General features: G+C 34.7%; 3 protein-coding genes across 5 annotated transcripts; 1 reads left to right on the top strand and 2 right to left on the bottom strand.

Moving 5' to 3' along the window:
- Positions 1–342: 342 nt before the first annotated feature.
- Positions 343–35,263, bottom strand: LOC106712672 (anaphase-promoting complex subunit 11). Of its 3 annotated transcripts, none has more exons than XM_014505300.2 (3): positions 34,874–34,951; positions 28,119–28,296; positions 343–872 (listed from the first exon to the last, which is right to left on the bottom strand). In XM_014505300.2, exons 2-3 carry the CDS (start codon positions 28,263–28,265, stop codon positions 726–728), a joined length of 294 nt encoding a protein of 97 aa, XP_014360786.2. In that variant the 5' UTR covers positions 28,266–28,296; positions 34,874–34,951; the 3' UTR covers positions 343–725. The 3 variants fall into 3 exon arrangements, with proteins under 3 accessions (XP_014360786.2, XP_014360784.2, XP_014360788.1); XM_014505298.2 differs by lacking the exon at positions 34,874–34,951 and adding an exon at positions 31,980–33,371; XM_014505302.2 differs by lacking the exon at positions 343–872 and adding an exon at positions 35,192–35,263 and having other exon boundaries at positions 28,217–28,296; positions 34,874–35,116.
- A 374-nt stretch (positions 35,264–35,637) lies between these two features.
- LOC106712670 (protein YIPF6) lies at positions 35,638–39,045 on the top strand. The gene is made up of 6 exons (XM_045678789.1): positions 35,638–35,794; positions 36,159–36,278; positions 36,517–36,595; positions 37,298–37,472; positions 38,185–38,342; positions 38,649–39,045. Exons 1-6 carry the CDS (start codon positions 35,768–35,770, stop codon positions 38,765–38,767), a joined length of 678 nt encoding a protein of 225 aa, XP_045534745.1. The 5' UTR covers positions 35,638–35,767; the 3' UTR covers positions 38,768–39,045.
- A 1,673-nt stretch (positions 39,046–40,718) lies between these two features.
- Positions 40,719–56,925, bottom strand: LOC106712668 (alpha,alpha-trehalose-phosphate synthase [UDP-forming] 56 kDa subunit). Its single transcript, XM_014505296.2, has 11 exons — positions 56,483–56,925; positions 51,920–52,076; positions 46,806–47,081; positions 46,540–46,657; positions 45,991–46,438; positions 45,654–45,896; positions 45,315–45,509; positions 44,941–45,130; positions 41,835–41,972; positions 41,127–41,420; positions 40,719–41,042 (listed from the first exon to the last, which is right to left on the bottom strand). The coding sequence occupies exons 1-11, from the start codon at positions 56,611–56,613 to the stop codon at positions 40,752–40,754; spliced, it is 2,481 nt and encodes an 826-aa protein (XP_014360782.2). The 5' UTR covers positions 56,614–56,925; the 3' UTR covers positions 40,719–40,751.
- Between the last annotated feature and the right edge of the window lie 1,381 nt (positions 56,926–58,306).

Below are 58,306 nucleotides of genomic sequence, written 5' to 3'. Positions count from 1 at the left end.
TTTATTTAGAAAAAACTTAATAATTAACAATAGAACTTATTTTACAATTCACACCATTTACATAACACACTTTTGACACACTGTATTATTTACGTAGGTTATTTTTTTGTTTCTATATTATAATCTGTTTCATTCGATATAAGGACTACCTACGGATAGCAAGTAAAGTTGCCTATTTGTTTAGTCAGGTACCTACATTGCTGGTTCCCTATTTAATATATTGCAAAACATTTTACAATCACTTAAACAGAAAAATAAAAACGAGGAAATGATTACTCTTCCTTCTATGTATCCATAAACAATGGACCATAAAGCATTGTTTGATTATTGTTTTTATTTTGTAAAGGTGCGTCCGCCGTCATTTGTTTATTGATACCTTTTTAAAATTGCTTGTGACGTTGAACTTGTTAAAACAACCTCAAGCAATTGTTATAATGTAAATAGTAAATGACCCAAATCATCTTTCACTTAAAAGGTGAAGAGTCGACGTATGTATTTATAAGGACGAAATTATAGCAATGATAATTATCGTCGTGGAATCCTATGGACTATAATTTAATTTCAAATTGGACTAATTCTTGTGAACACCTTGTTCTGTCTTATATAAATTAACAGACAATAAATAAAAAAAGCTTAATTTCTCCGTAGATTGTACTTGACAAAGACATCTGTGGAAGGATGTGGGTACTAAAGCAAGGGTAATTTGTTCAATAATTTATTGGTAGTTAGGTACGCAGATAGTGCGGGGGTGGCGGCGGCGGCGCGGGGCGGAGGCGAGGCGCACGTTCCAGTTGTCTCCGCCAGGCCGCCATAGCTTCGCTAAGGGACCACAGCTCCGACAGGAGGCAGAGGTCCAACTGACGTAGACTAGCCTGAAAAGGACAAAAAAAGGTTAATATTTATACAATTCTGTCATAAACTCAGCGTTTTATTTTGTTTTTATTAGTCTAAATTAAGATAATGTTTGCATTAACCGTATTTTCCCTGCAGAATTATTAAGTAACTTGTTCTTAGACTATAAATAAAATTATATATGGCTTCATAATGCATAATTTAGAATTACTTTGTAACAGGAAGGTACTAGCACAATAGCTAACGTTTGCTGAAGACTTACGCCTTCTTCATTATAATATGTGACAATAATGAAACATGTATGGATAGTATAGTAACTCAGGTAAATCAGATGTTACCTGATAATTCAAGTATCTTTTTAACCCTACGACAGCCACACATTTATTGGATTAAATGAACGTTTCTTAATGCAAAGGAAGGTAAGAATAGGATTTGTATAAGTGAATAAGTAGTCAGGGTTAACATTACATTTTCTATTACAAGTTTATCCTTCATAATTAATATTATAATTTTTTATTGCTTCTCAAAGCTACTTATAAAACGTAACTTTTCTCAAGGAAATCCAGTTTTGAGATTAGTCAAATAGAGTTAATATTTATATTAGAAGTTGTTTCAATAGTTTAAAATCATTCATGCGTAGTTCAGTAAGGCTGATACTAGGTCAAGGAGCGGTACATGGGCCTTGCCCATCTAGCGTAAAGGTGCCGTGAATAAGTACGATTCAAATGCTTCGTATTTAGGTATAGACAATTCCGCTGCCGAGTCATCTCTCCCAAAACATATTATCTCTGTTTTTACAAATAAAATGTGGATACGAATATGATTTTGTCAATCAAAGCTATAATAAGGCTATTGGAAAAACATTAATATTGTTATTTATTTACATCAAACTATTTAGTGAATGTAAACAGCGAATGTTCAGATTGCAATTGCAATTGACTTTCAATTGCTCAATATCTAAAGTAGTTATACAATAGAGGTCTAGTGTAGGTACAGTGGTAGCGCATGATTTGCACTGGGCGACAAGTGGTCGGCCTTAGCGTTCACCGATTACGTTAGGAATGTGCGGTCGATGTGGGTCGCCGCTCGGGGAGATATGCGCACAGTTTGCGCTCCGTACACCTGTCACGTCCGGCACCAGCTGACAGACACATATAATGTCACTACACGATGTTAATTCACACAAGGGTATTGACAGAATCGTTTAACTTAACATATAGGCCCGGCACTACACTTGGAGTACGACAGGTTCTAGAATAGCGATGAGTACAGTAAAACTTAAACTTGCAACTAATCAGCCTGGCTCTTAGTGTGTATCGCGATTATGCCTGCGCCCGCGATTTTAATGTGAACAAGCACTTACAATGATAGTTTGTGAAGTCTATTGGACAAATATTTGCAGTGATTTGTGAAACAAAGCTGTCTTCAAGAAGTCTGTTCGCTAAGTGATTAAGAAGAAAAACATCACTCATAAAGCAAAAATTAAGAAGTTCCGTTTCAAAACGACTCTTGTCAAAGTATTCATTCAGAGAGAGAGAGAGTTATTAATTAAAATTCGGCAAAAAAAAAAAGCATTAAGAAAAGCAGGTATTTTAAAAATCGTTTAGAATCTAAATTACTAATTACTAGTTCGATTTCTAAACGGCATATTTCGAAATGAAAAATCGATTAAATGCCGCTTTCTTTAGCGTATAAAATTTTATAGCTCAAATATCAGCTAGCCTATGAATTGTCGCAATCGTAAAAGTTACACTATAAATATTACTCGTTCTCACACGACGAGATAAAACTTTTTTTAATGTTTATTATTCAGATACGATACTTAAAATTGACATTACACTTTTAATTTCTTCTTTTGATACTTTTGTTATTTTTCTACACGATTTTTTGTACCTATCTTATTTTTTCAGGGTGTAACGACAATATGTTTTTTATGTGAATGTTTCGACAGTGGAAACTCACTGTTACATTTATCTTTTGTATACATAAATTATACACAAGTGTATGGTTGTATTACTTATTAGAGCATAACATTATTAATACTTCTCTACGGCAGCGCGTCGGTCGGATGCAGGTATTCCTGATTGGAAACACTATGGCAGGTATGTTAACCAAATTTTATTTGCATTTAGGAATCGTAGAGTTTTATATCAACTGAATAGGGCAGGCGATATCACTTATCAAAGTAAAATATTATCTATATCTGATTATTTTACCCAATTTTGTATTGGATATTGATTTTTAGTACCGATACTATATTCTATGGCTTTGAAAGGTAAATGGCCTAAATGGTAGAGTGGGCATGCGGGCCGAGAGAGCGGGACATTTCCACAACAAACTATAAATAAGACTAACAACTAAAGTCAATTTGCGTGTCGATTGAAATGTTTTTTTTTTTCAAAATAACATGAAACTGCAACTGTTCAATCTCTTATTCGAGATTTGGACAAAGGAACTAAGTTAAAGTACATATTTATGTTTGCCATTCTTTTTCTAAACTTTTTATTTCAATATCTACAGTTGTTATACAACAAGAAAATGTACGACCGTTGCATAAATGATGATAATGATTATTTAAACTAAAAACTAAAAGCTAACTATAATGATGATTTAAACTTACAATCTAAAAATAATATTAGACATAAAAGAGTGCAGAAATTTGCACAAATCTCGCGCGTATCAAATCTTGGTCTAGCAATCTCGCGTGACGTCACCAGTCAAGCGTGACGGCAAACTTTTTCCCCGCATTCCCGACGAGATTGGCCAGGAAAGGGGGAAAGTGGATATTAGAGTCCGCACGAACCGCCGGACATGAGTTATGCGCTATTTTATTACATACACGATCTTGTTAGCATAGCAACATAATGTATTTTGTAATTGAATTTTAATTTTAAGTTCATTTAAAAGTGTGACTTTCAATTAATGTGGTATTAAAGTCAATTAGAAAACAGTCAGTAGAAATACATATCTTAGTGTTTTAAATGACGGTTACTTTACTAGATCATTTCAAGAGCTCTCATAAAGGTATTCAAGTTTACAGCCTACATAAGTATTATCTAGAGCTAGAGATATTCCAGCCTTTGACGTCACACTTCAAGAGATTCTATTCTGGTATCGCGAATATGAATATGGAACATGCTGTAAACTTAAATCGATTAAACTATTATTAGGATATAGCTTTTCGAAGTGTTTTTGTTTTTTTATATCAACGAATATTTTTTGTTCAAAAAACATGGCATCCTTCTGTCAAAGAGTCAAAGTCCTCCCGCCTGGCACATAATTTTAACTTACTGGTGTTGCTACATGCTTCTTGTATTGCCAGCGTCATCTAAAAAAAACTTACTCATCTAATACTATTGAATTTCAGACTCAAAACTAAAAGATTTTAAAGGAAACCAAAATAATATGGTTAGAATTATCCTAGAGTATAAAAAACAAACTATTACATAAAGAACAGTACTAGAATTACTTTATAAATAGATATAATAATTAATTGGCATACCATTGCTACTTTTCAACATTGTATTATTTGAACTGTAATCATAATCCTGTTATCGACATGCACAGAGTTTACTGCGAGGAAGAGGAACTCTGATTTATTTATACTGTTGATAAATACCTGTATATATTTTCACGTAATGACAACAATAGACCATGTTTATTGATATACGTATATAACACACCTTTAGATCATATCAGATCAGTAAAAGATTATTCATGTATACTTTAAATTAAGAAAACTTAAATTCATTAATAGTTTAGAAACCAGGCGTAAATCTACGATTCTGAAATTCCCCAACTGTTCAATATGCTAGCTAGTGCTAATATTACACGTAGTAGACATTTATGTAAGCCCTGTTTTAAATTCCCTTACATAACAGTGATGACGTACAACGATGATTAGAATTTGTAAGTAAACAAACGAGAATCGCCAAATGGACACCTCATTGCCGATCCAAATAAACATTCTGCTCGTAATCCCGAAATATGTCAAGGAGAAGTTTAACTATTAGATAAATTTTACGAATCTATATTCGTATAAAAGAAACAAAGAGTGAAGCAATGTGATGATAAATCTCTGAAACTAGAACAGTAAGATATTATAAGGTAGATGAAGGATGAAGAATATTCATAGCAACTTTCCACCAATTTGCATCACTAACTGTCACTCAGAGTTTGTAAGATTTTTCATGCTAAATGTACACTAAGGGCAACACTTAACCACTCGGAATTCGGCTGTATAACATAGTTAAATTTCATTCATTATTGTTACATCTGTTAAATTGTAGTTAACATTCAATAATACCGATACACTTCATAAACAGTACTTTGTATTTCCACGCATTTGTAAGTTATCACTTATTTGCATATGCACATTTGTGAACACGTAAATGTCTATAAATGGTATCATAGACTAATTATAAGGAAGCTATTCATAAAACAGAATGCAGTATGCAACATTGGAGTTTCCAACCCCACCCTGAACAATGTAAAATATCCATAAATCTTTACCGCACCCTTGTTTTAATGGATTTCACAGTTTATGTGGGTACTTTACAATACATTAGGTGAAATGGCAGAAAAGAATGCTGTAGGACTTTTCTTTGAAACCATAAAAATGTTTTAGTTATTTTAAGAGGTTTGGAAATGACCAAGCAGATTTCTTATACATGTTAGTAACTACTAACATACTTTTTCTTCTACTAAAACTTTACCGCAATGTTAGGCTAATAACAAAATTCAAAGCACAATTTGTCGAGACTCAATGTTGGCGGACTTCTGTGTTCTTTGGCCCATTGACGGACCTAGCAGACGGAGTCCCCATCATGGTATTAAAGACCTTTTAAAAACTGTTAATACTTTCTTTTGTTATTTTTTTTTTTGTTGTTGTTATTTTCTTGTACATGTAATGGTAAGTAATTTTTTATGAGACTGACGTGTTCCTAAGAACAAAAGTCCCTAAAAAATTAAAAAACAAAAATAAAATTCAAAGAATGACAGAACAGACAAATTTTCGTCGAGGTGTTTTGGTATAATGAAAACTTACAGTTACATTGTAGCTAAGTAATCGGCATGTTACCACGAAATACCTAGTGTCGAATTCTATGTATTCATGATTGTAAAACGTGCCCGTTGCATTTGGTTGCAAGTTTCAAGTTTGCTGTATGTTTAGTTTGCAACAAGGAACTGTTACGTCAACAATCGATCGTGTTGTTGTAACTGGTTCAAAGGAAACCCTTATTAGTGCTGGTGCCGCCCCGCCGTGTACTGATGCTATAAAAAGGCGAGTCGCTAGCGTTGGCTTCATCCTTTTGATTTTACAATTTCTCGGAAGTTATTCTAAAAGTATTTGAATAAACACTTTTTGATGTCTGGTTATTCCTTTTACTACTCCTTTAAACTTTAATTCTAATATGGAAGTCAGCATTTAAATACTATTGCTAGAATCACCGCTTTTTGAATTGTTTGATCTAGCTTACGTTGAGTCTCCATTGTCGTAACACCCGTATTACAACAATATTGCCATCTCTGTCTTTCTCTTTGAAAAGAACAAAGATAACAATAACGTAATAAAGATTTTACAAGCTTATATTTAGTTTCAACTGTCCCGATGTTTGTCATCAAATCTTGCTTAAATTAATATGATCCACTTCCGGTTACTGATTGAGCTAAAAATTGAAATAGAATTCAAATTTGAATTTGAAATAACAGAGCTGGAAGGTGGCCATATGAATTTTGTAATGAAACGTCACAAACTCATCGAGTTTGGACTCGTTTGAATCGTCTTGACAAATAATTTGACCATTTAAACTTTTTAGTTATTTAAATTAATAAGAAAATAATAAAAGCTTGCTTTTATTTTTTTGCTTTTGTTTTTTATCTATCTACTTAACACCGATGGAACATTGACATTCCATTAATTGCAGTATATGAACAATAATAAAACGGATAAAAATATTAATAAAGTTTCCATTTAATGTCTGGTTCTTTAATTGACCGACATGCCACATTTGAATCAATTAGAGCATTCGCTGGAAACCATTATGCTCTAAAACGTATACACACCTATAAATTCATAATCATTCAAGATCAAAATTAGATACAAATGTTGCATGAATTATTAATAACAGGTAATATAAAATGCTTGGAACTGGTTATCAAAACGCGACACGGTTGCACCAAATTTATTTTATTTTGGATGCCAGTATTTTTTTAATATGTTACTAGTACAGTTCTAATGAAAAGTAACCTAATAGAATGAGGTAAACTAAAAGGAAATTTTCATTAAAAATAGATTAATATAGCACGTGTATTTGGTTTTATCAGATACAAGGAAATTAACATTTTTATTGAGGAAACAGAGACGGACTATTCACTGGACACCTTTTCTATCGAATATGTTAACTTTATAAAATAACTGGGTTTAAAGTTTTACCTTAGGTTGTGCCAAGTAAAATTGTTAGGTTGAGGCCTGAAACATACATAAAAAAATACTACAAACTAAATAAATAACGACTGCGGTTTACGAGCTCTTGAAGTGTGTTTCATTTCATATTTGCACAATCTATACAAAGAAAAAGAATCCAGTAAAAGAATAAAAGTAAGGTAAAAGAAAACGAGTCCAGAGACAATTACTAAATCTAGATATCTAGCCACGATATTTCCTTAAAGCAAAATTGTAAACCAGAACAATCTTATCCGCTCTAACCGCCGGGAGGTATAAGTTGTTACAATTTTCCTTCCTACATGATATTTGATCGGACCAACAGCCGCGGAAGTATTGCCAGGTCACCTACATTAACTAGCACCATTAAATTATATTGGGATGCCGCAGCAAAAAAACGTCGTTATAAAATTCAAGTTATGATACCAGTACAATAAATAAACCTACTTTCGATATTGTAACATGTACAATTTTGGATAAAAAACATATTTTATTATTATTAATAATAAATGGACGAAATATAAAACAAGTCTTACGTTTCATATATACTAATATTATAAAGAGGAGAGATTTGATTGTTTGCATTGAATAGGCTCCGAAATTACTGAACCGATTTGAGAAAATCTTTCACTGTTGCGGAGTTACTTTAGCTATATTTACTAGTAGATTTTTTAATTCCACGCGGACGGACTCGCTGGCAACTGCTAGTTGATTATAAAAACAAGTTATCTTACTATTTTGTCAAATACCAAATACTGAAGCAATCAAAAAATTCTACACAACTAGTATGGTCAATAGACTTTAAGTTGTAAGTTGAATAATACGCCATTAGGTAATTACCGCTTTTAGAAACTGCTATACCAGAACTTAGACGTTGTTTATTATGTTTAGTTTTGTTAAAAGCAATGGCGCCGGCGCTTCTACCAGACGATACTAGCAGCCCACGTGTTATGGACTGTTTTGAATTCAATGCAAGGCCCAGTGTTCCGGAGGCGGGGATGTTTATTGCTTGCTGGAAGTCGGTGCACTATTCCGGTTATTGATATGCCATATAAATAATAACGAAGGTGTGTTTAAATGATGAAAAGTTTTTAATGAATTTCTAATGATTATGTATTCTCAATATTTTTTTTTCAGGTATGACTATACTTTACAAAAACTGCTTATTGACCGATAGAATAAGTTCTATTTTAGACGTAAATAAAAACCCATCTAAAATAACCAACATGGTATAAGGTATACGTTTAAGTCGTTTACAAGATATTAAGATCATTCGACCATTAAAAGTTTAGTAAACGACCAAAACAGGTAAAATAGGTGGATAATTAAAAGGTTTCGTAACAGTATTTTTAAAAGGTAAAACTTGAAAGGTAAAATCCTATTACCTTTTAGACGTTGTACTGGTATTTTGTACAGTTAGTTACGGGGGCGTTAGAAAAAGGCAACATGCGACCAGTCCACCCACGGCCGGGGCCCATCGATCCGGTATAGTAAGGTTAACCAAGTTTGTACAGTATCGATTTTTACTGACTGCAGTCGGTGTCCACTCGGATATTAAAACGGTGCAGGTGTCATTTTATATGAGTACTAACTGTCGCCCGCGACTCTGTCCGCGCGGAACTAAATAAAAACTTATTTAGTAGCCTATCTGTTCTACCATACAATATTATTACTTAAATGAAAATAACCCCTAAAGTAATTAAAATCTTATAGTAACGATTAGATCTGGTTTCTTAAAACTGTAAAAAGTAGAAAATACATCCCATAGTTACTTAGGTTGAAAAATTTAAAATTATTATTTCAAAAGACAGGTTTTTTTTTAAATCAAGTTTAAACACGATAAAATTAATTACCTGATTTAATGGCATAAAAATGTATTTTAAGGCTACTCTACAAAATAATACTTTAAGTGAAAACCAGAACATTTAAGGGCCTTACTATAAAAAGCTTAGTTTACAAATACAATTTAGTTTAAACATACCTCAACCCTTTTATACCGTGATTCTAGTGGCCGGCGCGGATTTTTGACAACATGGTTATTGAAACATTATGCGTAAGTTTATACCGAAAGCATTGTGGTGATACTAATTTATGGTGAAACATATCACCACGTTGACCTCAATAATATCAATATGCGGCGGTCAAAGGGTTAAAATACGTGTTTAACTAGTGTCTAACAGTATTTTTTGAGTAATACAGTAATTCGGTCCGTTGCTCGTTTGCCCCCTTCTCCTATAAAAAAAATGTCTCTCGTGTTAATTGCATTGAGTAAGATAATGCAAAATATACCATACATGTGGAGACGGCGTTGTGAAATTATAATTGGCGAAACTTTCAATACGTTTGTGACACCAATATGTAATACCTGAATATGAAGGCAATGGCAATAATTTATCTTGAATATTGAGAGTCAATTTTTTGAAAACAGCTTAAAGGATAAATTTATTAAGATAATCTATCTATTCAACGGATAAGCAAGAAAAAAATTATAGAATTAGAATGTTTCTAAATATATTTATAGTACATCATCCCCACTGAGGGGCTTGGAACCTACCCCAAGTTAGGGGTGACTAGGCCATAGTCAACCACGCTAGCCAAGTGCGGAATGGTTGACTTCACACATATCATTGAATCTCTCCTCAGATATGTGCAGGTTGCATCACGATGTTTTCCTTCATCGTAAGAACATCGGATAAATGTACATGTGTAAATCGAAAATTGAAAAACACATTAGTAGATGACGGGATTCGAACCCAGGAGGTGCAGATTGCAAGTCAAGTCCTTAACTCCTGAGACACCGACGCTGCCTAGTACTGATATCTAACAAGTATTTAAAGTTATTATGGTTCATATTCACAATGTGTAGTGACAAAAAGTTCTCTTAAAGACAACAGATGAAAATAAATTGAAACTAGATAACAAAAAACGTGTTAAGAAATTTTGCCAATTGACTGCTTAGAACGAAATTTAATTGTCTACTCGACCGTTCAATCAAAATATTTCAGCATTTAAATCGCAGCGACATAAACGGGAAAAGCCAGTTTATAATAATTATTTAACGTGCCTAATATTAAAAAGCGAGTACGACATCGACACGGCAACTTTCGCTTCTAAAAGATAACCGTATAATTGATAAGATTCTATCTAAATTAGTATCCATGATAAAATAATAATTGTTTTTGTAATAACAAAATTGTTATTTTTATGCACGATTCCTTTCGAGGTACGGAACCTTAAAAACGCCAAAAAATATATATTTAGTATCAGATTATGATATGCTACGATTACTATGAAACAAGAAATAGCAACAGCATTGATGCATAGGAAACGAAAGTACTGTATTAAATTCATTTCAATGTTTCTTTCAATAGTCAGTGAAAGTTATGTACTATAGATATTCATTTATGCAAATAAAAACACGTACAGAAAAACTGTTTTCTAAAGCTTTTAAACGATTCGGTAATTATATTTTAAAAGCTGGTTTTAAAAACATCGCAATATAGTTACCAACGTCTTAAGTCAGTATGCTTTTTTATCTTTATAATTTTTCGTTTTTTTTTAACATACAGTTATGAAGTATACATATTGCCAATAATGAGACCTACGTACCCTAGAAAGATACAAATATTTATAGGGGATTAACTAATAGTTTTTGTTAGGAAGCTTCGATCTCACAGTCCGGACACAGTAGCGCGGACCGGTCGTAAAGTCCTTGCGGGCTAGAAGGTCAGTCGAAGGCGAGCTAGTGACGTCACGCATTGTCAGGGCTTGCTGTAGTTAGACTATGACGCGGGCGCATTGCTGCGCTCTTAACTATTCTCTTAATAGGATAAGATTAGCTGTGACGTACTCCACTAAGTAGATCTAATTGATTCCTGCATTTTTTTAAATTTATTAAAATGCTTTATCCCTCATTCGCAAGGGCGCTTTTTTAAGGCCGCGTTAAAACTCGGCGTTGGTAGCTCTCGAGCGGAAAACGTTTTAAAAACACTTACACATAATCACTAAATTTAATGAATTAAGAAACGGCTTAACTCACATTTGATCGTCCGGTGACGGCACCGACTAGTTTTGTGCGAGACGCGACGCGACCGCGAAGTCTTCGGATTAAACACTCGCCCTGAAGATGGACCCCCGATGGGTCCGAAACTAGTCGGTGCCGTCACCGGACGATCAAACGTGAGTTAAGCCGTTTCTTAATTAATTAATTATGATGTCTCACGAAAGTTTAAACAATTTAATCACTAAATTTGATTAACGCGCGATAAAAAAGCGCCCGTGCTGTTCAGGGCTTAGTTTTTCAGGAATGTATTTTATGGGAATGTCAATGAATGTGCATATATATTTAAAATAAACTAACAGAACACCAGAATTCAATAAAAATAAAACATACAAGACAGGCACATTTATCATATAAATTCACATTAATCTAGATATACGCAAACATTAAATCACAGTATGTGGGTTAAAGAGTAACATTTTTTTTAAATATAGCAACAAGATTTACGAGCGCATCTGCAAGCAGGCCAGCATTTCACGCAAACATAATTATGACATCTGTAGCAGCTGCCCAAAGATCGGAGCTCAAGGATTGGTTCTTTGACTTCAAAAACAAAGTAACGCAGCAGGTGTTCCAACAACTCACAAATCTCATTTTAAGGAAGTTTGTTGGCTATATCAATAACAAATAATATTTCCGTTGTGATATGAAAACAACAGTTTAATATCTAGAAAACCGCACGAAAGTTAATCAATCCAAAGCATACTTTTATTACACTCCAGATTTTTCATGTTTTTTTCCCTATTTTTTTTAAGTATATATCCATTTTTTTTCTTGTATAATCGCCTCAAAAGTCTTCCTCGGATTTCTCGCAAACACATTTAACAAAGTATCCATAATCTTACTTAATATTATATTGGTATATAGATAAACGAATATTTAGATGGATGGATGGTCAATGGATCTTGATAAATTTGACACAGATGTAGAACATAGTCTGGAAGAACACATAGGCTACTTATTAAGTTTTTTTTAATCCCGCGCGGACGGAGTCGCGGGCGACAGTTAGTACAAAATACAGCTATAAATTTAATATAGCGCAGTCTGAATCATGCAGGTGGCACCACTGGGCTACACAAACATCTGTCCATGTGAATCACCTGATTAAAACCGCGGCTGTTCCCACTGATAGCGGCCCCACTACATTTTCAAATGTTTACCGTAAATCTGGTGACTTTGACGTACAATATGATACTGGACATGTAATAAATAATTTATTTTTCAACTCATCACTCGAATAAAATTGTTTGTAATATTAGAAATGATTCCCTGTGGATTCAGGAATAATGAAACTATCGACCCACCACAAGCTAGATAGAAATTTCTCAATATAAAGTCACGTACCTAAAATAGCAGCGTAATATTAACGTTTAATCTCTGGATAAGATAGCGTTTACAGTACAACTCAATTCTACTGAATTAAGATCATCTTTCGTGAAGTATGACTAACATCAAAACAAATCTCTTCTCACAAGAAGTAATATAAATAGACAATGTTATATCAAAAGTTGTGAATGATTCAACCGGCAGAAGAGCTTCAAATGGATCAAAGAGTTCCGGAGTTGTGACGAACTGACATTTGTGGCTAATATTAATAAGAGCAACAGAAATAAGAAATCAAATACAGATAAAAAAATTAATTCTTTGAAAATATACAAACTTCCTATCCTCTAACATACGTTTAAGAGGGCACAATTTTATCTGCTTTTTATGTTTTTACTACGAGTACATCACTATCGTATCGACAGAATATTGTAATAAAGTTTAGTTTTTTAATGTTGATTAGAGTTATATGAAATATGAGAGATATGAAAATGCTAACACTTTATTAAACGATGCAAGAAGTAATACGTCTCAAGTAAGGAAAGTAACATTTTACCCCAAAACAGCCGGAGACAGATGCGCAGCACAAAAACAACTAAGCACGTTCCCGAAATACGTGTTTATCTACAAACGTGTTAGGGTTACCACCGTTCGAATTTTTTTTAAAAAATACTGACCATTCATAAATAGATAGTAATTCCGAAAATCGACTCGTGTATGAAACACTCCATCTATAGATTATGTAACCATCATTTCAATAGTTTTATTTCGTGTTAATCGCGACAAAGGATAAGCTTTTAATGGCCGTTATAATCAAATGTTAATATATAAATTGTCTTAACAGACAACCCTGTTTACAAACATGTGTTCATAGTATACACCGTAAAATAAGCCGCAGTCTCACATCCATAGCATACAAAAACCTCCGGCCACTTTGTCACGCGAAGCACGCGTTCGTTTTCGGCGGGTCGTCCGGTGTAGCGACCTCTAGTGGCACACAAACGATTGAAAAAAAGAAATCAAAAGCGTGGTGACCCTGAAGCCGATTGCTGTTAGGCCTTTACGTATTGTTTCAAAATGGGATATTGCACTTATAGAACGCTTTGTTTGCAACATTCGTGTTAACATAAATATTTATAACCATTTACTTTTGTGGGTAGATAAAAAAGGCAATACTTTCCTTGTAACAGCTATAACACATATGATAAACGATATGAGAGTAATTTGTACTTACTCCGTCTATCTGAATTTGGGACAGCCAGTGGAAGTTTAAAGGGAAATAGGATCCATTGTTTTTCATTTTCTTACCAGGTAAACAAAAATACGACACACATAAAACCTTAAATTCTTTGAAAGAGTTTATTTGGTTCCGAAGTCTAAGCAATTTAAGTCTGTAACGTACCAGGATAACATGGTCGTGCGATTTTATTTTTTAATTAAAAGTACGAACATGTTTATTTTATTGTTTAAGTACAAGGCAACGTATTCGGAACATGAAACAATGAATTGTATTGTTCTCTATGTCACGGTCAGATGAGTAAAGAGATTCTATAAATATTTTCTTACTTAAACATTGCTACTAAAATACGTATACATTTTTAACATATATAAGCCAAAATTAACTAATTTTACAAAGAAGCATGTATCAAATAATTGGACAAACATTTAAAATTTGATTGACATGCAACACATTTCAATTTGTGCTCCATTAATCTTATGACGGTAAAATATCAATGTGACAGTAATAGCGTGTCTTGGTAGAAAGTTCTAATCAACTGGGGCATTGGGAAAATGACAATGTTAGTTTGAAGTTAAGTAATACCGATGAACTAAGAGCGAGATAATTTAGTGTAACATCAACTGATTAACTATGAAGCATGATAAATCATTCAAGGATATTCGAAAGCAATATTAAAGCTACGGTATTTTTTTAATATGAAAGTTTCGTTGTCCTTATTTAAGGGATAGACTACCTGGTAGGCTATTGTTATCGAAATAATCACAATTAAGAAGACATTTAAATGCAAGAATTAACAGTGACAAACTTTGCAACATCCTTGAATTGGCTATGAAAAGAAATAAGTTTTGTCACATAAAAACCACCGTAATGGAGTACTCCTTTATCATGATTCTCAAATATGTATCATTTCAAACTCCGCATAATAATCTCATTACTACGCACGTCAATATGCAACTTATGGGATAATCTAAAGCCAGAGCTCGGCATCAAGAGGTTTGTAATCGACCGGCAAATTAAATGACACGTCATTTATACAGTCTCGTAGTGGGAAGCAGGTTAATGTCTTCGTCTGATGGCACATGATAACTATGACTAAAATCTAATTAAGTTCGTCTAACTTTACATTGAATTTTATTTACAAACACAACATAGGCTGTTAATCTTAGTGATGACAATATTTCGATCCTCATAAAATCTATAATTTAGACGATTGTAGATTGTATGTACTCCTAATGTAAACAAAATCCAATCGTGAGAACTTTACCTTATCCGGACCCTAAAAATAAAGGCTCAAAACTAGGTAGATAATGTCAATTATAAAGGACACAACATCGAGGCAGGTCATTCGCATCGCGAATTTAAACGCGGGAAAGGTCGGATATGAGTCACATCACGGTTTGGGCGCGAGCAGTATCTACGGATCCATTACATTTTAAACATGGGCGGGTTTAACAAGCTAGCTGGCAATAATAACGTTAAACTGTCCGACACGTTTTACTCAACTATCAAGTTATCTACAAAATTTGGGAACCCTACCCATAGACAACCGCATTTGCAGATGCATTGTCTTTAATCGATGGAGGAGGAGACGCATAGAAAGAGAAAAGGATAGAATAATGTAAATGTCCTTATGTTTCGCCCAAAATGATGACCCCAATAAACGTTGGTAGTCATTTAGAATGTCGTAATGAACAGCGATATAGCGGACCTGTTTTTCCTATCAGTTACTTTATGTAACGTTAATTAGATTTAGTTGAGATAAATAAAACTACAAACATTGTTGTTACGTCATTTTAGATTATAATAATAGATAATGAGACATGCCCTAATGTTTTGGTGCCATACTTTCTAGTAATTCAAATTGATAACTGCAGTGATCACTTTTATATAAAAGTTTTAGAAGCTTAGCTATAATTATTATAATTGTTAGGTATAAACAACTAGCTTTTACCCGCGACTCCGTCCGCGCGGAATAAAAAAAAATAGAAAACGGGGTAAAAATTATCCTATGTCCGTTTCCTGGTTCTAAGCTATCTGCCCACCAATTTTCAGTCAAATCGATTCAGCCGTTCTTGAGTTATAAATGGTGTAACTAACACAACTTTCTTTTATATATATAGATAAGTGCATCACATAGTGTTAATAATTTGGGAATCATCTGTGATATAATAGAGTAGGCAGAGATCAAGGATTTCCATTTGGCACGGTCCCGATAAATTTTCTCTCTACATTTTTGCTATTTACTGCAAATACATCTGGAGATGTCTTATTCATTTATCAATAAACAGATTTTTGGCACTGGTCTATGAAAATAATGGACACAGCTGTGTGGTAAAATGATGTAATTGTATATTATTCTTACGAAAAATTCTTTGTTATTTCTGTAGCGAGATTTTGTTTACATTTTAAATTTTAATATTAATTTATGTTCCGTGTAAAAAAAATGTTTTATAGATATTTCCTTAAAATAACTGTGAGTGAACTAACAGCACAGATGCTAGATGATTGAAAACTAGTCTTCAAATAAAATTCAATTTGAGAATTCAAATTAAACCAATAGTTTACAAGAAATAGTTACAACAAGCTGTTACATTAAAAGTATATGTCATTACAGTGAAACAAAAAGCGTACAATGGTATAGTCATTTGTCTACTAGTGAAAAAAGCATCACAGTGTAGACAGGCAGACATGATTCATAGCCACCGCCTTAGGAGACACGCTTCGATGAGTTTACATTTAACTAATCACACTCATAAACAATTACACACCATTACATTTTAACTCAGATTAAAAATGATGACTGTTATATTAAAAAAAATCGAATTTTAATGTTGCCTTTATGATATTATTTGGAAAAATTCTTCAAAATGACTACATATAATTGAAAATAAAAAAACTTGAGAGGTGTCAAGGGACACCCGGATGAAACGAAGTTCCTTTCAATTAATTAGTGAAGGAATTGTAATAAATTTTTTTTTAATTTTTTTTTTAAGTCGCGAAACTACTGTTCAATGCGAAATAGAAATGAAAATATCTGGCTTGCTTTCTATAAGAGAGAGAGAGACAGACAGAGAAACATGCGACGCCGCACAGCTTACAATAGCTTATTATAGCAAAAAGTGTCGTGACAACTTTTCGTAAGAATTTTTTCCGTCTAGCCCCCTTTTACAACGCGCGATAAGGAACATCGTTCCAAAACTATTTATCGCAATCATGAATTTCTAACTCATGAAAATTATAAGCAACCATTACTTCTTTGTAGGTAAGATAGTAAAAACAAATAAACCCGCTACATTCGTGAGTAATAAAATCAGTAGTTCAGTTTTTTATAGCACTTTGTCGAATAATTTCGCAAGAAAACATCATTCGCTCTGATAATCGAAAATTATATTACATAAATGATACCACTTCGAAGTCGAAACGCATTTTATTGTAAAATAATCATAAAGAGATATGCAGTATCCGTAGAAAGTTTTGGAACGAGACCAAAAAAGAACATAAATGATTAACATAACCTAGATTGTGTGTGGGATAAAAATAAAATAAAACGAATGTACTTTAATTCAGAAACAAAAATTTGCAAAATTTATTTTCATTTCCGAACTTCCTGATTTCTTTCATGCTTCATATCGAGGCATAAAAAGATTTTTGTATGAGACGAAAGTCGAATAGACTTTCGTTAGAAATCTCTATATTATGCGTTTCAATTTTAGTTACAATTTGCTTAAAAGCATACGAAGAAATGTCAAAAATTAAGTTGGTACGTGATCCAAATACATGACAACACAAATGTAGCCACAAGAGGACAAATGGAGAATAATTTTCCTAGCAGTTACCTTGTCTTGGCCCCAATCCAATATGCTTTGTAAGATACCAATTACCGATTTCCAACCTGAAGGCAAATCGAAACGATGTTTCCACTGTGTTTGTGATCAGAATGAAATCTCTAGTGTTGTTAAGATTTCGTAGTACATTGTTTGGCTAAATAAATCAAGCAAAACATGGAAATGGGAAGATAAACATTTCAACTTATCATCTTCCTAGCTATGTTTTATATATCTACTTTTGTTAATACATATATACTAATATATACTACCTTTTGTTTAATGGAAAAGTTAGTACAAACTTAAAACTACAACATATCTAATTTACACGTATTTTCAGTGTAAGTTTAAGGCCACTTCCACAACGAATGTTGGCATGCAAAGTACAAAGTTTAGAGAGAGTAAAATCTCTAGAGTACACTTCAGCGTAATTCCAAGCAGGTTTTAGGTCGCATACACATCAAAGTGTTTTTACAATATCGAATCGCATCTGGCGAATCTGTACCGAGCGTCTCCGACACGGTTTAGTTCACGTACTATCGGATGGATTTACATGCAACTGCTATTGTATTTTTTGCTCAAAATTTGTACCTTATCGAATAGCTACAAGGTTGAAATTTCTAAGATTGAATTTAGTAATACACGTAACTTTACAAGATCATGCGGGTTCGTGAAAACTTGATACTAGTGACCTGTACTTGAAACTTTCTCGTCTTGAGCATCTTTAGATGTTCGTGTATACGGCGTACAAAATAAATTGAAATGAATAATTGTACACCAAACATAGAAACGAATGAGTCCCTCGCTGTGATATTACAAGCTCTGGTGAACGTGTAATGAATTTTCTTTTACACCACACATAACAGCAACGAGCTGTTTGTAATAATTTTTTTTAATTTATTAGATACCACGCCCGAGTTATACATAAACCCAATCTTATTATCATCATATATTGATTTATTTCTTTTAATATTGACTTGAAATATTTATCTGTTTTCAGGTTTAAAGATTTTAATTGGAGTGGAATTAACGAGAATGCAGTAGATTTGGCAGACTTTCGTTTTGGCAAACGCTGATAGAATGTACTGATTCTTAGTCAAATATCGAAACATGAAATCAGACCGAATATTTTAGGTATCAACCTTGTAGCCTATGTTTAAACTACTTGTAATAACGAAACGTAGTCACCCAAAATTATATATGTAACTTATAAAAATGTACACATAGATTTTTTTTATTTTATAACTTAATAAAGACAAGTTTTCTTATTTAATCTTATATTTACAATTCAAGGATGAAGGAGATCGTAAGTCATCGTTACCTCATTAGAATTAAACCTTGGCGGGATATACATTTAAATGCGCATGCGTAAGAACTAGCTGCATAAATATTTTCCAATATAAACACTGACCATGTCAACTTGTTCTACTAAGAGATACATGACGACTACTAATATTCTTAACATTATGGTGTGTGCAGTCTTAGAAACAAGCACATGCATTTTTTTTAGCCTAAGCAATTAATAAACAGAGTAGAATATTAATTAGTCTTACAGCAAGAAACTAAATGAAACATTGAACAAACTCTGCCGTCTATTTTGATTCGTGTTCATGTCTTTCGCGTCACGCTATTTCGGGCTAAAAGGTTACGTTAGTATCTAATAATTCTAATAAACAAGACAACGAAATCGAGATGCGTATAATGCGACTTGCCGTAAAGTGAATCAAAATGATTGCTCTAATTACTGTTAGTGAAAGTGTTATGCGACCGGCGATGTGGCGACTGCAACCAGCTCGGTTGGCGTTGCAAAATATTAGACAATGGGAAGAGCCGTAATACGGGGCCAATTGCACCACGTTATGCAACTGAATTGTGATACATAACCCAACACACTACCTACTAAATTTACATACAGTTGTTAAAGGGTTAGATGCACAAATTAAATACAAGCTATAGTAATTAAACTACTAGCCAATATAAGACCACTCTGTTAACTTCTTATTAATATTTTTAAAGTAATTTATTATCTTTTACCACTTTTAATCTAGCTAGATTTTCCAAGGTTGGCTATGAGCAACATTCTACGAGTAAGTGGGTATTGTATTAAATAAACATGAACCTTTTGATTGACGTCACTTTTTAATAGGATTGTATAGACGGTCTCACTGCACATGCGTATTCCTCGATGGTATAAAATACTCTTTTATTGAAAATTATCCATCAGACATAGAGCTCAAGGCATACTTAGTAACGTCGCATAGTCATGATAAAATACACGAATCTCTAGAACATTATTTTATTAACTCTTAAGTTTCGTTTGTAGTAATAATTACAAGATTTTTTTTTGTAATGAATAGATACAGTCCAGCGATTTAAATAATAGGAGTCAAATTAAAAAGCTGTATTAAAAAAAGTAGGTTACATTATTGTGGAAGGCACAAGTAATTATTCACGTTATTTTTCCCGCTATTCTTCCAGAACATGTAATATATTTTTGTACAATTCTGTGCACCCGACAAGATTTCATATTGTGCAACTAATTTAAATGGGAATAATAAATCACGAACTTTTTTCTTCAACTACAAGCGTACTTAAAGATAGAAATTAAAACATGCGCCTGATGAAGCAAGCAGAAAAATAATTACGCCACATATTACTTGTAACGAGAACTTCTCGTTCTTCAGCTAATCAACTTGAAATACAACATGTGCTAAAATCACACGAACTATTGCTGGCGGAACATGTAGGTGTGACAAATTTGAAAAAAACACAACATATGCCTTACTTTTAAATACGGGTTGTCATTCAAAAGCTTTCATAGAATACTTTGAGATTACTCATTTTAATTGCAAAGAAAAATAATAACTAAATATAGATAGTAGATATAATTTACAGTTAGCCCTTTCAATTGATCAGGTGAATTGGACCATAAAGTCTAGGAAAGCCATCCGGATCACATTACTGGGTTACAGTAATTATGTTACTTACGTATTATATTCGGTTTAATGACATTTAGAAGGATTCCGATACTGCTCTAGACGGCACGGGGTACAATTAATCGCACGGAATTGGGTCGGTAGGTATGAAGGTCGGAATCCAATTACAGAGAGGGTTGCAAAATAATATTATCTAATAAGTTAAAACGTTCCTGTTAAACTACTCTATTATGTTTCTAAAATAATAACATAAATCTTAACCGAAGCGTAGCGATCCCGTACATTTGTCTTCAGAGACCACGTAATAGTTTATAGTTAACATAGAAGGTTTCACATTCGAATAAACCATAATTAATCGTTAAAATTTTTAGGTTTCGATTAGATTTGTTGCGTTTAGGTTTTACATTATTAATGTTCGTTAAATTCACAATTTCCACCTAGTGAGGTTATAAACTGACAAAACTAACAGTAGTAGTGTACACAGTAGTAGTGTGTGTAACAGTAGTGACTTAATACAGTATATCCGTGGACAATTGCGTAATGAACAATTGATATCTTGTTAAGCTCTTGCTTGTATCAAGAGACGTAAGCGCAAGCGTGTCACTTGCCGCGCAGGTCATTCACCCGCACTTTGGGCACCCATGACAATAAGATCAGATAGTGACAACACAGTCTAAATCTTTTTTAACTTTCAAGTTGGTTACTTGGTTGATTTGAGATAATTAATTTGCTACACCTAAAATGTTACACAATTATTTTTCTATTAAAATGTGTCATCAACCATTGTTTATTTCGATGAATAAAGAAATGCTGATTAGTATTTTCCACTGCAGAGGCAATACATAAATAAATAAACCTTAAAATAAATTAATTAAACAAAATAAATGCTATACAAGACAAAAATGAAATGCTACCATTGTAGAAGAACACAGTGTAACGTCACAACATTTTATCCAGAAACAGTTTGTTTTGGTTAATGCTCCGTTGACTTGAATAAAAATAGACACATCGTAAATACCAAAACCGGTACTTTCGTTAATCCAAAGCACCAAAAGCATAGCACAATAGTTAAAACAGCACATTAAAGATTATCGTAACTCTGGTGTGTAGTACAAGAAAGGTGTGTTGGGATTCAGGAAATAACAAATTGGAAATTCGAAACCTGTCTATGCCGCTAAGTGGTAGGCGTGTGAATTTACAAACGTATTTTTAACACAGCTTTTTTAATACATTTCATATACAACAAGGGTCACTTTGAAAGGTTTGGATAAGCTCTATATTCTTTCTTTCTGTTGCAGTTTCAACGAGCGCTCGGCTATCTTGTTTGCCTAATGTGGCACGACAAATCTCTCCTATGATGACTGTATGCACCTTGAAACGATTACTAAGCCGTTTGCTTATCGTGTCATGACGAATTTTATGCTCTAAAAATGCACGTAAAATACTACTACTTACTATAAAAGAAAACTAGTGGAAAATCGAAAATATTCAATTTAATATGGACCACCTCGAAGACTAGTGCAGAATATAGTAGATTATTAAATATTACATAAGTTACGCGATTACATGTCTTTAATACCATGGTTCATTTGACCGTGAGGAATCTTCTCCAGTTCCCGTTCACTTTCAATGACAACTCAGGTCCAATTATAGATGAGGGTGACTATACGAATAGATTAGGAAGGACGCGCACTGAAATTAAATTGATGTTCACTAAAGCAGTCCCTTCGTTTGTATTTAGTACGAGCAATCTACACTAAGGAAAGACTAATCATACTATACTTAAAGAATGTACAATATGTTCTTTGTTAGCTTAGCTCGTTGTTAGATTTAAAGATAATCTATTGTAGATCAATATTATGAATAAGCAATTCAAATTATGGCTAGAATAGCATTATATGAAGGAACTATACTGTATTGTACTGAACAATGCAAATTATCTATAGAAAGCTAAAGAAATTGCCAGGACATCAAGCATATCAAAAGACGTCATGTGTTCTTAGATCTCTATTTTGTTTTGAGTCATTCGTTTAGATGAGCTATTTACAACCAGAAAAACTTTTGTTCGCTACATTTTTCTGAAATTAAAGAATAAAAGCATCGCGTGACAGTTAGCTGTCAAATTTTCTTAATTCGTTTTATTCCGTCTGATGAATTAATGCATCTGAAAATCCTAAAGTCCCTCCGTATCCCACAAAGAACATACAACGTGGTATATTTAATTGAGTTTGTATGACGTAACCCGTGCCAGGGTGTCGCACGTGCTAAGAATACCCACGTGCTCCCCTTCCAGGATAGCGTCGTCACTTCGCCACGCGCTGCGCATTTTGTTAAATTTGACAGATTAGCGTTAGAAAATTAATTAATTAACGTAACTTTACACAGTAAAATAGACAATTAAATAGTCATGTCAAGTAAAATTAATTTACATTTCTCTCTGTTGCACTAAGTCTCTTGGTATAAATTTATAATACTAGATATAAGCTAAAAATCTCACTAAGCTACTAATTAACCACTGTTAGTTAATGTCTGGTAACCTTAGTACACAACCCTTAGAAATTTTCACCTCTCCCTTCCTAAATGTATACTTAAAAGAGTCTAAAAAACCTAGTTGTGACCCACTAGCAAATGTTTATGCAATCAGTTGACTGTAATAGGTAACCTGAATTACTTAAAGGTTAGTATGTATTGCCGGACAGTGCCAAGTGCTCACCCGGACACGAGTATGTGACATTAGACACAATACAGGTCAACAGGCCGATTGTCCGTCAATCGCTAGTTACGCGCGGTGTGCTCGGCCCGTGCTTGTTATATCAGTTAAAATGTCATGTGACGTAGATTTTTTAATGTGGGATTCCATTGCTCAAACACTTGTATGGAAGAAATTGTCGTCATTTTTCATTCTCGTTAAAAAAAACAGAGATATATATGTCTTGTTACAATATATCATAACTTATTGAAAGATTTCGCTAAAACAACCTAATAAATAAAACGCACTGTCTCCGATAACATAAAAAAGCGATATACTATCACAAAATACGAGGCAATCTCATTGTTACATATCTTTGCATAATCTGTACCGTTTGTTGAACAATCGCGTGGGAATTCGAACTAAAGAAGCGAAGTAGAAAGTCGTAGCTTACCCTTTTCGATGTTCATATATAACTTTCATAATGTCTTAGAAAATTGTCGCCATAGGCACTTTTAGACGCCATAGGAGACGTTGGAAAGTTATTTACGACCGAATGTTATTTCTAGTCACAACCAATCCCATTATATCACGAAGGTAGAACTTTGTTACGTAACCAAATTAGAATAAATAAAGAATTAAATTAATCATAAGGATTTCTAATCTATTTTTAGCCGACTTCAAAAAGAAGGAGGTTATCAATTCGACTGAATTTTTTTTTTTTTTTTTAAGTGTGTTACCGCGAATCTCCGTCCCTGGTGGTCCGATTTTGATAAAAATTATTTTAAACGAAAGGAAGTGCTTGCAGGTGGGTCCCATTTTTTTGTTTTTTTTTTTTAAATAACTAGAAGACTAGTAGCTTTGAATATAGCTTCAAAATTTGTTGCGTAAATTAGGGACATTTTTGCTTTCAGCGCTTACGTAGGCTAAACTATAAGACCTACATCAAAATGATGTATGGCGAATTGTAGCTCTTTAAATGTGCTAAATAAAAGTCCGCGATAGCATATATCTATCTTTTATAGTTTTCTCACAATAAACATTTTTTTCTTTACGAAACATTAATTAAATTCATGCCCTATTTCCGACGCTATTATTCAAGTTCAGTATTAACCCTTATGTAAATAAACATGTTTATTATCAAGAGAATTTAATGTAGATTATATTTGCAATTAAAACTATATCATTCTGTCTAATAGTTTAGGAGATATCGTAAGAATAAAAAAAATAGCCGACTTCAAAACAAAAAAAACTATCTCAAACAAAATGCGCTCAAAAGTAACTTAAAAAAAAACAATTTCAAACAAAATGCACTCAAAAGTAACGTAAAAAAACAATTTCAAACAAAATTCACTCAAAAGTAACATAAAAAAACAATTTCAAACAAAATGCATTCAAAAGTACCATAAAAAACAATCTCAAACAAAATACACTAAAAAGAAACAAAATAATGTCATGAAAACTTCTTTCTTTCTTCTCTCTTTCAAAAACCCTCTAAACTCTAAAGAAAGTTCTCTTCTTTCTTGTAACATGTCTATATTGTATAATTATTGTTATTTCGCAGTCGGTGTCGGCCGAAGTAAATAGGTGCATTTTATATTTGAGATGTATTAGACATACTTACGTTTATGTCCCTACTTAGGCCGAAACCGACTCCAAAATAACAATAATTATACAATATAGACATGTTACAAGAAAGAAGAGAACTTTCTTTAGAGTTTAGAGGGTTTTTGAAAGAGAGAAGAAAGAAAGAAGTTTTCATGACATTATTTTGTTTCTTTTTAGTGTATTTTGTTTGAGATTGTTTTTTATGGTACTTTTGAATGCATTTTGTTTGAAATTGTTTTTTTATGTTACTTTTGAGTGAATTTTGTTTGAAATTGTTTTTTTACGTTACTTTTGAGTGCATTTTGTTTGAAATTGTTTTTTTTTAAGTTACTTTTGAGCGCATTTTGTTTGAGATAGTTTTTTTTGTTTTACAATTTTACGTCGTGATTTTTATATGATGTGCGAGTCACGAAATGACACCAAAATTAATAAAAAACACAACGATCATTCCGCTTGTGTCATGCGAACGGCATTCAATAGAACAGGTTCTTGCTAATTGTGTTGTGTTGCCTTGAACGTTTTAATGATTCGCATCCTACACTTGCCTCCACTGTATTAATTGTTTAAATCATTAAACGTCGATATTGCTGTTCTATTAAGGATAATATCACAAAAGACCGATAAATCAATGTATGATAGTGTATTCAAATATTTAATTTGCTGACTCGCAATTGAAATAAACAGAGAAAAAATCCTTATTATGAAACATAAAATTGGGACATAAGTGGAACGTAATGATTCATTAAGATCATTAATAAACAAATGCACGTCGTCTAAATTCTATACAAACTAAGATGTCAATTGCTATGCATTTTAATGATGTCAATTAGGACAAAATTGTAATTTTTAACATACAAGTCCACTTAAGTACCTACCTATTGCAAAAGGACAATTGACGTATACAAAAAATAATATCAATAAAATGCAACAAGTTATTACTTAATTTCGTATCTAAGGTAAGATGTGTACTTGTAGTTAATTACATAAAACATTGCCTACTATTATATACCTACGAGTCGTTTTGAATTGCAAACATGTTCGTCAACTTTATGTCGTGAATGCGGAAAAGTGTTACTTATGAAGTTATGACCTAAAACAATATCGTCTTTACTACCTTTGCTGTTGCCGTTTAAGCTAAAAATGTTGCCCTTTCCCTCACTACTTTCTTATTGTGCATGTTTTTTGTAAAGGCATTTTGCTAAGTTCAGAAACATAACGGGCCAAAAGTATTGGGTGATTATCTAATTACATAGAGACATTTAAAATAATATTGTTATCAAAATAAAACACTGCAGATTAGTCGGGTATGCAGGACACGCGCGATTTGCGTCACATAAAACTGCGCAGTATTTTACCACAACTCCATTGATAATAATCCAACAGTGGATAGCGAATTAGTCATCGACTCAGCACAAAACTTTATATGAAGAGTATACTAAAGCAGCAAGGTTTGGTTTAAAAAAGTTCTATTGAAAAGAAGTTTTACACAAGTTCATAGACATCACACAGACACACTTTGTTTATCACTAATTTGTTATGTATTATCAATATGAAAAACTATTAATAATTTTTAATTAAAGATCATTAAAAATACGCCTACAAACAATAGAGCGTTGACCCATAGCAATGTGGGACGTGTGATCTTCGATTCCAATGGCGATGTGAGGTGCTTTACGTGGAACAATAGCATCAATAATAGACTGTAAAAAATGTGTCATACACGTATCGTGTCCAGCACACTCAAAGACGCAAAACTTGAAACTATATTTATGAGCATTAAGCTATATTTATAAAAACTAATTGCAGTTTTGATTCCATCGTATCAACAAACCAAACACGTGCACCATCCAAAACAGTAGGTATAAATATAGTAGAATAAAATAAACAAATATAAGCTTAGAAACAGACACGCAGTTGCAGTTTTAAAAACGTCGAAGTTTATCTCGGGGGAAAGACTGGGATAGCTTCGCCTGGTTTGGCAGCGGGAGAGTTCTAAAGGAAGCCACCAATTGATTTATAATCAATTCAAACATTAGCAAACGCAAGATTAAACAGATGGAGCGGGTTAAGCGAAGGTTATACGAACTTAGAATAGTTTGATTTGCTATTACGTCACTATGTTGTATAGACTTTGAAATAACCTGTTCTTTTATTCTGTGTTTTGATTTTTACTATAGTTTATTAAAGCTTGTTCTCAATAAATTGCTGCTATTTATTCGAATGAATAAGGTATTGTGACGTAGTCTGAATATTATCGTGACATGTTCTAATGGTAAATAAGTGGTTAACCTTATAAAAGCTGCTTTCAATTCAATTAATACCTAGAAAAATCCAACAGATAAAAAATACAGAATAAATAATGTTAATATGATACTGAATAAGATTTCATTTAGTGCATTTTCTTTGTCATCTTGTTAACAACAAGAAATGAAGATTTATATACCAGGAATACATAATTGAATAATATATCCTTATAAAGTTCTCTTATCGCAGTTCTTACAGCGTTTCGTAAGTTAAAAGTGGTATGGTTAGCAACGCACGTTATGATATCGGGACGCAACCCCGAAACGTTTTATACGGCCCATCAAAACTTTACTGCCTTGTGTAAACATTTTACGATCGTTTTATTCCATTTAACACACCTCTACTTGTAAAACAAAACCGTGGTAGCAAACTGTCCGAAATTAAAAATGAAAATTATTAAAACGATGTGCAAATTTTGCACTTACTGAACTTATTGGTATATACCAGAGATAATTTTCCTTACTACATCATTCCCTGAGTCAGATCAGATCAGGTAAAGGAACTCATCCTTTTACCTGATCTGATCTGACATACATATATTTCTTCCAGAATTTTCAGAATTTCCTTTTATCATTATTTTAGTCAGTTGGGAAAACCTTGGAACCAGTCTAGAGATCACAAGCCCCAGTATTGAGGAAACTAACCGCAGAGAGAGTAAACCAAGAGAGGGTACTGAAATGAAGGATATTAATGAAGTAAGGAATTTAGGTTTGCCCTGAGCGCTTCTGTGGCTTAGTCTATATGAACAGACTACTAAGGAATGAAAAACAAGACAACTTAATAAAGTACCTGTGACAGACTGTAGTGACTAAATAAAATAAGACGCAGTACACTCACCATTTCCTTCTTGAGATAGGTGAGCTGCGAGTCAAGGTCCTGTGGCGGCGGGTCCTCGGAATGTGTAGGGGACTCGCACATGTCCGGCTCGGCCTCCGCGAAGCCGCTCAGACTTTTGGGCAGCGGCGGCAGCCCCGACAGCGACATCGTACTTATCGCGCGGAACTGCTTACGGAGCCTGAAAACGATCAAGTTAATAATAACAAAAAAAAAAAAGACTGTATTACTACCCCGAGGAAAAATATAAATACAGTCAAAACCGTTTATAGCGATATCGTTTAGAACAACATACCGGTTAAATTGACCAAAATCAAAGGTCCTGGCTGAATGTTATTACATATCTTTCCTATGAATACCTGTCACCGGTTGTTACAACTATCGGTTTTTACGACTCAATATGAGTAGTCCCTTCGATGTCGTTATAACAGATTTTGACTGTAGAATGAAACCTCCCAGTATAAAATCGAATCCATTTAGACTACAATTGCACTGGAACGGACATACATAAAAGCCCTTTATACACTAGGCAATGAAAATCTTCGAAACGCGGCGATTTTAGTTGCTAAGCGACTTAAGTATTACAATGTTATAGAGCTTGGTACAAATGCACGCGTCGCAAATATTTTGTTTTAAGTCACCAAAGCTAGTCAGTCAGTCGCTCGCAAGCTGTTTGTCAAAAATCGTCGCAAAAAAGTCGCCGTGATTTTCTAAATTGCGGATCAAATCTATAAACATGTAGACATGTAGTCGCTATGCTTGTACTGACCGAATAAACAACTCGCGTCGACGATTCAACGCTGCGTAAACGGAGCGCACGCAACGAGATATTCGCGACGAAAGGAGGAAGATTACTTCCGAAGATTTACGTTTACTTTTGCATGAAGGACCTACTAACTCGTCCAAGACGATAAATAACTTTATTAACAGTGGTAAGTGGTGGAGTAAGCAACTTAAGTTGACTATGTTCAAACTGGTCGACATAGCAAGGATAACATTGTTTGCTAAATGTAACTTGTTTACTAAGTGTATAGCACCCAACTTTCTTTCTGATGTAAGAGTTACTAATCTGTCAGGTAATCGAGATTATTTCGTAATCGATAAAGGGATTCTGACGTACCATGAATTATAATCAACTAGTATTGAGAATGAGATTAAATACAATAAAAAAAAGATTTATTCCTTCATTTAGTTTTTTACATGCGCGATTACCGTGGTGATTGCATGTAACTGCAATTTGATACGTCATAAAAATTTCTAGCACAATTTTTTCATACGGTACCAGTTAAAACAACCTATGATCTTTGGTGTCACGAATAGACAATTAAATGCAATAACTTCAAATTTATAAAATCACTATATTCGTAATCATCAACAAGAGGCCGTATTTTACTATCTTAATAATATTAAAATACGAATGTTTAGATGAATGGATGGATGGTTGTAAGAAGGTAGGTGTACGAATAGATATAGAACATAGTCTGGAAGAGCACATAGACTACAAATTAAGTTTTTTTTTTAATCGCGCGCGACAGCTGGTTATTTAATAGTTTAGTAAATTTATAGTCTATGGTTGTCACCACCTACATCAATAGGTATAAAGCAAGTCTATGACACGGTAATAATAATACCGTGAGTGAGAGAGATACAGTTATACACAATTCCTGTGACGTGACAAAGACAGGGATAACTATCTTCCGTCCCTTTCTGCGTACCAGGGTTTGGGGTTTGTTTGGAACAAAGGTTGTCCCCTACAAACAACCTAGGTTGTCCCTAACAAAGTTTGACATTCGTGCTATTTTTCGAAAATTGTGAGTACTTAGTGGCTGTAATTGTGCAAAAATATTTTGATATTACAGTTTTAGTAAGGTAAAGTTTATAAAACATGGTATACTGCTGTATCGTCGGTTGTAAAAGCCGTAGTCAGCGAAAAGAGAAAAACATAACCTTTCACTCGTAAGTACTGAAACTACGCACTTATTCACATGTATTCATACAAAATAAGGAAGAAAATACAAACTAGTTGTTCTTTACAGTCTTTGTAATAACTAATATGTTAAAATACGGGTAAAATCAGCTAAAATAAAATAGTATTTTTCGAACATTATGCGCCCAAACGCAGATGTCATTTGTGTCAAATAATATACTGTAGATCTGGGAAACAAGCGGCCATATTAAACTTCTTTTCAAATTGGTTGGTTATTACCCGTAAAAATAATACCACCATCTTGTTGTAAAAATTACCCTGAATTTAGGGGAAATAAATTATAGTATGTATAATGTATATAAATGAAACAATTCACATTTTTTATACTATTTTCAACAGATTTCAAAAGGAGTTTTTAATTCTGGTATATGCTGTGTTTTTAAATATTTGATACTTTCTTATCCCGTTGATTTTAAAGAGTATGCTTTTTAATTTGTCCCATGTAAATTTTGTTTCTTAGAAATTACATTCAAAATAGTTTAATATTAAGTAGTTTTACATGTAGTGTTCACTGTAATGATATACAGAGTAATTTAAAATTATATGACTATAATATTGGTATGTTTTTTGTAGCTTTTTATGAAGACTTAGGGCTTCGTGCATATCGAAGAAAAATAGGACATCGTTTGAATGCTCGTCTAATGGACCTAAGACTGAAGAGATGCCGCGCTTTGTTGAAGCAGTACGCGGGAAAAAAATATCGGGAAATTCTTTTTTTGGAGTCACTCAAGACATCCTTGATTAAGGCAGCCGCCGATATTGACATGGACCTCGTTCGTGCTGTGATAGACGACTGGCCGAGCAGATTGAAGGCCTGTATTCAAAATCACGGATGTCATTTTGAGTAAACTTTAGTGTCATAAGAATCTATGTTTTGTTAAGTTCATTTTGGTATATAAATGGTCACATAATGAATAAACTTGTTTCAATTATTTTATATTAAACATGTAACAGAATTTATGACCTGACTAAGTATTACTAAAAAAATCTGTTTACGTAATCTTAGTCACATAAACAAAAATTACGCATTGTTTTTTATATTTATTACGTTTATTAATTACAATTTAATTGGGAATATATAAATTGGTATATATTAAATTATATCGTAATTATTCATTTTCGGGACAAAACAAATAACTGGTAACCCCAATCCTTTTACTTATATATAGGTATAGTCTATAGTACTCTCTATCTGTCCCTTACGGGTGAACGCGCATGCCATATCTATATAATTCTTCATCTGAGGTATAAAGACATAAAACAATTCTAATTATATTGACACGATCACATGTACTCGTATTCATGTATTGTTCAATAGGTTTCAAGAACAAAAGAAGAATTAAGTTTTGGAATGACATTGCCACTTTTTTAAAGAACACTTTTGTCACAAAACCATTAAACGTATCAACGTAATTTAGATAATAACCTAATCAAGAATTTTTTATATACGTATCGACATGAAATAGAGAAAAATAATTCTTATCAGTTTCCTATCAAAATAATTGATAAATTATTTTTTTCATATTACCATAATTTAAATGTCCCCAAGATAATTCAATTTACATGACATAACGTTTACGTCAAATTAAATAATTTAATCAAGATAAAGCTACCATTCATTAGATCGATTTACAACGGATACCATTTTACTTTGTCCTAGAAACATTTTAACTTTGTAGTAATACGCGGTATAAGCGAACCAGTACATTGTTAGCACGTGTCTATGAGGTGACCTTTCAACACATAACTAAAGCCTTCGGCGAAACAACTAACGTTGTACAAAAATAATATTTGTGAACATAATAACCGAATTGTACATTTTGTTATTTTCACGTATTTTCAAGTACTCAAAATTTCCTGTATTCCTGGTATCTTACCTGGATTTGAGATCATCATCCGCAATATAAGCATATGCTTGTTCATACATATCGTCCGTCTGTTCACTGGTCACTGAACACAAGGCGTAGTTGGGCTCCAAGTCCGATTCGCACAGCTCGCTCGGGTCCACCTCCAGAGCCTCTGGCACGTTGGACTGTGACCGCATCGTCTGCAGCTCGTATATCAACATCTCATGGTTGTTCATGTCCTTTGTGATTTCAGGTGAGTCGTTCCCGTTACACAGTATAGAAGAATCTTTACCCTTGTCTATTACCGTGTTCGCTTCGTCTGTATTATTGTTTCTGCTAGCCAGTATTTCTGATATAAGCATTTCGGTAACACGAGACGTTTTACGTTCAAGAGAATTATTATTTTTGTTCGGATCCTCGACCGAGGAGTCATTATAAATATTTTGAGTATCAAGCGAATTATTTTGTCTCGGCGGGCTATTTCTTAATCTGTCGTCGAATTCTTGAACTTCATCAACTGTTGCGTACGGCGCTTCCGGAACTATATTTGATTCGGCTTTGGCATCTATTGGTAAGGAATACGGACTAACTTCTGTCAATTCTTTCTTTTGTTTATGTTGGTTTGGTGCTGCTTTATTAACAGGTAAAGGTTTCATTGGTTTTAACTTAGGTTTGGGCGACAGTGGCGGTGGTGGTGCTTTCCTCAATGGCAACGTTTTCTCTGCAAAACTAGAAGACTTAGATACTTTGGATTTGGAATCTTGATCTAACTTGTTCGAAGTTGAAAGAGATCGCACTAAAATTTGTCTGCAAGTTTTCACCGCTTTAGAATTCAACGATTCATTCGACCTCTTCACGGATGTCGGTCCCTGAATACAATTGCTATCACTGGAACTTCGTCTAGAGTTCTGGCCGCTAGATTTCTTTTCATCTGAGGAAGAGCTCCGATCACTGATCACATCTCTGATGAAGGACTTGACTCGTGCGAGACCATTTTGCTTCGGTGACACGATCTGTTGACTCGCTGCGTAAGTTCTATCCAATGTTTTAGCCTTTTTAGCATTGTTCAGGTCCTGTTTGGATGAAGCGCGGGATTTGGAGAGGCTGGATTTGGACTCGGTAACGGCCTTTCTCGTCTTGGCCAGAGCTTCGGCCACCAAGCTCTGGCTGGGCCGGGGCGGGACGGGAGGTGGCCCTTTGATTTTGTTAGTCTTCATGGGCTGCGCGTTGGTATGTACCATAAGCATGCTGAAACGAGGCTTCACTCGTACAATACTATAAACACGGGCACTATAGTATAATGAGCGCGAGAACGGCACTACGCGTCTGTCACGGCACGAGCGAGCGCTGGCGTGTGGCGCGTCCGTTCCGACCGCAGCGCGCGACTGACTGATGCGAACTCGACTAAAGTAAACGTCCGCGACGTCGTAGCTACTTACTGAACCTTATTAAACTTTAGGCCGTCTACTTAAAATAGATTATTGTGTGCGCGCAATTTAATGGATTGCAATTTTTAGCAGTTTACATAGTTGGTAGCACACGGATACAATAACTTGACCCACACTTAAATTATTGTAAAAGTGATTGTTTACTATGAGAACGGACGCAATACCGGCGGCCGCCGCGCCGGGTGGCGTGCGCCATGTTGCATGGTGGCCTATTGTCTACATGTACTTGTAAAAGCACTTACTTAGTGGCTCTTTGTTTCCGACCATTGAATCGTTGCAGATAGTAGACGCTTGCGAAAATGTAATTAAATAATAATAAGGATTTAAAGTAAGAAGATATAACTCAGTAGTTAGATAACAGACTTGAAATAACAGGGACAAAGGTTTATTTAATTTTGTTTCTGCCAATGATTTTTCAAAAAAAATCATGTATGACAGCCTATTTCTCTTCTTTTGTTTCTGTGTATTAGACAAATGAGTAGAATATTCTCTTTTTTTAATATGCCTACTAACAACTAGTATGGATTCTAAAAGGTATTCTGTAAAACAAATCCAGTTTAGATAAATGTGTTAATAAGAGGATTGAGGCAACTAGGCTGAGAACATATCACATTAATACCTATAACTTAGATGGCTTGAGATACACAATAATTTATTACTCAATACAAAACTTTCATGAATCTAAATAATCTTAAATTACATAAATGAGCTTAAAGTTGCTTACACATACGACTTTTAAATATTTTGCCCTCATAAATTTACCAAACTCAAATTTATGTGATTGAGTCCCTGCATCTGAATAAATATAAACTGAGGCACAATACCTTGAATAAAATGAAATAACTTTCATAGGAATAACTAAAATTAATAACAATAACCTCATTATTTGAATAAAAAAAATAATGTGATGAAAGTTTAAATGGTTATATAGAGTTAGTAAGAAAAAAATTCTCATTTGGTTTAAAATTATGTTTTACTTGTTAATTTTATGGTTACAACTAGCTGTCGCCCACGACTCTGTCTGCATGGAACTAAAAAAATCTTAATAAGTATGTCTAGTGTTCTATGTCTATAGCCTAGGTGTTCTTCCAGACTATGTTTTACAACTACGTAAAATTTCATAAAGGTCATAGATGCTGTTGCGTTACACCTTTCAAGGTACCAGCTGACAAACTTTCCACTGAGAAATAGCAAGCTGACATTAATTTTCATTCATAGTAGCATATAATCAATCACCAGGTAGTATGTCCCTTATGCATTTTACGAAGTTTCGCTCGAGAAGAAATAGTTGACCGAAAATGTGCCTGGCTCCCGGACTATTAGTATTTATATCATATATGTTTTGCCTTATATTTAATTTGCTACTTATTGTTTATATTGTTTGTGAAATAATAACGATTGTGTTTGTGCTTATCAATATTGCTATTAGTATTAACCTCTTACTGGATTTAAAAGTAGAGTAAAAGTAATACTTACAAATATTTTACTTATTGTTAAATTTCCAATCTTGTCGACACATAGGACACTGTTGTTGAGGTTGTGAGTGTAGCCACTTCACAATGCAATGAATGTGGAAGCAATGAGAACAAGCACCCCAAACAAGAGGACAGTCGTCTCCGGGAAGCTTACAATCAGGACAACAGCTGTCGAAGGGCATACGACAAATACCGCAGTTATCGTCGTTAGCTATCCAACGCCACGTAGCAACACCTGTCCAACCTTAAAGTTAAATACTATTAACATAATATGATTCGATTAAACCATCCCTAAATATTTTAAGAAACATGCACTTACTTTTAACTGTGACCTTCATGGCTTGCTGCATACATGGTTCAGATACCAATCAAAGTATGAAGGAGCGTTAGAAAATATTTTAAGTCTATTTTTACTATCGTTCTTGTTAAATTAACAAAGAATTAATTGAAATTAATGCAAAATACAAACAAATAGCCGATTTGATTTGATTAATTTGACAAGTCGTTAATCGCTGGCCATAGATAAAATATCAATAGCATTGATCAAAATTCCGATCGGAAGAAAGCACACGATAAAGCATACAAAACAAGTTTTATTTTATTTTAATCAGAATAAAAACACCAAACTTAAAAGCAAATTGATTTAATATTTTCAGCAAATAACGCATGAGACGTACCAGATGTTGTTATTTTATTATAACGTCTTTAGTTAATAAAAAGTAAGTTATTGAATTTTTGAACCGTAACTAAATGTCAAAAAGAAACGTCAGGTTAACGTCACATAAGCTTGAAATCTTGAATGAAATAAGTAAGCACAGTAAATTTTGTGGTTTGATGTGTTGGAAGTTTTTGATTTTACGCTTGATTTTCGACAAAGTAATTCAAGAAGGTAAAAATGACAACATTCGACTCAAAATATGATGTAAGTAAAAAATGTAATAGTTCTCTTTATTGGGCATCTATTAGAACGACAATTTTACATAGTTCGAAATTATTGTTTTGTGCAATAATACAAGATTATTGTTTACACATTTCTTTTTAAAAATGTAAACAATACCCAGGTTATTTTCATTTCCATTGAAGGCGTATAAAATATTTTTACGTAAATTGAAACAAATTTGAAATTGAAACATTGTACATGTTTTGTTATCTATTAGTGTGTTAGTAATATCATAACATGGAAATAGTGGATTGACTGGATAAGATAAATACTAATTGTATGTAATATTTCTTACAATTTGTACATTAAATTAGAAAATAAATTGAGTCATTATTATACAATATAGATGTTTCCGGCTGGAGATGTGGGTGTGGTAGAAGGTGAAATGAACATTCCATCCCAAGGAGGCCCTTCTGGGGAAAGTATGGAATTCAATACCCTTGATGAACCTATCAAAGAAACATTTGTAAGTCTATTATAAGCTAGCTTCCTACATTAATCTAGATCTAAAGAATAAAAATCTTAAATTTTATTTCATATCCTCACTAAATGCTAATTGACTAATGTTATACTACTGGATAAAGCAGCAGCTGTTAGTGATAAATAATTTAACTGGCAGTTTGGCGTGTTTATCAAAACTCATGTTACTTTTTATTACGCATTTAGTGTTGTCAGTTCTTAATTTTTTATTAATGCATTTTCAGATGCGAGACTTACGAGCTGTTGGAAACAAATTCTTTCATGTCTTAATACCAAAAGAAAAGACTAGTTTATTAAAAGAATGTAAGTTGTTTTTCTCTTTGTACATTTATTGAAATTGTACATTAGGCATTTTTTGTTTCTTGCATTCTACTGATATCAACTATGAATTAAACATGTACACTATGGACATCTATTGTGTATTGGTGGCAATAAATAAATACAAAGTGCTGAATACTATTTCAAGAAAAGGGTGTTTCTCTGTGCTGACAGTTGCCAGTTCACTGCAGTGCAATGAGATTCTTTATCTTAATGTACACAGTTCCAGAATTGATTGATCATTTATTATTACATCATCAACCTGCCCTTATCCCTATGGAGGGTCGGCACAGCATGTACTACTCCTATATATATCTCTAATAGCCGTCATATCTGAATTTACCCCCTTCTTACGCATATCCTCTTTCACACAATACATCCATACTTTCTTTGGTCTTCCTCTACTTTTATAGCCATCCACATTCAATCTCATTAATTTTTTGTTTATATGAACATCATCCCTCCGCATAACATGTCCAAATCACGCTAACCTGCTCCTCAAATCTCGATAACTGGTGCTACTTTCAAACTTCCTCTTATATACTCATTCTTAACTTTATCCTTTCTTGTCACACCACACATCCATCTTAGCATACACATCTCAGCTACATGCAATCTTCTTTCATCCGAAACCTTGGTGGTCCAACATTCAGATCCATTTATTTTTACAATTTTCTAAATTTCCAGGGGACCTTTGGGGCCCATTGCTGCTGTGCACACTGATGGCAACAATCCTGCAAGGCTCTACTGAGCGCGCTGATAACTCGAATGATGGTGGACCTGAGTTTGCAGAGGTTTTTGTGTTAGTCTGGATTGGAGCAGCCGTAGTAACAGCCAACTCTAAGCTGTTAGGCGGTAATATGTAAGTATCATTTATCATCATACTCCTGTCCTTGTCCCACTTACATGTGGTTTGCGCACCAAGTTTCCGTCCACCATATCCATCTATCTACTGTCATCTTATTCATCACAACCTTCTTAATTATACCTTTCATGCAATTTATCCATCTCTTTCTAGGTTTACCTCTACTAGTATACCATTCAACTCATACTTAAAGAACTCCTTGCCACATGCAATTCTTCCTTCCGCATAACATGCCCATACCATGCTAACCTTTTATTGTGTATCACTTACTAAAGGAACTATTTTATAGTTTGTACCAGCTTGTATCTTCAAAATGAGGTGTAACATAATTTTTTTATATATTTTGAAGAAATAAATGTTAAGTGGCTTAGCAATAATGGCTAATTACATGGAAATTTAAAAAATTAACATGAAAAGGAATATTGTGATGATCGTTTTTGTTTTTTTCAAATAATAAAAGCATAAAATTTTACAACATATATGTTCAATCCAACTTAAACATTCTATGACATAATTATAAGAAATAAACATGGATTTAATTTAAATATAATACATAAAAACTAAAATATGTCATTAAAAGACATTGTAGAATTATATATTGTATAACTTTATATTCATTGCCTTCAGCTTACACTTTAATATGTGCAATTGTATCGTAATTGAATCAAACATTTAAAAATGAATTATATATGTTAATTTTTTTTTTCAGATCCTTTTTCCAATCGGTATGTGTTCTGGGGTACTGCCTGTTCCCGATCGCGCTGGCGCTGATCATCTGCCGCGTCATACTCTTCATGACGCAGAACTCATTCCTCTTCTTCTTAAGGCTGGTCATTTCAATGGTCGGCTTCATTTGGGCAACATTTGGTGAGCATTATTTATTTTGCTGTCTATACATATATTTCAATATTTATAAATTAACAAGATCTTGCCCGCGACTCCGTCTGCGCGGAATTTAATAAAAAACATAATAAGTAGCCTATGTGTTATCCCAGACTATGTTCATAGAACAGACATAGTCTGTGCCAAATTTCATGAAGATCGGTTGAGCCGTTCCGGAGATACCTTCAAAAAACATTTATCCATCCATCTAAACATTTGCATTTATAATATTAGTTTAATGGTTACATAAGGATTATGTGTGTGTATGAGATTTTATATTGTGTGTTACAGCTGCGACAAAGTTCCTGGGCGACAGTCAGCCCGAAGGCAAGAAGGCTTTAGCTGTGTACCCGATATGCTTGTTTTACTTCATACTATCATGGCTCGTTGTCTCTCACAGTAATGTCTGAGCACTCATAGTACTTATTGAATATATTTGTATTTATAATTGTGATATGGACATTCTTTTTAGAATAATTTGTGAATAAATGTGTTTTCTTTTTTTAGATTAAGGCATTTAATGTATTTATTGGTAATGACTGCAAAATTTGGTATTTATAAGCCACGTTTCACGTGACAAGCACAATTTGATATCACAGAAGCCAAACAATATGAACTTCTACACTACTGTATACTTTCGTAATTTTTAAATGACATTCCATTTTACGAGTTAAAATTGCAAAATTACCACGACTTTTGTACATAATATTAAATTAAAATACTATTTACTGTCTGAAGTATTTTATTGAATACCTTAAAAAAAAACATAAATGTGTCTAAAAATACATAGCTTATGGAAATTCGAGACCATTCAGTACATTTTGGGATGAGATGTGTGTGACAGTGGCTGAGCTGTGGTTCAGAATGGAAACCATAGAGAATCATTACAATTTACAAGAGACTATTAAGATTTTTTTTTTTATTGTGAATACAAACAGAAACTCACAACAATGATGTATTTTGTAAATACCACTTTGGAATTTTAGAACATTTTTTCTTATTTTTTGGTATTGAAATTAATCATTAAACATATTGGGACCTAATTCATTATTTTTAATCTGTACAGCGTTCTTACATAAATTAAAAAGATCACTACATATCACATAAATAAAATTATAATCCTAATAACATACATATTGTTTAGAACAAAATAACCTCAAAAAAAAGCATTATTAAATGAGTATATTACAAATCTCGAAAATAGCAACGTAACTACGTTTATATTGTAAAATACTAACAATCAGATGGAAATGTAGATTTTTAATTTAATTTTCACCAGTTTATTTCTGGACAGTGTATAACACATTGTTGACCGGCAATTTTACTGAAAAACAATCAGATAAAGAATCTGCGTATAATTAATTGAAAGATTCTTCATTACGTTCCGTCATCGTTTTTTTTTTTAATTTTTATAAATTATTGAATATTTTTTACAACGAAAGATTTGGTGGGTCTATTGCGAGAGAAATGGCTTGTGTTATACTGACTAACAATTGCACTGTATGCTCGCCAACAGAGTAAACAGAGATGCAAAAAAAAGCGCATTACGAGTTAACTCGTGACCGGTCAACAAATTGTTATTTTGGCAGTTTAAGTGTGAAATTGTGAATGGAATTGTTTTGACAATAAATGACTAAGTTTATATCATATAGTGGATATAAAACATGTTAAAATATTTATATACGTATAATAGACCCTTCCTAATATTGATAAATTATTTTAATGAGTGTTCAAAATTATATTTATCTCACTCTCAGTAGTGAAAATACTTGTTAATAAATGTTCATATCCTTGGGATCAATATGTTTAGTTAATTTTTTATTGTAAAAAGGTATTTAATATACTTGACTTAATTGACGACATATTTGGTTATTTCTTTTATATATAAAAGCTTTCATAAATCTTTAGGGTCTATATAAAAGGTAATATCTGTAGCAAAGAAATACATTTATAAAATTGTTTGAGACAAAAGGTCTAGTATTAAATTAAACAGAAGTGTGCGTTGTGAAACAAGTAGTGTTTCTAAGATCCAAAACATCTTTGATTGGTCGTAGCTCTTGTGCCATGAAATAAATTATTAAATTGTAATTTAATATAGTTTTTATCTAACGCTACTTTTCATAATAGGAATAAAAAAGAAGAGATTGAGTTCAAAGATTATTTTACATCTTTAAAATTATATATAATAATTGTTTGCTACGACCCGACATTCAAATAAAATGTGATCATAAATTGCTTAAAAATAAACATGTTCAGTCGATACCAGTCTAAATCTAAACACCGAAAGCAAACATTCAATGTTTGACAGGAACGAAATTGGCGCCAACTCGCGGGGGCATAGACAAAGGTTGTTTTTTTTTAGCGAACGCTCATTCTGTCATTAAGCCAGTGAGTCTAACTGGACTCGGAGCCGCTGGATGATTTGTCGGGTGTTCTCGGCGGGGTGGGCTTGGGGGAGGTTTTGGTCGGGGGTTGGTATGACATGTGCATCTGTATGGTATCGCGTGCTTTCCTCGCACTCTTGTATGTAAGAGAGTTGGCGCGCGGCTTGCGGCGGGAGAAGTGACGCTCGACCCATTTAAGCATCGCGAGCACAGAGTCTGTAGAGGACAGCCGCCGCTCCGCCGAGGTCTTCGTTATGTGCGATGACGCGATACGGAATGTCGCCGCCATACCTTTCAACGCCTAAAAATTAAAAATAAATACTTTTTAACTGAATATCCGTTAAATTTTAGTTGCTGTATTTTTAAGATAAAGATGGTTACCGACCAGCATGGCATCTTCATCGGTGACGTCATCACCGGCATAGATAATCCTGATCCTCTCGCTCCAGTCCAAGCCGAAGGCCGTTCTCAGAATGTATATAGAGGCGCGACCCTTGTTCCACTGCACGGGGGGCCGGGCCTCCAGCGCGCAGTGCGCGGGCGCGGGCGTGAACCCTGCGGCGGTGATGAGGCGGCGCGCCTGCTCCGCCAGCGCCGCGCGCTTCGCCGCCGGCGTCTCGCGGAAGTGGAACGTCAGCAGCGCCCCCTTGTTCTCCACCCACGCGCCGTCCTTGCACACCTTGCAACAAAAATAACACTTTAACGATTTCATTATTCCTTATACAGTGAACTCGTCAGGAAATTGAACGTGTCAACTATCATTTAAGAACTTTTTGATCAAGAACTCGCGATACTAAATCCTAAGCGACTGAAATCTAGCCTATCGAATCCGCATAATTAGAAAAATGTATACGTATTTTCAAATAACATAGCGGCTCGAGGTTATCTCCGCAACGCACAGTAACCTCTCCCCCCATCTGTGTGCGCCCCACTACACATATCATTGTGTTATGCGCAGTGACTCGCCAACATATACATGACAATTTTACTCTAGTATTTTCACAAGATCTGTGCCACCGAAGCGCCCTGCGAGTTGTTTTAATACATTAAAGTGTTTGTTGGCCTCAAGAGGTAAGTTATATGTAATGATCACCTGTTCTTGCAGCGACTTGAGCAGTTCGACCACTTTGTCCTGCAGCTCCATGGGCATAGGGTGCACGAACTTGCTGCCGTCGGGGTGCAGGATCTCCAGCCCGTGGTTACCGGCGTACGTTATACCTTCTATCCCCACCTGGAATAAACACAATTACTATTAAATTTTCTATCACAGTATCAGAACCTTCCCTAAATCTCATCATCATCATCATCAGCTCACTATACGTCCCCACCGAGGGGCTCGGAGCCTACCCCAAGTTAGGGGTGCCTAGGCCATAGTCAACCACGCTGGCCAAGTGCGGGTTGGTTGACTTCACACATATCATTGAATTTCTTCTCAGATATGTGCAGGTTGCATCACGATGTTTTCCTTCACCGTAAGAACGTCGGATAAATGTACATATGTAAATCGAAAATCGAAAAACACATTGGTACATGGCGGGATTCGAACCCAGGACCTGCAGATTGCAAGTTAAGTGCTTAACCCCTGAGCCACCGACGCTCTCCTGAGCCACCGACGCTAAATCTACTGATAAAAAATAAATTTCTTTTGTAAATTGATAGTAACGTCATCTTTAAGAATTATAAAACTTATATCAATATTATATTATAACTTTACGAATTACCTACATTTTATCAACATACTGGTATTCGTCATTACCATCATTATTTACAATAATAAATCATACTCGGGCACTGCATCAACTGATAAACCTTAAACTCGTATAAAGCAATATAAACATAATTAACGTATATGTAATATGTTTATATAATAAATAATAATATATAAACGGACGACGGCATCGTTTTTATCGTTTATTGTCTATGCGTGCTGCGTTATTTCTGTGAGTACAGTCGCGGTAAACTGCGGTGTTCCACTTACAGAAAAATTGCCTTTTATCTCACAATGAGACAAACTCCGCCTCTTCTTATAAATTACTAATTAAGAAGCAGTGAGTTGCGCAAAATACGGGATGATAATAAATAGCAATTAACTATGTATCACTGATCGACGTTTTTCGTACAGACACATGTAAAAGCTTCGTCCTATTGGTTATAGTTTCGCATACTCGTTTTAATGTGTACAAAACAACTAAAAGAATGTAGCTTTTAAGGTGGAACACCGCCAGATTTCTTGATTGTACATACACGCAGAACATATCAAGTACTCCTGTGTTATTGTAAGTTTTTACTGTCGAAAAATCTGTTGAAATGTATTGTTATGTTTGTTTTTTCAACGAGAATGGAAGGCCAATAGGTATAGGTACTTAGTGGTTTAGGAAAAAAACATAGGCTATATTTCCGCTTATATAATATAAACTACCTTCTCGTCAAAATGGGTCCAGTCGTTTCGGAGATTATCCAAAATAAACGAGGACTTGCGGAAAAACAGACAAAAATAATAATAATAGTTGTACACGAAATAATATTTTTCGCTACTACATACAGACACTGCAATTTTATTAAATTGTATAGATTGTGCGTCATTTTGATACAAATAAATATGTAGAAGACAGGACCCGTGCAGGGCTACGACCCGCCCTTGTGTAAACAATTCAATATTTTTGTTTAAGAAACTGCTATCTCCGGTCGTAGTGCGACTGCGAGACGATAACGCGTCTTGTTATTGCAAAGCTACCTACTAAATACGACAAAGAGCTTTACTTTGTTGATGTAATGTGGAAAAATATTATTTATGACGTACATTTTTATGATGAGGTTAATTGTTGTCAATTTTAATAACATTAACATAATGTAAACAATATCAAAATTATCTACGCGAAATCTGAGAAGAAATATGATTAACTAGCTGTAGCCCGCGACTCCGTCCGCGCGGAATTAAAAAAATAGTAGCCGCTGTGTTGTTCCAGATTTTGTTCTACATCTATGCCAAACTCCAGCAAGATTCCTGTAGCAGTTCTGGACATATCTTCTAACAACCATCCATCTATCCAAACATTCACATTTCTATATATATAAATGAAAGTCGTGTTAGTTACACTATTTATAACTCAAGAACGGCTGAATCGATTTGACTGAAAATTGGTGGGCAGGTAGCTTAGAACCAGGAAACGGACATAGGATAATTTTTACCCCGTTTTCTATTTTTTATTCCGCGCGGACGGAGTCGCGGGTAAAAGCTAGTTTATAATATTAGTAAGATGTCTTACATCTGTCAACATGTTTCATGTTTTCCTTTGTAAATTTTAAGGACCGTAATAATAGCTCCGAATCGCGCGTTTTCTTACAGGCATTTTAAGAACTCACATAAATAAAGTGCGCGCTTTTAAACATTATGTCAAAGGATATCTCTAGCCCGGTGTACAAACTTTTGGTAGCTCAGTAACGCCCTCCTCTTAATGTTAAAAAAGGGTCATAAGATCCCCGTACTGTTGTCATGTTAATTTTTTCTTACATGTCTTATTTTCTCTGGTCATGTAGATTTTATATATTTTCTGACAGAATTATCAGAATCTTGACAAGACCCATTAGCAACTGAATTAAATGGAAAATTAAATGACCTTTTGATACCCCGCGATTGAGCCGCACTCGTGATAACAAGGCCGAGTCAATATTACGATAACCAGTCACTTTTTTACGTCAGTTCATTGATATGTTTATATCTTAATTCTGTTGATTATATGTTTATAATGATTGTAATCTTGTGTTCTTATATTTAATCATTTGACCCTCGTTATTTACGATTTAGATTGTGCCAAATATACTAATAGTCGTCGACCTTTTCGAGTTTAGTTTAACATAAGTTGGATTATGTAAGACAATTTAAACCAGGGATTTCCAAATTGGTCGATATCGAAGTTAAAGCATTGCTAATTCTCACTCTGTCTTCTATTGACCTAAGTCAGAATTAATAATAATAATAATTGATCTTAAAAGTAGGTAATTTGGCCATAGGACGGTCTGAGGTAACGGTTTATTTTGGAAAAGGGGATCATTTGTCCAAAATAGTTTGGGGATCCTTGATTTAAACCTTTCGAGCCTATAGTTTTATTATTAACACACTGTGGTTTTCTGTGGTGTACCACACATGTGTGGCCTGCATCAGTGTGGAAGTTGTGCACGCGTTGGTTGAGTGTACATACCATGTCCTTGACGTTGTTGACGTTGCGTCCGGAGATGATGGCGATGTAGACGTCGGACATGTTGGAGAGGCGCTGCAGCGTGTGCTTGGTCTCTAGAGGTAGTGTGGCGAGGTCGGGGTGCGGTGCGATGGGTGCCAGCGTGCCGTCGTAGTCCAGCAGCAGCGCCAGCTTCTGCGTGTACCCGATGTATCTGACGAAAACATAAATACATTCTTAATATAATAGATTTCTTAAAAAAACATTAAGGCCTACTATGGAAACTCTTTGGCTTGAACAAGAATACTGGCCGATAAGAAATGTCTTCCTCACAAATGTCATATAAAAGATAAATATTCGATAAACCTAGCGTAAATGTTTGTACAATGGTTACTTACTTGGAGAGGTACTCGTCGAAGTCGTCGATGGTGACGGGCTGCATGGAGGTGGCGCCGATGTCGTCCGCCTCCTCCTCCAGCGAGTCCATGGCTTTAAGGAAATTCTTCATCCACGAGTCCACGTCGTTCAGCTGCTCGCGCCGCCGCAGGTGGTTCATGCGGACAATCCGCTCGTCCTCCGGCATTATCAGCGCTCTAGAAAATATTGAATTAAAATTTTTTATCAGGATTTAATGACAACTTAAATTCAAGTCACTCCCTCGTTCTTTCTCTCTCTCTCCAATTAACCTTTTCTCTTTCGTCTAGTGTATCTATAAGTTAAGAAGCTTTGTTCCTCACCTGTGTATGACCTCCGCAGCATCGTCCAGCTCGTAAGGGTTGCAGATGAGCGCCTCGTGCATCATCTCGCCGGCGCCCGCGAACGGCGACACGATGAGAACGCCGGGCGGCTTGTTGATCTGACACGCCACGAACTCCTTCGCCACCAGGTTCATGCCGTCCCGCAGCGGAGTCACCAGCGCCACCGCCGCGTCCCGGTAGAACGCCGCCAGCTCGTCCTGACCCACGCATCCGTAGATGTACCTGCACCAGTACATGGTATACCATAGTCGAATCGATCAAAATACTTGTCCTATCTGAAAATTAAGCTGTTTGTGATTCTGCACTATAACCTTACCTGATCGGAGACCAATTGGGTGTGGTGAATCTTCCATTAATCCTGCCGACTAACTGATCCATCTCCTCCTTGAGATCCTGGTACTCCTTGACGTCGGTTCTCGACGGCACCGAGATTTGAAGAAGGACGACCTTCTCGATGTGCTCCGGATGTTTCTCCAGCAGTCGTTCGAATGCTTTCAGCCGATGAACCAGACCCTTGGTGTAGTCCAGTCTGTCGACTCCGAGGATGACTTTTTGACTGGTAGATAGGACAGGCTTGGCGTTCTGGGCCAGTTGGACGAATCTGTCGAAGGGTACGCCGATGGGCAGCGGCCTCACGCAGATGGTGCGTCCGCCGAGTTCGACCAGCAGGTTCTTTCTGTCCACACGACAACCCAAGTTCCGTTGACAACAGTCAATGAAGTTTAAGCAGTAGTCGGTTATGTGAAAACCGACCATGTCGCATCCTGTATGGATTAGATAAAGATATAGCGGGTTCACAATGTCAATGTAAACTGTATGTTATCGACGCGATGACCTCTTTAACTGTAAGAGTGTTTTAGTGTACCTAGTATGCCTTGCAAGACTTCGTCGGACCAAGGGAACAGACGGAAAATGTCCCACGGCGGGAATGGTATGTGGAGGAAGAAGGCGAGCTTGCATTTTAAATCGTCTTCTTCGACGCGCTGAAAAAAGACATGAAAACATTCAGTGAAACTGTGATTCAAAATAAAACAAACCTACGCTGACATGAGTGACCAGAAATTACAGATCTCTATACTGCACGGTTCTAGCATACTCATCATTCATCATTAAAGAGTGTAAAGTATCAACCTGTCTGATCCAGTTAGCGGCAAGCATGAGGTGGTAGTCGTGCACCCAGACGATGGGGGGTGAGCAGGGCTTGTCCTTGCTCTCCTTCTGCAGCAGATGCAGCGCGTGCACCGTCTTGTCCGCGAATTCCTCGTTGATCTTGATGTATGCCTTCCAGTTATCGCCGATGAACGTCGCGCGGTCCGGCATAGAATGGAACAGCGGCCAGAATGTACCATTGCAGCATCCGTTGTAGTAGCTGTCGAAGAGTTTCGGCTCCGCGTGGATGGCGACGATCTGAGGAGTTGGGCAAATTAGTTTTTGTTAGAGCTCGGATAAAGTTGTTTAATTATATACTCCGGGAGTCACAATGCTCTGACTACAAAGTGTCAAGTGGAGATCACACTTCAGATCCAAAAGTATGCATGAAATGACCTGAGGTCAATTTAGTCACTTTTAACAATAGAACCTTATCTCAGACTTAAAAATCACCTAAAGTAGTTTGCCCAATATTCGAAGTTTACTTGATTGTGAATCCATTAACTACACCGCATTGTTGTAATCCTATACCACCACAAACGTTTGCAAATAAAATTGTTTTATTTGAATTTAACCACCTTATCTGATAACGGCAGCAAACGTATTTTCCTTAATACTCTCAGAATACGTAGGTTGTAAACAAAAGAAAATAAATAAACATGGAAAAGTTTAAGATATGCGATAACGGTTTCTGAGACCAAGCTCTAAATAAAACATATCGTCACATCAGTCATCTTTGACAAAACAGAGTTAACCCTGTTCTCCATAAAGTGATAGGCGATTTCTTGGAAATTACAGCTTTTTCTTCGTTCCGATTTAAACGCGTTTGTTTATATTACGTGACAGTTAATTCCATCTATATTTTTTAGTTCGAATATACATCAACGCTACAAACCGCTACGGCAATATTTTTTTGATAAACTTTTTCTTAAATTCTGCGCTGACGAAGTCGCGGACGACCGCTAGTATTTAATAAAAAGTTATCATTCATCAATATGCTGTGAAACTTGATATTAGGTCCTTACATATGAAATTGGCGTTTTTCGTACTGGCCACTTTAATCACGAATTTCTCCTCTTTGGTAAGGAATTCCAAATTCAAATTTGTACAGCTATAGACTCATGTATTTGTGGTTCGATGACCGTCATTCATTTGTTTTTTTTCTTCTGTTTTTGTCTATTTGCGTCACTCATTTTACAAAATGGAAAACTTAAAATATCGCATTATTTACGAGTACGAGTTCCGCCGTGGCACTAGTGCTGCGGAAACGACTCGAAGGGTGAATGATGTGTATGGCGGTCGTGTTGCAAAAGAAAACACAGTTCGTTTTTGGTTCCAACGTTTTCGTTCTGGAAATTTCGATCTGCAGAACAAGCCCCGTGGACGGCCTGAGACTCAAGTTGATAATGAAGAGTTGAAGGCTATTGTGGGAGCGGATCCATCGCAAACCACGTCCGAGTTAGCTGCAGGCTGCGATGTTAGTGATAAAACTGTTTTAATTCACTTGAAGCAAATTGGGAAGATTAAAAAGCTTGAAAGGTGGGTACCTCACGAATTGACTGAAGCAAACCGGCAAACGCGCGTCGACTGTTGCGTTACATTACTAAACCGGCACAATAATGAAGGTATTTTAAACCGAATCATTACCTGTGATGAAAAATGGGTTCTTTACGATAATCGGAAGCGCTCAGCTCAATGGTTGGATCCTGGCCAGCCAGCCAAATCCTGCCCCAAGCGAAAATTAACCCCAAAAAAGTTACTTGTAAGCGTTTGGTGGACTAGTGCCGGTATTGTTCATTGCAGTTTTCTCAAATCTGGCCAGACTATTACGGCTGATGTCTATTATCAGCAATTGCAAACCATGATGGAAAAGCTAGCGGCTAAACAACCTAGGCTGGTCAATCGCTCCACGCCACTGCTGCTTCACGACAACGCTAGACCACACACTGCGCAACAGACGGCTACTAAATTAGAAGAGCTTCAATTGGAAAGTCTAAGATATCCTCCGTACTCCCCGGACCTTGCTCCAACAGATTACCATTTTTTTCGAAATTTGGATAACTTCTTGCAAGGGAAAAAATTCAACTCCGATGGGGCAGTCCAAATCGCCTTCAAAGATTTTATTGATTCCCGTCCGACTGGTTTTTTTAGTAAAGGGATCAATGAACTACCTATGAGATGGCAAAAGTGCATAGAAAATAATGGTTCATACTTTGATTAATTAAATATATTATATTAAAAAATATTCGACTTTTTGTTCCTCCCATACAAAACGCCAATTTCATATGTAAGGACCTAATATTTCCCAGGTGATACAGGTGAATAATATCAATGTCGCTGCAATATCCCGGCCAGACATTACTATCGATCTGTTCTGAGCGCAGGCGAGACAAATGCGCTGTGCACCTGATTATACTGCGCCATACTTGATTCAAACGTAGTACAACAGCTATTGCGTTTCGTCTGATGAGTGTGGCGAGGGAGGCCAACTTTATTCCTCTTTCCCTTCCCACCCTTTTCTTATAAGGAAAGGATTGGATTGGATTGTGAAGTGGATTTGACGGAGTAGGGGACACATAAGAACGGGATATATTCTCTTTCTGTACGTCCTCTCTTCCATCGATTGAAAGTAGGCAAATATTGTGCAATTGAGGATGTCTATTGGCAGCGGCCGCTTCTTCGTTTCGGCGAATTGCCACCTTTTAATCTATGAAAAAAAAACTTACATACAAACCCAACTCATAAACACACACTTAGATAAGCGCGAAAAACATTACCGTCTTGTCAGTAGAGTAATAAAATATATTAATTTTGATATGCTTCTTAAACGATAAAAGCGTTTAAAGCTCTATGATTAAATGTAGTACTAATAAATGTAACGTAATATCGTTTGAATTCAGCATTCGTAATGAATAATGCCTAGTATTGCCTGGTTTAAATTTTGCCAGTACAGTAGGACTGTACTACTGTACTAATACTGGCATAATTTAAACACGGTATTAGCCTGGGTTTAGTAGAATAAATCAACATTTTCTCTTTTTTTAATTAAAAAAACATTTCATTCATGTCAACTCATTTACTTGGCACGTATATCCGTTTACACGAATACATCTCTATTTGTACAGTAACGTCAGTGTACGCTCGACGCCACGGCGCAGTTTGCAGTTTAAGCTAATTTATTCAACAGTACACGGATACCCTTGAAGTTGCGTTGTTTGCAACCAATACTTGTTTAATAAAACGATCGGTGCATTCGATTGAGACACGCCACTGGTATTACGTAAGAACAAATACAAACATTTATGCATACGAGTTGGTCCAAACAAACTGCGATAAAATGAGGAGTATGGAATATTTTTTTACATAAACACGCTCAATGCCAATACTTATGAAATTGAACTTGCAATCGAACGCTTTGAACCTGTTATATAAATAATTTTTCCGTTGCATTTTATATAACCAAGCTTGTTTTTCACATAACTAAAAGATTGCATTGGCTCAGTTATAGTTACACAGAATGTACCAGCTCTATCTGCGCTAGTGAAGATTTCTCACACTACTTCTACACTAAAAAAACTCTCTTATTGAACACTTTATAAATATGAATATGGCAATATAAAACGTCACGAAATAATCCAAATTAATCCATTGTTTATATTAACCCGCGTTTGATCACTGATTCGATGTAATTCAAGCGTGATTCGCATTATTATCAGGTTATATGAATGTTATATTGATGCACTCTTTGCATAATCCTATGCAATACGGATGTTATTGTATGAGATAAATTTACTTGGTTACGTACTTTAAACGTGCTTATATACTCGTAGACAATCTATCTATATATATAAAAGAAAGTCGTGTTAGTTACACTATTTATAACTCAAGAACGGCTGAATCGGTTTGACTGAAAATTGGTGGGCAGGTAGCTTAGAACCAGGAAACGGACATAGGATAATTTTTACACCGTTTTTTATTTTTTTTTATTCCGCGCGGACGGAGTCGCGGGTAAAAGCTAGTATTTACCTAAAGAAGCTACACGCCTTCAGTTTTGACTGAACAGTTCGGCTGTTCAGTTAAAAATTGCCTACACACGTACGATTAACTGAACAGTTCCTGTACAGTTAAAACTGAAAGTGTGTAGCGGGCTTAATAAAGTTGCAGGGATGTGATCTAAAAACTTTCCAAACTCATGGTTTTCATGTTTGTGAAGCTAAGCTTTTTTAATAAAAGCAAGTTTTTTTTTAAATCTTTATGTAAGGTAAACAAAATAGGTATACTCGTATTTAAAAGTTAATTCGCAATTATATTATTTATTATTTTACGACAGTTTCGTGCCAGTTAAGTTTACAGAAATTAACATAATTAAAAACAAATTAAATGTTATATTATTGAATTGAAACGCAAAATGACAGATTTCTAATAGCTTTTTAATTAATAACGATAACGATTTGAAAAACAAGCTTCTATTTTTATATTTTCTAGATGAAATAACAAGACAGTTATGTAATTATATCTAGCAGGTTATAATTTTCCTCGCACTTAATCTTAGTGCGATAACTGTGGTTTAATTTTTCGGTTTACCAGAAGTAGAATTTACTTTTTAATGTTGTGGCGTTTACAATTATTATCGTTGTAATACAGTGTTTAGAGTTATAATTTTTACAGTGGTAGATCCCGCAACAACAATATTTTTTGGGTGCATAAATGGGCCGGGTCGACCGTTGCAATACCACGACCACACAGAAGACAGGCGTGAAGTGAAAGTAATTCCGCGTTTCGTCTGATGAGTGTGGTGCCGGGGGCCTAATTTTAGTCCTCGTTCCATAGACTGACATGAACATGGAAAAGTGAATTTAACGGAGGATTTCTACTGCCGTTTAGGCGGACTCAGGTGACCGCTTGCTCGTTTGCCACCTTATGATATAAAAAAAAAACATTTCGACCAAGGATTCATAATAATAATTATTGGACATGGGACTAAAGATAATAATTATTTGGGAAACACGAGTCACGTGTTTAAATTAGAAATGAGGTCCAATAATAATAATTGTGAACCTAATGTTAGACACAATACAAAGTATTAAAAATATTACCTTACTGGACAGCAATCCAGCGGTAGGCGTCTTGTCATTAGGATCGGACTCCGGTATCTTCTCGTTGGGGTTGTCGAGGTGGATGCCCGGCCAGCCCACCCAGATACCCTTCCCGCGGATCACGACCGGCGCCACAGCGGTCACAAGACCGCCGGCGCTGGAAACAAACACACAAGTTATTAATAATTATGTATTCATATTAATTTTATCAACTTGGACTAGGTACTATATTCGCTAAGTATGAATTTCCGCTGCTTCAAAAGCTGTACCTGTCATCTCTTATTCTTTTGAAAATACTAAATAATATAATAATGTAATTTTTACAAGTGTTTCGGCTGTGGAAACTCAATGTAACAGAATTTTTTCACATTTTAGTGTAAAACTTGTTTTAAACAAACACAATTAAACAGTTCAATGCAGTGACGTCTAATAAAAACTAAACAAACTGAGTCCCGCAAATAGCACGCGTCTGTAAACAACCTTACTTTCAGTACTTAGGATCTATATCGATTACAATAACGATGAATGGCCTCAATATTAAAGCTAGTACTAACATATAGAATCTTTTAAAGTTAACAGTCGTTGGTTATGTATATTTAAAAAAAATGTTTTATATTTTTAGACTTTATTTAATTTCAACATCATAAAATAAATGGTTATATTTCATGGTAATGTTTCTTAATATAGCTCCTACGTGGGAGCTATCTAATAACACTTTATTCATTCACTTGATTTAACATCGTTGACAAGTATTTATATCTTGCCCTTTTTCTAAATAATCACGTTATTATGATAAAAAATCATAGCTAGAAAGCTTTTATGGGTATGAATAGGGTTGCCAGGTCGCCAAACTTAATAGCCGGACAGATCAGTCAGTTTGGCCGGACATTTTTGTAGAAAGGGGACTTCAGTCGACTCTAGTCGCCGGCGTCGTTTGTGAAATGTAAAAAGCCTAACAAAAGCCGTACAACCCGGACACCGTTTATTTTGGCCGGACACGCAATCAAAAAGCCTACTTATGTCCGGCTTTATCCGGACGCCTGGCAACGCTAGGTATGACGATAATGTAAAGATATTATCATAATGTTAACTTAATAAACAATTTTTGCAAATGACCACCGCTACCCGTTTACCCTCTTCTTTCCGCGTTCAAATCAAAAACTCGTTAATAGACGTAGTTAAATACACTATTAAAATTAGCAAGTACATGAGTTGAAGTCAACGTCTACCTGGTAGTTATTTAATACGTCGACATAACAATAGAGAACCATAGACACGAGTAGAATGTGTTTTCGTCACCTTGACACATGACACGTCTCGTTAACCCGGTAATTTCACTACTCAAGTCCCCTCAGGACCGTAACTTGGTCATGTTTACGCATGAAATAGTTGAAATAGTATTCAAATAAAGCATATTCCAAAAGAATAGTGTCACAAAATAAACCATCTAAGGCCATCCATAAGATGTTAGATCTAGCCTAGCCTATATAAATAAATAAACACCTGACACTGGGATAGTTGATAATAGCCAAAAGACTCGAGTGGTGAAGTGTAAGATGTATGAAAAATAAGTATATGAACAACATGCAATCAGGCATTGAAGGTGTTTTTTTAACGAGTCTCGAAGAATTTCAAGTGCGACGAAGTAAGTAAAAAGCCTGTTTGTGGTCTAGCAGCTTTTTTATCAAACTGGAAGATGTTGTATTCTTGAAGTCTTATTTTTCGTATCTGTAATCTCTTGCTTGGTCCTTCGTGGAAATCAGTTTACAATTTCTATTAGCTTATAAAAATATATAGTCAGTTTGTTAGTTTTAAGTGTTTTAAATAAAAATTTCCTACTATCTTTAATTAATATTTTTACGTATTCATTAACAAAATGGCCTTTAGGATTATAGTTCGTTGTATTGTTTTTCTTACTGCCGTTAATATATATTTTTTTTAATTAATCAATGTGGTTATGGTGTTTGTGGTGATAGCGGAATGTCACGTCAGTTGTGGCTGACATTGAATATCCTTGGCCGTGTTTCAAATATAGGAAAATAATAATTATTTTCGAATGATAACAATTTTTTTTTAAATATAATTTTGTTCTTATGCCAGTATAAATAGGCAGTTAGAAGGCAATTACGTAAAACTAGTTGAATCAATAGACGGACGAAATCATTGTTAAAATGCGCACAGCAAAAACATAGACAATTCCCTGGAATAAAACTTATACTAATATTATGAACGCGTACTTACCATGAAAATAGTAAACAAATCTACGAGTACAAACCTAAACTTTAACATGACAAACATTAAACATTGCAGATAAATATCCGTAAAAGCTTAATAAATGCAATCGAGATTACTAATTAACAAATATAACGAAGCGAATAATTAAATAACATGTTATCGTAGAAGATTTTAATTAATATTATAATTGAGAACGTTTACTGATGCAAAAGACCAACCTTATACTCCGTTACGACGTTGTCAACAATGAATTATTTCATGTTCATCAAAACAACGTGTTTATTCATCATAAAATTCTTTATGATTTTGTAGCATAGCAATGAGAGATTAAGGATATATGTAACCTCTTACGTTTTTTACCTACACAATCTCACTTTAACCATAGTTCGAACACAGGAGTTCAAGATATTAAGAGAGTAGATCAAGTAGATCGAACCCAGGAGTTCAGGACATTTGTAATGTTTTTGAAAGATCTATTGATTAGATGACAAAATGACAAAACCTTTTTAAGCCGACTAAGAAGTGGATCAATTAGGCAGGTTATTAATACCTAAACGTTTAGTAAAAATAAAAAAACAAAGCGGATGAAGTTTTAAAAGACAATAATTCTACGCAGATGCAGCAAGCAAAAAATATAACGATATTCATCTTAGTTAAATATTCGTATTGAATAATATCAGGAGTTAAGTCCAAGGTTAGACAATGTCAGTCGAAGTGCAGACATTATGCAGGAGGGGAATCGTTCGACTGAGAATATGCGTCCCCTTTCGACTTTGAAATGGGTCAGTTTAGAGGACGAACGCATAAAATATTTAAATAGACCAATTTAAACGTAAGTAAAATCTGAACGTAACCTTATGATTCTATTGTCAATATTATGCTATACAAAATATCGTCAGCCTTTTATTATCTTTCTCTCTCATTCCTATCTCACAAAACAAAACAGACTACAATCTACAAAGTAGGGTCTACAGTTACAGTCTATCAAGTAGGGTTGGCAACAAGCAAGCGGCCGACTATAAAAATAAAGCCAAAACATTCAGACTTATAAAACCTTGCGCGCCGACTCCATGTGAGTACGAAGAGGTGCGTCACTTAGCGAGGAAACCCACGCTAAGTAAAGAATTCCAAATCACATCAAATATTGAGAGTAATTCAATTCTGATAGAGGTATTACTTAGTCCGTTTTATTTAGTTATATGACATCCGTTTAAAATGTATTGCGATTTATTATTTATTTATTTTTTACGAATTTAGCAGTTTCTGTGCGTGTATAGTGAGATTATATAGTTATATAAAATGTTAATTAAATAACAGTACTTATTGATAAGGTTACGGAAGTGGATAAAATAATTAGTTCGATAGAAACGATTATTTTATTAAAAGAAACCTAATTTTAATGAAAAAAATTCAAACTTGAAGACTTGTAGCATCTCAATTAATTAAAAATAAAATTAAGAAACTAAAAATAAGTGAATTGTGCCCAATGTAAATATTTTATTAGTAAATTATTAGAGAAATTATTTAATATTAATTATCGTACTTGGATAAATACGTCTTAACCTCGAATTTATAAACCAAAAATCATAGTATAATCAGGATGGTTCAGCCGAAATAAAATTGAATGAAAGCCTTTTGATAAATCAATATAAATATAAGTCTAATCAAAATTTAAAGAGTATAAATATAAATTAATTTTAGTTATAGTTCTTTTGAAATTTATAAAATCTACTTGAGTACTTAATTGTAATAACTTCAACGGAGTAATATCCTAATTATTTTACCGATGTCAAATTGTCAATGCGATTGTCAAGGTTTGCTTATTCTTAGGTTACAGGACAATTAGAAATAATACAACAAAAATCAACATATAATCGATACCATTTATCATTCCAGAAACGTCACCAACACAAGTCTCGAATGTTACGGATCCGCAGAAATTTCCCGAACCTTTCCGAAATGTATCGGTTGGAGACGCACATGTACTAAAACGTGATCCTTCGGTTATTTGGTGGTTATAAGACTTCTAATAAGATTCTGTTATGTATCTAAACTTTAGCTTAATTGTTCAGTAAGTTTTTCACAGAAAACATTTAAATTGTTTGTGAATATTTAATTACTTTGGCACAAAATGACATTGTAATATTTACGTAATGGACATAATGATATCTGATGTATTATATTCGTTAAATGTAATAATGATAAGGTATATTAAAATAATAAATAAGAAACTTTCACAACAAAAACATCGCAATTAAGAGCAATCTTTTGATATAAATGAAAACAATACGGTGTGTAGAAATGTTGGAAATATAAATAGAAAGTTACCTGGCTTTTCTCTCTAATTCACCGGTTTTCTCATTTCTCTTTAACACAAAGGGCAGGCGATTCGAAACAACAATCATACTACTCTTGCTGTTGCACGTCGAGCGACTGACACAATTATTGGTTACACTCATGTTGCTTTTTTTCGGTACGTTCCTCTACACGACCAATCACAGCGCAGTCCAAACACATGCGCATACAAAATGGTGGGATTTTTAAATTATTTGGGCTGAATTCACTGTATTAGTACTGACACTGTTTACGGTGTAACATTGCAAGAGATTAGGGTTTATAAAAAAATCTCGTTTATATTAACAAAGCATCATCGGCCGTGATCGAGTGCGGACTGTTTCTTTTGTGTGCGCCGGTTGGCTTTATAGATTACGAGACGCGTCGCAAAAGGGTGAAGTTCTCACTTGCGGCTGCCGATGTCGGAGGTCTCAGCCGATGTGCAGGGGTTATCACTACTGCCTTGTGCCCGCTCGAGGCTCGACTCGCATCTTATCCGAATGGACTCGCAATTTTTTTAAGTGCCCGATGTGAGCTTGTTGATATTTACAGTCTATCTGATTTAATATAATACTATAGTATCTAGTTCCTTTGACAGGTTTTATAATGCTTATCTACGTCAGAGAGGACATAAAAGTAAAGTCGAGCTAAATTTTTGACAATCCAAAGTTAAGTTGTTTTTTCGAATCTTGCAAAAAAATATTTTTGCTTATTGCAACATTTGGCACTTTGCATTTGTTATCTGTGCCGTCGCCGATTTCCCTTTGTCTTTTTATTTTCTACAAGATAAGTTAATTTACAATGTTTAATTATTGTTAACTTCTACATTATATTACTGTTAACTTAAATACATACATACTTAGTTTATATAGCGTATTTCAATGTAAAATGATTTTAACAAAAATAGGAAATATTTTAAGCTCCGTCCTTTTGAACCATTGAATTTATATTTTTGGAGTAAATTTCCAGTGATTTGTACTTAAAATATTCTTATATTAGTGATTATAGTCTTTTCGTCCTTTTAAAAATTGCATCAATTAATTTATTGGCTAATTCTTTCACATTTTTTCCATTTTAGGCACTCACTGAAATAATTTTTCACCAAAAGATGCGGCTTCACATTTGCTCAAGTATTTATTTTTGTCCAGACCTAAGTTGTTCTTGCTTATTTCTGTTGTTACGACAAAGTTTAAAAAAATCACTTATGTACCTTATGTTTGACGCAACTTAAAAAATCTTTTTTTGTGGTTACACTTAGAGGGTTACAACACATTCGATTGTTAGCAATTTATCTAAATTGGGGACTTTTTCAGTCTCATACATTTGTAAGGTTAAGTAATTAGTCACTTCAAATTTTTTTTATCTACTGTGAAAGCTCTTATGTCACATTTAAAATAAAAAAATGTATGAAAAAGTGTGAGGTTATATCGAATGTTACGGGTTATAATTAAAAACCGTTCAAAACTGAAGTAGCTTGACGTTAACCTTGACATTGAGTGAAATAAGCATCGTTAGTTTATCATGATATGTATTTTAGTGTGCCGGGAGTTTGGTATTATTTCCGCGGTGCTCATTAAATCGTGCTCGTCAGACGCGCGGCGGCCATACCATGCGCTTACGGCGTGCGCGTTGCATGACGCACACGCATGTCTCTCATGACTGGCTAGCCTGTCTCTCAGTCATTCAGTGGAATCTATTCTACTATCGGATACTCAAACATCAAACAAACAACGCAATGTAAACAATATAATTGTGTAACTCATCCCAACATACTATTGAACTTGACCTCAATATTCAGTTGATATTGATTTTTATGTT

The sequence above is a fragment of the Papilio machaon genome, chromosome 7 (assembly GCF_912999745.1).
Source record: "Papilio machaon chromosome 7, ilPapMach1.1, whole genome shotgun sequence".
NCBI classification, from domain to species: Eukaryota; Metazoa; Arthropoda; class Insecta; order Lepidoptera; family Papilionidae; genus Papilio; species Papilio machaon.
Note: the sequence above shows the minus strand (reverse complement) of the source record. Positions and strands in the feature narration are given on the sequence as shown.

Bases quoted from the DNA above. Each gene is read 5' to 3' on its own strand.
- LOC106712672 (XM_014505298.2), bottom strand. From the start codon at position 33,196: ATGCTTATGGTACATACCAACGCGCAGCCCATGAAGACTAACAAAATC. The intron at 28,297-31,979 runs GTAAGATACCAG...GATCGTTTTCAG, and splicing joins GATGATGATCTCAAATCCAG to GCTCCGTAAGCAGTTCCGCG. The intron at 873-28,118 runs GTGAGTGTACTG...TGTCCTTTTCAG, and splicing joins CCTATCTCAAGAAGGAAATG to GCTAGTCTACGTCAGTTGGA.
- LOC106712670 (XM_045678789.1), top strand. From the start codon at position 35,768: ATGACAACATTCGACTCAAAATATGAT. The intron at 36,279-36,516 runs GTAAGTCTATTA...ATGCATTTTCAG, and splicing joins AACCTATCAAAGAAACATTT to ATGCGAGACTTACGAGCTGT. The intron at 38,343-38,648 runs GTGAGCATTATT...TGTGTGTTACAG, and splicing joins CTTCATTTGGGCAACATTTG to CTGCGACAAAGTTCCTGGGC.
- LOC106712668 (XM_014505296.2), bottom strand. From the start codon at position 56,613: ATGAGTGTAACCAATAATTGTGTCAGTCGCTCGACGTGCAACAGCAAG. The intron at 41,973-44,940 runs GTATGTACACTC...TGTTTATTCCAG, and splicing joins TCAACAACGTCAAGGACATG to GTGGGGATAGAAGGTATAAC. The intron at 41,043-41,126 runs GTCGGTAACCAT...TTTAATTTTTAG, and splicing joins CCGATGAAGATGCCATGCTG to GCGTTGAAAGGTATGGCGGC.